This window comes from Liolophura sinensis, chromosome 1, assembly GCF_032854445.1.
Source record: "Liolophura sinensis isolate JHLJ2023 chromosome 1, CUHK_Ljap_v2, whole genome shotgun sequence".
Taxonomy (NCBI): domain Eukaryota; kingdom Metazoa; phylum Mollusca; class Polyplacophora; order Chitonida; family Chitonidae; genus Liolophura; species Liolophura sinensis.
The window spans coordinates 75,867,485-75,939,573 of NC_088295.1; the positions used below are offsets into that span (position 1 = coordinate 75,867,485).

Consider the following 72,089-nt stretch of genomic DNA (forward strand, 5'->3'; position numbering starts at 1 on the left):
GACTATCATGGATTATCCCAACACTATTTGACTATTATGGATTACCCCAGCACTGTTATACATTTATGGATTATCTTAGTACTGTTAGACTTTTATGAGTTATCCCTGCCCTATTCGACTATTATGGATGATCTCAGTACTGTGTCACTATTATGGATTTTCCAAACATTATTTCACTATTATGGATTATCCTAACACCATTTGATTGATCGATTAAAACTTGGAACTACATTTGATTGATGAACTGAATGGTTAATTGATTGATTGATTGATTGATTAGATAGTATACAAAATGTGTATGTGATATGTCGGCACGGAGGTATACATCTTATGAGCAGTCGATGTGCCTCTGTTTGACATCCCCGCTTCTGCCTCCGTGTCCTGTAAGACAGTCTAAGACTTACGGTTTTTTCCCCTTCTATGTACTCGATTTCAAACATGTCACATCATATAGGTTAAAAAACATAAAAACATAAATCTGTGGCCTATAGGGGTCCGTTTCTTTCAGTAGGATGTTCGAAAATTTATGTGCCCCTGGCTGAATAAGCCCTTTATATGTACTTATGTCCAGTACCTGGTCCACAGAACCATCGCCACGTGTCACTGCAACACAACGGGTTATAAAACAACAAAACACGAGAATTTCAAACAACTGGCTGTCGGAATTTTTTATAACTGTGTCAAACTTTCCAACGAGCAAGGTTTAAAAGCCAAAACGACCTCCAATCCGCAACAATACCATGGGCCAGTTTATCTCATCTTAATCAGTCCTTCCTAAATATCACTGGAGCATCTTGTGGGCAGCTGGGCATAGCTTATATAGGGCATTTGATCTGACGTCTAACGTTCGTTAAGACCAACTGTCTTACAGCAGCATGGTGTGCGTATCTGTACGCGTCTTATGCGGGAAAGTTCGTCAGTAGCTGGCCAAAAGTAGATGGTTCATGCCTGGCAATCTACTTTTTTTCTGCCCTTAAAACTAACCATCATCGTATATGTAAAATATTCTTGAGTATGAGGTTAAGAAACAATCAAATAAACGAATAAATATTGAATGTCACAAGACATACGAGTCATGTTATACATGTAGTTCTCTCCGGCCGTACGTTGGAAGGTCTGTCAGCAACCTGCGGATGGTCGTGGGCTTTACCCGGGCTCTTCCTAGTTTCCTTCCACCATAATGCTGAAAGACCTTCCCACGCACCACTATGGTGTGAAAGTTTGCTAACAACATGTCAAAGGTAAGTGGTTTTCCTCGGTCACACCGGCGTCCTCATCAATAAATCTTGAATATTTTATAAAACAGTCTACTTGACTTCCTATGTCCAGTGAAAGTCTCCTTGACGTCCAACATCAGGTAAGATAGCCTACCTATAACTTTCCATATGCACTGGGACAGTCTATTTGTGTTTTCATATCCAGTAAGACAGATAACCTACTGCCCGATGAGACTACCTCCTAGATCTCCGGTGTAAGGTGACGCAGCCTAATTGACCTCCAGTATCCGAAAGACTACCTACGGTCCGGGTGAGACTGCCTACTTGATCCCCCCACCCCCAGTCCGGTCGAGACTGCCTATTTGACCCCCAAGCCGGTCCAGGTAAAACTGCTTACTTGACACCCCCCTCCCTCGGTGTCCAGGTGAAACTGCCCATTTGGTCACCCGGTGTCCGGGTGAGACTGCTTACTTGTCATTTGGTTTCTTTCTTTGATTGCTGTTTTACGCCGTACTCAACAATATTTCACTTATACGACGGCGGCCAGCATTATGGTGGGAGGTTTTCCGGGGGAAACCCACGAACATCCGCAGGTTGCTGTCGGACCTTCCCACTTACGGCCGGAGAGGAAGCCAGCATGAGTTGGACTTGAACTCACGGCGACCGCATTGGTGAGAGACTCCTGGGTCATTACGCTTTGCTAGCGCGCTAACCAACTGAGCCACGGAGGCCCCTTGGTAGATTTACGAACAGATAATCCATCTTTATGTGGAACATACAAACTGTGCACCCGGATCAGCCATCTCTTGCGACATAATATATTTAAAGACCTACAACATCGAGAGTAAAACCCGCGCAGCTACCAGTGCGATAACTAGCTAGCAAATGGTCACACGTAACCTCTGAAATGCGGCCTCTTGCCAATTTACCTCAGTCCGAGTTTTATTCTGACTGTTCATGTAAAAGCATAAATAGAAGCAACTTACACGCTACCAGCAGCATGGCCTAAGCAGAATTAAGTAAAAAAAAAATGCATGAAGTTGCAACTAGTCTAGAATTACAACGCTGTATTGTCATCTTGTATATAAACTCTGAATTGTAAAACCGGTCAGAAATGGCTAATTAACCAGGAGGAAAAAACGTATAGTGCCCATAGTAAACCACTGCTCTTAGGTTACCGACAACCTTGGCTCTGAATCTGCGGTATAAAACCACCGAGAGTTGGATTCAGCTCGTTGGTCAGGTGCCGATTTGATTTATTTACTTATTTGACCGGTGTTTTACGACGCACTTGAGGCTGGGAGGAAAGCGGACAGAGCCCAAGGAAAACACACGGCCGTCGTGTGGTTGGTGCAGATTTGAATCATAAATATAGCATAGCCCATTGAGTTGTGCCTCTAATCAGACACGAGAGATATTTTGAAAAAGACAGAATCCTAAGCTGAAGGTGAATTAAAATGTTATTCCGTGACGCATGTATTAATCAGCGATTTAGATTTTATTACAATATATAATGCATGTACATGTATGACGCACTTAAGACAAGTACTTCTTTTCTATTCTGAAAAAAGAGGGGAAACATTATTGCAAAAGTATAAAAATATACACACAAACTATGTAAACCTTATGTACACAAACTATTTTCTTTTTAAATAGGCATACACTTCACTACATGCCTACACCTTCCTAATACAATGTAGGCATACACAATGCAGAAGTCTTTCTTTACTTTTCAATATGTAGTTTAACTGATCCGTTGATCATAGCAATGTGCTTGGGAAAATGTCAACATTTTACCTCATATTAATTCTTTCACGTTTCTTGCCGCCAGCCAAACCACTTCTCGTGACAGGGCCTTGACGTGATGCATGCGCCAGTGCACGAATACTCGTGAACACGGAAACACAGCATGTGTTCGAGATTCCAGTGAAATTCCTGTTATTTCCTGCTGCTCAAGTTAGTAAACAATTCTACACTACAATCATGGCCGATTCTCTAGAGGTTATTATACGCGTCAACATATTCGTATGTTTGCAGTTCACAAACCAGACCGGAAAGTACGAACTAGTGTCCAATAACACCAATCCACTATTTTGAACGCCGTCGTTTCTCTGTAACATTATAGACCTGATGCTGTACTTTACAGCATTACGAATGGCTGGTATGTATACATAATGTCCAATTTTCTACAAACAGGAGTTGCAAAATTACCAAAAATATTAAGACAAAATATAATAGAGATCTATCGCACATTTGTTCTAACTTTTGCGATATAGGCCTACTATACCACGGCATATATGCGACTTATCTTCCGATAAAAAAGATTGCAACTAATTGCAAAATATCAATAGGATATTTGGTACCACAAAATAAAAGTCTTGCTCAAGTCCAGAATGTATCCAAGGAAGGAAAGAAATAGTGAAAGTAAGAGAGATATACTAGAGCATATAGCAGATCTCTCTTGTAAACCAGTAATTAATGTCTGATTTCACCACGTGCTTGCTAAGTACATGTAACTGGATATTTTTTTTTTTTCAAATGGTAGGTATACGTAGGTATTGACCCTAGGTAATTCATATCAATCAATAGGAAAATTGTTCGTTCAACCTGATATTAAGCTAGACTATATTAATACCAGGTTCAACTTTTCACTGCAAATGAACTTGACGCGGCAGTAATATATAGGCCAATGAAATACCACACTCAGACTTCCATAACTGTTACCACCATTAAAAATGTGATCGCTTGGGTTTCACGTCAAATTGCACTGGATTTCACATTAAACAAAAAAACCTTTGACTACAACAGATTTGTTCACGAGCCGAAAATTCCATTGCATTATGTGTTTTGGTCCAATAACAGATATGTGGTTCAAACACTGACACTTTCAAAACATTTCTGTTTCTGGTTTCAATAACATATCTTGTTCACGCATTGAGTACTCCATTACATTACAGTTTCTGGCTTCATTAACAGACATGTTGTTCACATACTGATAATTTCAACACAATGCAAAAATTCTCAGCAAAATAAAAATATATTGACATGTATCCTAAGAAATTCAGCATGATCATGTAATGAGAATCTGTCCAACACTTACAAATCCTGACACTTCAATTTTAAACTCGACAAACTTTGATGTAAACTTCACTGAAATCTCTAAAAGTGATGGTATAAAAAATATTTCGACTATCTAAAAGTTATTAAAATATTCAAAAATAAATGCAAAACACAGTACAAAACTACAAACATATTTTAAAAATACATACAGCACCACAGTGTTCAGTTTACCTCATTTTGATAATGTATAGATCCAAGAAATTTTCAAGTCATGTAGTATATATGTACCGCACCACGCGAGACCTTTTAAAGTAATATAGTACATATGTATCACGACACATTTCCAAGTAATATAGTACATATGTACCACACAAGACACTTCCAAGTAATATAGTACATATGTACCACATGAGACATTTCCAAGTAATATAGTAAATATGTACTACATGAGACATTTCCAAGTGATATGGTACATATGTACCCCATGAGACATTTTCAAGTGATATAGTACATATGTACCAAATGAGACATTTTCAAGTGATACAGTACATATGTACTAAATGAGACATTTTCAAGTGATACAGTACATATGTACCAAATGAGACATTTTCAAGTGATACAGTACATATGTACCAAATGAGACATTTTCAAGTGATACAGTACATATGTACCAAATGAGACATTTCCAAGTAGAACTGGCAGTTCTTGTGGGCTTGTGAGACAGACAATCCACTATGAGAGTGATAAGAAATTCCTAGCCGAGATGATTAGTAATAATCACTTTTATAAAATTGGTTCCCATTTACATGTATGACAATTAAAAAATGTACTACAAAGGTTAGTGCAACATTTGTGAGTTTGTTCTCCACTTGGGTCTAGACATGTGTAAGTGCAAATATGCAGATTATGTACATATTAATGGAAGTGTGAGGACACATTCTTCATTCATCAGCATTATGATATACATATATGCTACGATATCAAAACATCTAATCTGTTACAATGAATTTAACTTTGTGTTGGATGCTCAACTGTTAATAGCTTTAGTTGGTTTAAATATGCGAAAATTCTGTTATATTATAAAATATCAGAAATAGTTTTGTTATGAGGATAACTTGAACAGGATTTTACGGCCCATTCAGTGTTTCTTTGTTGATAAAATTTATTTGTGGAAACTTTTTCAACACAAACTAAAATATGATCTCTTTAGAAATAACAAACAGCATATGTACAAGTAGGTCTGATATATAAGAGACAATTGCATCAGCCTACAGTTGCACAAGTAGTAACATTCTCACAGTAAGTAAAACTGACATGGATCTGAGCTTCCAATCACTGGTTACTATATACAGCCTACTGCTCTCTTTCCCTACATACATCTGTCTATACGAATGGGAACCTGATTTGAGTTGGTCATGAAATGTTCTTGAGAAACTTTGCTATGGATTTATCCACTTAAAGGTACAGGTAGGCTACCCTGTTTTGCATTGCCATGTACAATTTCAATTCCACGTACTGATAACAATTAAAATCTCTGTATCCACTTCACTGCATGCAGATCCACATGCAAGTCTAACTTCACAAATCATTGACAATAACTTCATCAGATTTCACCAAGTTTAAATTGCGAAGATTTTCTAAAATACTAGTAGCCACCATTTTACAACTTTTGTACAATGTAAACATTGTCATTTTCAGGATGCTTTGGGAGAGGGTACCGACTTTGCTTCTGATAAATTCTGCGAGGTCTTTGCCCCATTATTTGTCTCTGTTGTTGTTGAAGTACTCGTACTGGCATCATTATCACTGTCGGCTTCGCTGAAGTACGGATGTTTTAGAGCATCTTTTGCACTAATTCTTTGATGAGGATTAAAGGTGAGAAGTTTCTGCAAGAAAAGATACAAAAGTAACATAAAAAATTTGTCATGTAAAGAATCAAAATAAGAGATGATACAATCAACCTGGGACAGAGATGTAGGCTTAAAGAGGCTATACTAGAGACTTTAGGAAAAACATCCATATTTGCTAAACTTATCAAATTTTCTGCATTTACCCAGAATAACTCAAATTATTGCCTTGAAGTAAATATCAGACTTGTACCTGTACTATTTACAAATTTAGGAACTTTAGTACCCATTTTAAACAGTAACACTGGCACAGGCCAGGCCAATATTTTGTGACAGGTAGTTATTTGGGTTATTCTAAAATAGTAGAAAATTTAGTTGAATTCAGCTAGAGCTTTTTCATTTATCTGTTTGACTTTTTGCCGGACACAAAAACTGCTCTCTTCCACAAAAGATGTACGAGTTTAATGGCGGAACAAACTGGCCTCACTCCTGAATGTTTTTAACACCATGCATAACGCCATGCACTGTCTCATAAGTGGTAAAGAGAGGCGAGTCCAAGACTCCCTAATTTCCTCAATTTAATATAATTAACACAACAGCTGACACACAGTGGAACCGAGCTGAACATATGATCTCATTGATTAAGAGTTAATCGTCTCCAGTTATTGAAAAGTCAGCCAGTTGATCCAGATTAACAATGAGGTTTAGGACACAAATGCCCACTAAAAGTTACCAAAAATAAATCTTTGCCCTTGGGGTCAATCTCTGGTATGTACGACTCCACAGACTGGGGCGGGGCAGAGCTGAAACAGGACCGCGACATGGGCACATCTTCTGGCCAATCCTCCTCATTTGGTAAACCCATTTTTCTGCAAAAAAAAAGTATTTGAAGAAGCTTCAAACCAGAACCATGAAAGATTGGATCTGAGTATATCTGCAACAGTAAATAATGTCTTTTCTTTTCATCTTTTAATCATACAGTACATATATTTATCTGATATTGTTCATACATTGACATTCTCAAGAATTTCCTTTCTTGTACAATGTGGCCGTTTTTATACATGATGGAAGAAGAAGCATTAGTTACATAGCTTAATGTACAATAAGATCTTGCTACCTTGAGATTGAAGAATCCTGAACTTATGAACTTAACAGATTGATTGGAGGCACATGTAAACAATCCCACAATGAAAACTTAAACTGACACTAATACTAACACATTTGCTCTCACAATATATATGTCAATTTAATTTCAAATGTCTAGGGAATAAGTACTGAAGACGAATTGCATTCACAATACATTTCCCCCAGCAGTTTAAGCAGTCAGAACAATACTTGTACCTGTACATGTAGCTATGTTCCACCTCAAAACAAAAGTAAATGGGTGAAACAGTTAGAAAACTTTAACTTGTCATGGTAAAACCATGTGCCAAGTCTCAATCTGATATGATGAACCATCTTTAAAATCATAGAACTACTGCAAATTTATAGTCTCCAGACACACCTGATAGGTACTAATCACCAGAACAGGTTTGAAATTAATTAAAACTTTACAAGTTGTAAGAAGGCCTAAGACCTTAATATAGCTCTGCACTGAAATTTGTCAATGACCAATCGTCATGAAAGTGAACATTTACAAACTCACTCAAATATTTTATTCAACTGGTCCACTTCAGCATTGCCTCGAAATAGTGGTCTGAAATGAAGGGCAAACATGTACATGAAATGAAGGGCAAACATGTACATGAAATGAAGGGCAAACATCTACATGAAATGAAGGGCAAACATATACATGAAATGAAGGGCAAACATCTACAAGAAATGAAGGGCAAACATCTACAAGAAATGAAGGGCAAACATCTACATGAAATGAAGGGCAAACATGTACATGAAATGAAGGGCAAACATGTACATGAAATGAAGGGCAAACATGTACAAGAAATGAAGGGCAAACATGTACATGAAATGAAGGGCAAACATCTACATGAAATGAAGGGCAAACATCTACATGAAATGAAGGGCAAACATGTACATGAAATGAAGGGCAAACATCTACAAGAAATGAAGGGCAAACATGTACATGAAATGAAGGGCAAACATGTACATGAAATGAAGGGCAAACATCTACAAGAAATGAAGGGCAAACATCTACAAGAAATGAAGGGCAAACATCTACAAGAAATGAAGGGCGAACATGTACATGAAATGAAGGGCGAACATGTACATGAAATGAAGGGCAAACATATACATGAAATGAAGGGCAAACATATACATGAAATGAAGGGCAAACATGTACATGAAATGAAGGGCAAACACGTACATGAAATGAAGGGCAAACACGTACATGAAAGGAAGGGCAAACATGTACAAGAAATGAAGGGCAAACATCTACATGAAATGAAGGGCAAACATGTACATGAAATGAAGGGCAAACATGTACATGAAATGAAGGGCAAACATGTACAAGAAATGAAGGGCAAACATCTACATGAAATGAAGGGCAAACATCTACATGAAATGAAGGGCAAACATCTACAAGAAATGAAGGGCAAACATCTACAAGAAATGAAGGGCAAACATCTACATGAAATGAAGGGCGAACATCTACATGAAATGAAGGGCAAACATATACATGAAATGAAGGGCAAACATGTACATGAAATGAAGGGCAAACATGTACATGAAAGGAAGGGCAAACATGTACAAGAAATGAAGGGCAAACATCTACAAGAAATGAAGGGCAAACATATACATGAAATGAAGGGCAAACATCTACATGAAATGAAGGGCAAACATCTACATGAAATGAAGGGCAAACATCTACATGAAATGAAGGGCAAACATGTACATGAAATGAAGGGCAAACATGTACATGAAATGAAGGGCAAACATCTACATGAAATGAAGGGCAAAACATCTACATGAAATGAAGGGCAAACATCTACAAGAAATGAAGGGCAAACATCTACAAGAAATGAAGGGCAAACATCTACAAGAAATGAAGGGCAAACATGTACATGAAATGAAGGGCAAACATGTACATGAAATGAAGGGCAAACATATACATGAAATGAAGGGCAAACATATACATGAAATGAAGGGCAAACATGTACATGAAATGAAGGGCAAACATGTACATGAAATTGTCAGTAAAACAGCTTCCTCGTAAGAACAACATAACTGAAGGACACAGTCAACTGCCACTTTGAGTGGGTGAGTGCTTAGGGTTTAACGTACTTAAAACTTTCTCAGTCATGACAACGAAGGAGTCTTTTATAGTGTACTGTGCCTCCTTGTTGCAGGATGGCTTTCCACTGCTCTTCTATCTAGTGCTGCTTCACTGAAACAACTAAATAATGGCAAGTAAGCTGCCCACCCAAGCCATTATACTGGCACGGGTCAAGCAGTCATTGCACTATTCCCTTAATGCTGAACATCAAGTGAGGAAGTTGTAGCTCTCTCTTTTAACATCTTAGGTGTGACCCAACCCAGGGTTAACCCTGGATCTACCACCTTCGAAGTGGACGCTCTACCGACTGAGCCATCTGGGCTGGTCTGCAACTTTGAGAACACAGGTTTGTAAGAGCAATGGCTTGCTTTGGGGGCTCCGATTTCCATGACATGTTCTCGTATATATTAGATTGGTGTTTTACTCTGCACAAGAATATTTTACTTAGCGGCCAGTAGTGTGGGGGAAGGAAGCTGCACAGAGCCAAAAATGTCCAAGGGGGATACTAATCGACCATACTGGCAGACGTTCCCATTTACTCCTATCTAGAGATCAGATCACAGTTCCATACACATTGGTGTAAAATTCTACAGAGCAGCATTAAACACCAATCAAATAAATATATAACATTATAATTACGCATGTACAAGTACACATGTTCATGCAAAAGAAACTTCATGTAAGACCACATCTTGGTCCATTGTTGGCTGTTAGGCCCTTGGAACAGCAGAGACCAAAGCCTCCATGTGTTTGTGCAATTCAAAAACAAGCATCTTTAATACCGTTTTCCAGCAAAAGCTGGAAACCATCGTGTACAGTTGCAGGGTCATACATAGATAAAAACTGGAAGTTTTTAATCCCAAACTCTAAAGGTGGAAATTGTGTTTGTGCATGAAGAAATTTTATAAAATGCACTCAAATGATGCTTTCTGAGAAGTCTGAATTAAAGCAATTTGTATCAAAACTTTTCACTGGTAAACCATCATATATTTGTTCAATATACTTGTTAGTTTTAGTACAGCTTTATTAGTAAGGGGGCTCTACAGTTTGGGAGCTCGAAAATTTTCCAGAACAAAAACGGCTCGAGATATGCCACTAACAGGACTTGTGCATTTACTTGTCCCAGACTTTAGTTAGCCAGACTTTAACAATGTTTACATGCAACGCAAACCTTTTCTCAGCTCTGGTGGCTTGAAACTGGCTATTTTACAGTCACCTGTTTCTTACGTTTATCAGCCACTGAGCTATGGAGATTTGAAGAGCTTCATTACCAACAACTTACTATCAAATAAAATTTAAATGCAAATCTAATTAAATGCAGATGAACAACTGTGGAAGCAGAAAGTTAGTTCCCAGGTAAACACAATTTGGGATATTCAGTCTGCCGTGAGTATAAATCCTGAAACTTGTCTATCAAGTTGGCCATCTGTATCAGTGATACCACTGAACAAATCTGCCATATGGAGAGGATTTATGGAAAAAAGTGTGGTATATGGGATTTAATCCAAACTACTGTTGAGTATAAATATCACTCACTGTCTGTTGAACAACTCAGCAAAGATACAGCCACAGCTCCACAGATCCACAGGCGTGGCATACTGATCCAGTAACAGCACTTCTGGGGCTCTATACCACAATGTCACCACCTTTAAATAAAGTTAAAAGCTTTCACAATACAGGCATTTATAGCTATTTGTCCTTTGTCTCAGTGGCTCAGATGTCATGAACAGACAAAATGATAAAATTTTGACTAACTGTGTTTAAAGGTTTCATTAATGTTCTGTAACAGGCAATGTTTTAAAAACTTTAAGAAATTAACAAAACATCTAAAAAAACTAAGAGCAGCCCTGTAAAGTGGATAAATTGATAAAAATCAATTAAAATGTGTCACTTGAAAAATGCTAACTTTTAAAGAAAAGAGTTCTTACCACAGCAGTAAGGGCCATCTGGAAAGCATACACTCTGGCCAGGCCAAAGTCTGCCAACTTGAGCTGACCAGTTTTGGTCACCAGGATGTTCTGTGGCTTCAAATCACGGTGTATAATTCTGTGTTCATGCAAAAAGTCAACCCCTTTCAACAACTGATACATCAAGTCCTGAAAACAAAATCGAAACATACTCTCAAATTTTCTTCTATCTTTTCACAATACATAACATAATGCTTCATCCATCCAGTTTGAAGATCTGAAGCCTAAGTTCTGCACATGGTTAAATCATCTTCACCCTTCATGCAGGAGCTAATACACGCACTGGAATTCATTAGAATACAATAGTAACTACAGTTTACCGCTTGGCGGTTAGCATCTCTTACGGTAGCACAACAGAGACATATACAAGATTCAAGACATGTAAGGCAACGTCTTAGGACTTGTGTGAGCAGTTCAGCTGCGATCTATAATTACCTCTGATCTGCGATGTAGTGAAATGCCAAACAAACACCTTACAGCGAGGCTCTGTTCCAGAGAGTCCATAAAGCTACCAGCCAACATAATACATAATTCTAACGATGGCCTGATGAATAGTATTCCCATACCCTTACCGTGATTCTGTCGGGGCCAAGTCCTGGGGAGGGGCACCTGTCCAGGTACATGGAGAGGTCCTGGTCTATGTACTCAAACACCAACATCAGCTGAATGTCCTTCTTCCCTAGTTGGTCATGGATCACATCCAGTAGTCTGGAACATTTAACATGGTACAGTGTGGGTCAGTACATGCGGTACACGGTGGAGTGCGAGTCAGTACGAGCGGTATATGGTGCAGTGTGGGTCAAGAAGTGCAATATACGGTGCAGTGTGGGTCAAGAAGTGCAATATACAGTGCAGTCTGGGTCATCACATGCGGTATACGGTACAGTGTGGGTCAGTACGTGTGGTATACGGTGCAGTGCGGGTCAGCACGAGCAGTATATGGTGCAGTGTGGGTCAGCACGTGCGGTATATGGTGCAGTCTGGGTCAAGAAGTGCAATATACGGTGCAGTGTGGGTCATCACGTGCGGTATACGGTGCAGTGTGAGTCAGTATGTGCGGTATACGGTGCAGTGTGTCATCACGTGCGGTATACGGTGCAGTGTGGGTCATCACGTGATGTATACGGGGCAGTGTGGGTCAGTACGTGCTGCATAAGGGGCAGTGTAGGTCAGCAAGTACTACAAAAGGTACAGTGTGGGCGAGCACATACTGCATACGGTACAGCACATACTGCATACGGGACAGCCTGGGGCACCACGTACAGCATACAGGACAGCCTGAGGCACCACGTACAGCATACAGGACAGCCTGGGGCACCACATACTCCATACGGCAGCCTGGGACACAACATACATGGTACAGCCTGGGGCACCACATACACATGATACAGCCTGGGGCACCACCCACATGATACAGCCGGGGGCACCACCCACATGATACAGCCTGGGGCACCACCCACATGATACAGCCTGGGGCACCACATACACACATGGTACAGCCTGGGGCACAACATACATGGTACAGGCCTGGGGCACCACACACATGGTATAGGCCTGGGGCACCACATACACATGATACAGCCTGGGGCACCACCCACATGGTACAGCCTGGGGCACAACATACATGGTACAGGCCTGGGGCACCACACACATGGTACAGCCTGGGGCACCACATACACATGATACAGCCTGGGGCACCACCCACATGATACAGCCTGGGGCACCACCCACATGATACAGCCTGGGGCACCACATACACGCATGGTACAGCCTGGGGCACAACATACATGGTACAGGCCTGGGGCACCACACACATGGTACAGGCCTGGGGCACCACACATGGTACAGGCCTGGGGCACAACATACATGGTACAGACCTGTGGCACAACATACATGGTACAGACCTGTGGCACAACATACATGGTACAGGCCTGGGGCACAACATACATGGAACAGCCTGGGGCACCACACACATGGTACAGCCTGGGACACTACACACATGGTACAGCCTGGGACACTACATACATGGTACAGCCTGGGGCACCACACACATGGTACAGCCTGGGGCACCACACACATGGTACAGGCCTGGGACACCACACACATGGTACAGGCTGGGGCTTTCATGGTAAATACAACCACATCAATTCAGAGAACAGGAAATCCTCTTCCACTCCTTGGACCCTCTGGTCATGCTATACAGGGAAATGTCCAACAAATACCTACCGATAACCTATACATTCTGCTTCAGACTATAGTTTTCAGGACTCAAATACCAGTGAAGTATATCTACATACCCTAAACCTTCTCACTTTTGGGACACATATCAGTAGTTGCGAAAACAGAACATTACATTTCTTTCCCAGCTTCTTAGACAAGTGAAAATATGAGTGTTGTACATTAGATCGTGTAGATATGAGGAAATGAATGAAAATGAGAAAAGAAAATGAATATTGCTGCTACAGCTACATTCATATTGGCTAAAAAGAGCAGACCAGGTACCCCAAGAATTAGAAGCATTAGGTTAAGTACCTCTTATGTATGTTCCACTCACAACATCGTGTTACAGATAATATTTTGACCTTACTACATGTACAATACACCTTCCACCTTTATGTATCTTTTAAAGTTGTGGCGATAGTACCCCATATGTTGCATATTGCTCGTCGCTATTTGGGCATCTAAAAGTGTACATTCACCTGTACGTCAGTACATGCTTTTAAAACCAAATAATACGCGAAGAGTTTTTAGATCAATTTTGGCAGTGTTTAGAACAAGTTATATATTAATCTCAATCCTGATAAAGTATAGCATGTGCACATTTTTCAGTTTTTTCTTTTTACTTTTTTCAGTTTATTTATATCTTTTTTAATATATCACAATGCTAGTGTAGGCCTAAAACATTCCAAACATTATTTTCACTAATTTACTTGATGTATGTATACTTGATGCTTTAGGTCGTGCTTAACAATTTTTCACTTGTATAACAATGAGGCCAAGGTACTTGTTACATGAACATGTATGTCTGTATACAACCACATGTTCAGAATAAGTTTCACAATGTTATAACTAAGAAACAGTAACGCTGTCATGGTACACTGTTCAAATCCAGCTCTTTCCTATTCAAAAGCAACTTTAATTTTGTCAAGCAATTTGTCAGATACACCACAATTTAACAAAAGATAATGGCTACTCCACCCTTAAATTTACTGAAATATTTTTAAAGCATGACCAATAACTATCAATATTATACAGAGTAAGGGCCCATTTGAATAAGCATGTCAAAGCACTGCTTTCACAATGCAAGTTCCATTGTGGTTAGTACAAACAGAACTACAGCTACGCCAAAGTCACAATAACCTGCCATAATTTGTGAGAAAATTGACAAATCCGCCCACCTGTGCGTGTAACTTGCCTTGGTGAAGCGGTGTTGGGACTAAATGTAAGCTTCAATGCAGAATAACTAACTGTTCAGTGAGCAAATAAATACAGAGTAAAATGTTCAGTCTTTTTTCTGATCAGCTATAGCATCAGTATTTTTTTATTTTTAAATCTTAGAGTTTCAGTGTACAACATAAGCCATATATATTTCACGCTGCGTTGTTAGCTATACAGAGTTGCAGAATGTTTAGACTTGTTGCCAACATGTCCGGTCACATCAACATGCCTTTACCACTCTGTATAATACAACCAAGAAAACAGTTGTGGTTATTCACAGAGTTGGTTTCACATTGGCAGTTCAGCTTACACAGTTAAGCTCTGGGACATATACCCCTAGGTCTATATGCAGACATTGGCTTATGCAGTTACTTACATGGAGGCCTAGAGAACTACTACATATTGTCTTACACACGTCTAAATAGACAAAAACTCACCAAATGGATATGGATTGTAGGCAGCTAAAAGTATGTCAACATCTGACTGTTATAAAAGACAAACATAATCATGGAACATGCTTACCTACAGGTTATTGTACAAGTATAAAGATTACAAGCACATCAGATTGACCTCATTCACAAAGCTTGCTGAAATTAGCAAAACTTCTGTATTGCCTCTAAATGGCTTCAGTTAAGGGCTTTATGATGACTTTTCCTTAATACTAAATAAGACTTCAGAATTGAAAAGAAAGTTGTTGGCTTGAATGTAATTGTCTTGTACATGTTGTATGTAGAAAGCAGTAAACAAGCTGTAAGCAGGTTAAACCCACATATGGAATTTTAGATAATATAACTTGTGCAGTATGGTGGCCATGACTCATCCATATAAGCAAACAGCCTAGGTCATGTGGAAGTGACACTGTGACAGTCTAGTGAAAATGGTGTAATGGTTCACTGAACTAAAATGCACAATTTGCATATATTCTGGGGGATTGTCTACACAATTTTTATTGCCCAACTTTCCTCCAAACAAAATGGAGGAGAAAGTCATTTTCTGACTGTGTAAAATTTATACTGTACTTGCTGTCATCTAATCTATCCCTACAATTCTCTGTTTAATTGTCACTTAACTTGCACTATCGGCCACAAAACAGATTGACATACTGGTACCTCCATGCATGTGTGCATTTATGTTACTGGGATAAACAGACACCCCATCCTACCCCAACTTCCACCCCTAACGTAACAGCCCCATAGCGTGCTGGATCCATCGCAGACAAGAATGAGGCATCACATCCCAGCTAAGAAGTGAACTCAACTCAATCTCTCATACATGTGCACATTTACAACAAATATCTTTTTTATTGGATTGCTCTTTACATGGAAATACTCACCTAAATCTTTATAGTGCTCATATTTACAAGTGGAAACAATGTCCTTTGCAAGGCTGAAAATTCCCTTTGCAGACAAACCAGCCAAGAATGGATTTGAACCCTCAATGGGCAGAGGTAGGATCTGCTGTGATCTGCATCAGCTGCATTAGAGATGAAGTGATGACCTCTCACACATTACAGTTACTGCAGTCAACCGCTAGATGTCTAATAGCACAGCAATTTCACTTTAGTTTACCACATCAGCAATCCTATCATACGTAGTATTGATTACTTCATCTAAAATACTGTGAAAACAATTATATTACCACTATTTCTTGCTGTATGAACAACTTCATAGAGTAAATTACACGAGTACATGCAGAGGAATATATCTGATAATACCTTCAGAGAAAACAAAGATATCTAATTCTTGCTGGCTACTTAAGTTAAAAGGTGAACCAAACAAATGAAAAGACCCATAGCTTAAAATAGCTTTTTAAGCTATGGGAAATGGTTCACAACGAAGGATCTGTTGTGAACCATTTCTTGAAATATTGGTGGCATCAAGTAATAAATATTGCATAAAAAGTGCTGGCACTAAGAATAGACCCGCCAAAAACTGATGTCATAAATATCAAGAGTTTACACTGACCTTTACGGTTAGAGGTCCTACATAAAGTGGGCATTTCCTGTTCAGTTGACAGCCACTTGTACCAGCCTGTGGCTTCACTGTCTTGCAGTATGGATTAGATTTCTTAAACATAAAGTACTAAAATCCTGGAGGTTTGAGCTGTTCTAGATTGAAGTTACAAACATATGTTTGTGCAAACATGCTAATTTTTTTAAGGCTACTCCAAAGCTAGTTTCTCTTTTAACAGAAATAATTCTGTCCATCATAGGATTTGGGAACATAACATTTCAATCTTCTCCATTCATATCACTTGGGCATCCCAACAGACTATTCATATTTTTATTTATTTATTTTTTTTTTTATTCAATTTTGTTGAACGATTAGATGGATGAAACCAGAGTGCCCAGACTAAACCACCATTTTTAGTACGGATTTAATTGGGCTTCATTAATTGATCTTTAATGCTGTACTTCAGAATTCGTCACTTTCAGTTTTATGGATGTCAGACACCAGAGTACTTGAGTAAGTCATCAACCTTTAGAAAGTTATACCCCAAAACCAGATGAACCTTCCGACTGTCGCAAATGAAGCAGCGAGAGACAGATTCAAATTCTAAATCCCATTGCCCCAGGACCTATCACTGGGAGCATTCCCACCACACTACGATATGCCTGTTGACATTTGGTACAAAAATAACTTAATTGTGAAAAACTGGCTCAGAGTGGGTTTGTTAGAATTTTAAGACTAAGTTAACATAGTCTGAAGTCTAGAATATAAAGTAAGATGAAGTCACTCCAGAATTCATCTGTAGCACACAAGACAGTTAGAATGTGTGTATTCCTTTGACTGACACTCTTCTTCGCTCCTTTATTCATCAGACTGATCCTTTCATTTTCATGTCACTATTTTCAGATATGTATCAAACTGTGAATCCGAGAAGTAGTTGTTAGGATTACTTTTTCAAGGACATTAAGTGGCAGTTGCCTTGATTAAGTCTGACAGTCGCTCATTATGCATGCCATTTCCCAATGACTCAGTGATATACATTTAATCATTTCCTTTCACTCTCATCAAAACATTAAGACGACCAAACTTTGAGTGAGTGAGTGCTTGGGGTTTAACGTCGTACTCAACACCAAACTTTGAGGATTCATACTTTTGTTCCATTTCGTTAACAGTATCATACTGTGTCAACTGTCATGTTTCTATCATATCTGTTTCATTTCAGCTTTGTTTCTGAAAGTTTTATCATGAGTCCAGTGCTCTCTGGAGTATCAAGAATAAAAGTAATAGTATCTGGAAGAAATCTTACGTTATTCAAAAGAAAGCCATTCCCAAAGTGAATGCACAAAAGTCTCACTACCACACCTCATTCACAGTTACATACACTTACATGTACATAACAATTTTGGATACCTGTGATTGCTTAACTGTGTCAGCAGACTGATTTCACACTTATATAGATGACAATGTTGGGTGTTCATGATTGCCTACCTGAGTCAGCAGACTGATTTCACACTTATATAGATGACAATGTTGGGGTGTTCATGATTGCCTACCTGAGTCAGCAGATTGATTTCACACTTATATAGATGACAATGTTGGGGTGTTTATGATTGCCCAATTCAGTCAGCAGAATAAAGTCACACTTACCTGACGATGTTGGGGTGTTCATGATTGCCCAGCTGAGTCAGCAGACTGATTTCACACTTATATAGATGACAATGTTGGGGTGTTTATGATTGCCCAATTCAGTCAGCAGAATAAAGTCACACTTACCTGACGATGTTGGGGTGTTCATGATTGCCCAGCTGAGTCAGCAGACTGATTTCACGGATCGTGCTTAGTGGCATGCCTTCCTCTTCAGAACGCTCAATACGAATCCGTTTGATAGCAACGATCTGGTTGCCATTCTTCACATCCTTCCCTTTGTACACTGTTCCGTACGCTCCATTACCAATTAAAGAGATCTCCTTGTAGTTCTCATAATGCCCCAAATCGGAGAGATCCTCAGCGGACGCCGACATCCTCACATCCTTAATCCTCAAACACTGGACACTATAACCATGGTGGCATTTTCACTGCAATAAAACCAGATGACGTAACATCAAGCCTGGTAAACATTTGCCCAAAAGTATTACTTTTTTGAACCCTGGCAAAAAAGCTTATAAAATATCATGCAAGTAGTACTCTAAAGACCAGATAAGTAGCAGCACATCCACAGGGCACAAATACAAAGATGGTGTACATCTATATAATTGTCCATAACCCTAGTATTAGCAGAGCAACTGTAAGGACAAGGTTGATGCTTTTGTTGGTTGCAGACCCACTTTTTAAATGCCCAATGAGGAAAATAAAATTGTCAATAAATTGACATCACTCTATACCATGCACCTTCAACCTTAACTTATCCCGTGCATTAATCTAATATCTCTAATGATAGGCCTATAATTTTCTCCGTGCATTAATCTAATAATCTCTAATGATATAATTTTGTTATATTATGTTTTACTATATGGCCCTTGTCTTGACATATATGATATAGCTATAAAATTTCACCTCAGTTATACCTAATAGCAAGTATAGAAAGCAGACACAAAATCTAACAATAGTAAACTTGTCGCAGCGAAGTCAAGAGACGAATACTTAATTTGCATGCAGCTGCAGTGCGTGTCTTTGTTGACTGCAGCCCCCTTAATACTGGCCAATGCGGTCAAAAAAAGAAAGCAACGAAGGAAAAGCAGTAGGGAAAAAATCGTTGGGATTCAATTACATAATGGTAATTTTGGGTGTTTCCGGTTTATCGGAGAGGTAAAACCGAGTAAAATAGTCCAGCTAAACATGCTGCCTCTGTCAGCTACTCTCGTGTACGTGTATGAATGAACCGTGCGAGTGAACCAAAAGAGGTGGACCCAAGTAGAAGTGTTCACCGCATACGTCACCATTTTTGAGTAAATCGTAACCTGAGCTCATTTAGCAGTCAACGCAGGTTCAATTATTTGCTGTCGGTAGTATCAAGAAACAGCTCGAGTCATTTTACTTACATTTCTTTGCTTTTTCTCTCCGATAACAAGTGGTTTCTCTTGTACTGAACCCGTTCAGAAATAGCCCACGTGGAGAGGCCTCGCTTTTGATTGGCTCAGCAAGTCATTTACACATTCCATTCTTTCTAAGGTTGTAAAGGACACTGCGGATGAGTCCAAATTTTGGTAAAAGAGGGGTGGCATGGTCAGCGCACTGTACAGTCCTGAGTGTGTTAATGCAGTACTAAAGTATACTTGGTTACGCAGTTCATTGCGTAACTGTATTTATGCCCATTTTTGGATCACTGTGTACAGAGAAAATAACTTTAACATCGTTTTACATCTACATATAGTTTACGTACCGAAGTATCGTATAAAGCTAATCATGGGATTCCCTCGGGCGCTGTAAGGTTCCCTCCCACAAAAATGCCGGCCGCCGTCGTATAAGTGAAATATTCTTTAGGGCCGCGTAAAAAACCAATCAAATAAATAGATGAATAAATAAATATAAAGTTAATCATTAGACTGAGGATACATGTAGAGTTACAGACTTTGTATGACAGTAAGGATTAATTCAAAAGTTCAAAGCAAAAATAAATAAATAATAACCCCCATCCCCCACCCACCCAAGAAAAAAAGGTTGAAATAAGAAATGGAAAATGGAAAAAATTGGAAAGAGCAAAGAAAAAGTCGTCCTGTATGTCGTGTGTCGGAAAATTTCATTTCATTTATTTTGTACATGCATAACATAATTCATTTCACCTTGATAAGATCGGCGGCTAAATGTAGGTCCCTAAGCGATATCTAAAGTCTGACATTCCCCTGTTTCCTCTCAACATAATGCTGGACGTCGTCATATAAGTGTAATATTCTTGAGCACCGCGACACAAATCAAATAAATAACAGGATTCCAATGAATATTGTCGTCACAAGGCTGAAAATTTGTTAAGTACAACGTTAAACCCCAAGCACTCACTTACCAATCTATATTCAAACTGAGGTTTAAGAAAGAGTATGTACTGTTCCCATTTAACATATTATTGCACACTTTGGCATTTCAGTTATGTTGATTTTTTTTGGATTGGTGTTTTACGCCGTACTCAAGAATATTTCACTTATACGACGGCGGCCAGCATTATGGTGGGTGGAAACCGGGCACAGCCCGGGGGAAACCCACGACCATCCGTAGGTTGCTGGCAGACCTTCCCACTTACGGCCGGAGAGGAGGCCAGCATGAGCTGGACTTGAACTCACAGCGACCGCATTGGTGAGAGGCTCCTGGGTCATTACGCTGTGCTAGCGCGCTAACCGACTGAGCCACGGAGGCCCCCAGTTATGTTGAAGAAACAAGGTTCATGTCTCAAATCATTAATCTTTTTCTTATTAATTTAATAATTATAATCAAATACATGTACATTTACTCAAAGGCGAAAATAGAAGCGTAGAATAAATTAGTCACTAATTTAAAAAGTCGAACAATGAGGATGAAAATAGAAGCGTCGAATAAATTAAAAAATTAATAAATTAAATTTCTCTTTTAATGAAAACATCACTGATCATAACAAGTCTTTCTCTATCGCTGCTGGTTTATAGTTTTTCACAACAATCGAATGACGACAGACTGCCAAACCTTAAGTATTTTGACATTCTCAGGAACTAATGATTCATAACGTGGATACAAATGACGTCACCATAAGAGCGACTCGTATAAAAGAGCACCTAGACCACATGACCTCGTATCATTCAAGATGGCTTCCTACTTGGCTGTCCCGTTGAAAAGAACGAATGAAGTTGATCTAGTCAGACCTCTGAGACGATTTATTGAAAACACGTACAGCAGTGCCCAGCCAGACGATTACAACAATGCCCTCAGCGAATTCAATAAGTTACGAAACTCCATGATGACCAAATCAGTGGACAAACACGAATCAGCGTTGGAAGTTCTCTACCGGTACAACAACAACATTTGGGTTTTAGCTAATGGTATTCCGGTTCAATTTGTAGCCATAGCAGTTTACAGTTGAATTTCATTGTTCTTTCAGATTCTTTAGAGGAGATATTTACGATTAACGTTTCTGGAAATTTATTTGTTAAAAAATGTGGTTGAAACAAAATGAACCAAGTATTTCCGCCATTATGACGTGAGCTGTCAAATAACAAAAGTTGATGTCTCATTGCTTAATATAGATACACGTGCTTTAGTTCATTATATATGCCAGTCTCAGAATTTCACATTTGTAAGTCCGTTTTGATGCTTATGGTTCCACATATTAAAGAGTTAAATAATGATTTTTGAACTGCAGTTAAGTAGGCTTAATTAATAAAAGCAAGATCTTGGACATGAAAGTACAACCTTGGGAATGAAAATCAGTACATGTTAGAGTGGTCTGTGGATACCCTGTATCCAGAAGTAGAATAGAACTAGCCAATACATGTTTTCTTCAAAATAGTATGGCTTGGAACACAGACTGCTGAGAATAATGTAGTCAAATACTCAGTATAGTATGCATGATAGCCTCACATTAAAACATTATTGTTATAACGTTTTTAAATTTTATCTATTGCAAGATCTATTGTCCCATAGCACAGCTCTAGTTTGCTGACGATGCATAAATGTAGGCGCTATACAGAGCTAAAACCCACCGTATAGCAGACTGTTTGTTTAAACCCATTTTTGGCTGCTTCATCACCTGTCCAGGCACCCTGGTTTCCTCCACCCATAATATATTTTCTACCTTTGTATCAGTGGAATAGTTGGAATAATAGTGGAATAACACTAACACCTTATCAAAAGGATGCTGCACTATAGTCGTCATTGTTCCTTCTTGAAGAGATGATGTCCAGTGGAAATTACCCAACTGCGAACTTTCTGAGAGTTTATGTCTTAAAATTTCATACAGTCTTAAGCATATCAGCATAAAAATGTAGGCCACTGACATTGTAAAGCCTCTGTACACATATTTTTATATACCCCTTATTTTTTTATTTAACAGGTATTATGATCAACTGGTGGCTATTGAAAGCAAATTACCCATGGCAGAAAATCAGGTGAAATGAAATCACTCACATTTTGTGTACCTCATTGGAAAGAGAATACTATAATATCCATATTTCCTGTTTCACACATATGTATCTAAAAGTGTTATAGTGTTTTGTAATCGTCAGTTGTTTTGATTGAACTGGAGATTGGGATGTTTGAAATGATCTTTCCCAAGAGTTTCGCTAAAACTCTGCAAGGCTCTTCCCAGATTGTTATTTTTTCTTTCACTACTTAGCCCCTGAGAGGTTTTGAGCATTGTCATGGCCCTGTCTGTCTGTCTGCCTGTCTGACATCATCTTTGTGACTGCCATATCACTGAAATTTGGGATTCATACGTGTGTGTTTTGACCTTTTCAGATCTAAATTTGTATTAATTTTTAATATTTATCAGTTTATTTACATAACTACATGTACACGTATAAACATTTTACTGTGTCTCTGACATTATTAAATGGTTATTCTGTACTTGCATTAATCGTTACATTGTATATTTATCAGCTTTATTAAGAGCTGTTGTAATTACCATTGCTGAACAGGAAATAATTAAGTTTTGCTTAAATGGTTATCCATAAAGGCTGCATGGAATATGCAGGGGTGAAAAGTGCTGCTATTCTAAGAGTTTTTTATTTTTTTCACTTGATACCATATTAAAGAGCTCAGCAGTCAGATAACTAGGTCTATCCCTGTGAATTACATGAATGTCAGTGGTTGGAGCTGTACAGATTTTATTCAATACTCTGTGTTGGTGATAAAATGTATGTTATGTTTATTGACGCAATGACAACTTAGATGCACAAATGCACACAGATACACATGTATGATTGGTCATTGGTGCATCTTATTCCTCCCAGATATTGCTTATCATTGAATGTCAAATTTTCAGACATCATCTCAGGTCCCTGTTACCCCAGTAAGTACCAGAGCGAAGACATCATGCATGTACAGTTGTACGTGTATTTATAAGTATTGGTGTCAATATTTGCTGTGCATACATGCAGTGCTCTTGCAGTGAAAGTAAAGCTACGCCACATGTGTATTGATGTTGTTCATAACTTATTGAGCATCTAGGACTTATTACCTGCTGGAATGAGGGTGTGGAGGGGTGGGCGGGGAGGGGGGTATACTCACACAGGTCTAAATAAAAAAGAAGATAGGTGGAACTGCTGGAACATTTTGATAGCTTATATTCTAGTGAACATAAGTTTGCGATCTTCATCTTTGTTTGAAGATAGAAGTTGCCCCATATATACTCAAATATAAATCCTTTATACATTTGTGTGGGAAAGTCGTCTGTATATATACAGCAGACCTTTTGCCTACTTTACCAGCATTGAGTCCATCTTGTAATTCCCTCCAGGGTTTTCTTTTATTGGCATCGTTTACGTTACCAGAAATCGTTTGTCATGGCAAAATTTTGCAGGTGCATGTAGTTCTGAATCTTCACATACTCCAAAGGGCAATGACTCCTGACATGTACACATATATGTGTTACAATAGTGGTTCATGTAGATAATTATTGCCAGCATGGCTCCAAGCTCTTGTGCTTTGATAATGTATGTATTAAATATGTACATGTAATTTACGTCCATGAAACCTTTGTGCCAGATTACAACAGGAAGTCTATGTAACTAGTCGCATGTTCCTTTGTGAAACTCTGTCATTTGATTGTCACGCATAAAATCAAATATTTACCCTGCATGAGGATGTAAGTATTGTGTATATGCACCTGATATGTAAGTATTGTGTACATGCACCTGATATGTAAGTATTGTGTACATGCACCTGATATGTAAGAATAATTAGTGAAGTTTATCTCCATGGGTATATTTTGGATGTGGTACATGCATACTAATATTAATAATTTGTAACTGAGTAGGTGCTCTCCATTCCGTGGATACATGATTTACATGTACTTAGTGTACAACAGGGAAACAGTTAGTTACATGGAATATTTCCAAGTGAACAGAGAGGATTAAATGGCACCTACAAATGTTCATCAATCTATTCTCCTTTATACTATAAGACCTCAAATTTTGCCCACAAAAGTGCATTTATAGAGGCAAATAAATGTCACAAAATGTTATTTTTTGTGCTGAAACTTGTAATATTGCAATAGAATCTACATCCCATGTTCCAAGCAAACCTCAAGCAAACCGCCCCCTGCACAGTAAGTAGAGCGTCCGCTTCGGGAGCCGTAGATCCAGGGTCAATCTTGGGTCGAGTCACACCTAAGACCTTAAAAGAGGAAGTTGTAACTTCCTTGCTTGGCGTTCAGCATAAAGGAAATAGTGCAATGACTAGTTGACCCGTATCAGTATAGTGGCTCAGGCAAGGCGCCTTACTTGCCTTCGGTAAAATGAATGTATAGATGTATTGGTACTTGACATTTTTGTACATGTACAGGTAACCCTTGTAGGCAGATTTAAAGTATGAGTCTTTCAGTTATCTCACTTTAACAGCAATGTGTTTTACAGAAGTCTTAAAACCTGTCTTGAAATTTTTTGTTTTCAGATCAGAGTTCAGTTTAAGTGGAGGGATGCTTTTGACAAAGAGTCGTTGTTTTCAGGCAAAAGAACACTGGGTAAGAAATAGGATTTACAAACCGATGAACTTTATTAATGTTAAGGCTTTCTAATGCACCAATGGCAGAGGAACAAATTCTTCTACCTTCTAAGCCAGAGCCCAGGGTTCCTTTATACGTCAGTCATTCAGCATGAGGAATCAAGTATTGATTGACAATGTTTCATAGTACTGTTACTAGATTTTGCATCCTGTTTGATGTGTTTAGCATCATATTCTAGTGATGCGGCACTGTGAATATATCTCCATCTGGGACAGTCTTCTATTTGGAGATAGTGGTGTGATAACTCTTAAATAATGCCAAAATTGACCGCCTCAGTGGCCTAATGGTTAGAGCGTCCACCATCATTTCATTTTTTTGTATTCACCATAAACCTTAAATTAAATACATAGGTATACATGAGTGATACAGCTGGAGGGAATAAAGCTCACAAGAGCTTGTTTTATCCAATGAAAATTAGAATGTTATATAATAGAGTATATACATGGATTAATGGTATTACAGTGTGACATATATAAGCATACATGATAACGAACAAATGTTTGCAATCAAGAAGCATAGATGTTGGATACTTTAGGAAGAGGAAGTTTAGGAAAAAAGAGATGTGGAATTTATAATACGAAGAGTGGTGGATAGTTTATTCCATTCTCGAGGGCAAATTGTCCTTAACTAGAAGTATGATACATTCGTTCTGTACATACATGTAGGTCTATTATAATCCAATCGAGTTGCTGTAGTCACATAGTGATGGGTGGCAGCTTGTTTAAACAGATAAGTCTCAAAGCTGGGAGGAATAAGTTCGGGATGATAAAAAAACTCGTGTGCTAAGAGTGATACAGATAGAATGTTCATCTCTCCCAGTGGTAAGATGGATAGTTGACGGAACAGAGGGGACGTGTGATCATTTCTTTTTGAATGGGTGATAGTTCGAATGACGCATTTCTGCAGGATCTGTAAGAGTGTGAGATGAGTTCGATATGTATTGCCCCTTGAAGTTTGGATACCCAGGATATAGCCAAGGTCAGGTTATATCAAAGACTTGAAAAATGGTGCTTTTTACTGCCTCGCTTGGCGGTTAGCAGTGAGAGGTTAGAGCAAGGAAGCATGACTGGTTGGCCTGGTTTCAGTGTAATGGGACTGGGTGGGTGGTTGTCATGTCTGGTGTCTTTGGCATGATACTTCAGTGGTTGCAGCACTTATATGTACACACACCTAATAACTCTTTGTCGTCATATGACTGAAAAGTACAAGCTTAAACCCCAAGCATTTATTCATTCATTTAATGTTAAAAGCAACACTTAGTCACAAAAAAAATCTGCCTACAGTTCATTGACTAATGTGAGTGAAAACATGAAAGTGCTACAAGAATAGAAGTGTGAGATGAATGTTCTAGATAGACTATTTTGTGCCAAAATGCCCTGATGAGGTAATCATGTGATTTCAAACTATTTCCATGTATCTGTATATGTCAGGATATCATGTGATAGTCCAGTAAGTTATGAGGCAGACGATGGGTCTGGAGTTGAACATACAGCCTTAGAACTGATATATAGGTTTTTTGATTTTCCGCCTTTCCTCTCCACAGCAATATCATCTGGGAGCTATGAGAAAGTGTGTATGCTGTTTAACATCGGGGCGTTACAGAGTCAGATAGCATCTGTGCAGAGCCTGGAGAGCGATGAGGGGCTGAAGATGTCCGTCAAACTCTTCCAAGTATGTCCTTGATGCTTGCCTCACAATATGTATGTCATTGAAGCGTGATTATTTACAAACGGCTTGAATTTTTAACTGAAATATGATGGCAATCAGGTTAATTGTGAGGAACGTGAGGACCTGGGATAGTCTATTGTCTTTGACATTGTTTTCCAATGAGGCAGCACTATAAATTTGAGGAACCAGACGACCTGGGATAGTCAGTTGTCTTTGATGTTGTTTTCCAATGAGGCAGCGCTCTAAATTTTTTGCGCGTTGGAAACAGACGAGCAAATATATTCTTGTAAGTGCAACTAGTCACAGAGAAGTAGGTTATATTAAGTGTAGATGTAACATATTTGTTTTTCTTGGAAAATTGTTCACTCATCAGTCATCAGTGTATATAGTTAAAAGACCATGTTTCTCTTGTTTCTTAAACTAATACAAGTAAAGCCACATTAAGTGTAATGTATAAATATATTTGTTCTTCTTGTATTCCAAAGACTAGTCATCAGTTCATATGAACAAACCAGGTTTCTGTTGTTTCTGGAACAAATACTATCTGGTCATGACGTGTTATAATACTCATGTACTGTCATGAAATATGCGACTTTAGATATGGTATAATCAGTATTTGCTGTGTTTTTGTGTTTTCAGCAATCCGCAGGTGTGTTTGGTCACCTGAAGGATATTGTGCTGTCTCACATACAGCAGGACCCCACCCCTGACATGAACCCTGATACCCTCAACGCCCTCTCAGCCCTAATGTTGGCCCAGGCTCAGGAAAGCTTCTTCAGAAAAGCCACTGCTGGTAAATACCGCCTTGTTCATGTCCTACTCTACTTTAGACACATGTCACATTTATACCTCAAATTGTCTGTCAGAAACGAAAGAAATTCCAGTCAGGCTAAATACCAAAGTGATCTTAGGGTTGATTTTTAATTCGAGACTGTTTACACATTTGAAACGTAAAGTTACGTTTTATTCTATTTCAACATCTCTCAGGAAATAATTTTCTAGATCAACATAACATCAATGGCTAAATACTCATGGCCATCATCATAGGGTATGAAATTAGGAATTGCATAAGGCTGCCTGGCTTCTCTACGGTTATGACGGTGGTTGTAAACAGAGACAGTTTTAAGACAATAAGAATGAATAATTTTGGTCATCTTCACTTTGCACTCGTGTATTGTGGTACACCGGAGCCTATGAGTGATCCAGGCATTGTTCGTAATCATGACGGCAAACAACCAAATCAAAATGATCAAAATTCCACGTCCAAACCTAAAGACACATGCTACTGTCGAATATAAGAAGTGTTATTCTCTGGTTGTTTCAGACCGAATGAAGGAGGGAGTGATAGCTAAGGTGGCTGGCCAGTGCTCTGATCTCTATGCTGATGCCATGAAACTGATGCAGCTTACGTCGATCAGAGACCTTTGGCCTAGGGTATGACACAGTTATCTCCCCTGCAACTGATAAGCTTGCATGTCTCAACTGCACCATTTCTGTATTCTTTCATGTGATCTGTACTCTCTTCAGGATCTTAAGTGAAAAGACCAATATTAAGTGTCAGGATTTGAAACGAAAATTGGACATGTTTTTTTTTTTCCTTTTTTGTTCTTTTTCTCATCATTGAAAAAAAGCCAGGTTATTCAGTTTAAGTTCAAGTATAGTTTTATTTGAAATCTGTCTAAAATCTGGAAGATTGTCCTTGATGTCTACGTGAATATATAAGAACGATACACAGATTCTGTGTTTAGGTTTAATAAACTGAAGTATAGATGTCTAAAATAATTTTGTTCTTAACTGTAAAAGCATTCTGATATTCTTGTTAAGCTCTGGTTACATTTTAGAGACATACATGTATATGTTTGTTGTTCTGTCTTCAGGACTGGATATCCTGTGTTGTGATGAAGCAGGCGGCCTTTCATGGCTTGTCAGAGTACTACCAGAGCTGTGTGTGTAAACAGTCCAAGTCCTATGGAGAGGAGATTGCCAGACTCAAGGTAAACTCACGCACTCTAGCCTTCCCTCGTAAATTGTGGGAACAGAAAGAGAATTCAACAAAAATTTACTCACAAATCTTTTCAGTATGTAAATTAATTATGTAAATTTCCATGTTCAAACCTTTAACTGAGCCTATACGCAGAGGAAAAATGTGTCAGATTGTGCATGACTTTAGTAAGTCACTTATGAATTTGTGAAATTTTTACTACCAATCGTCTTGCTGTATGTACTGTAGTATCAGGTTCATTTTGGAGGACTTATGTTACATTTATCGCGTAACCATTGTGATGTATGTCTTGTCTGTGTAGTCATGAACATAATGCCAGAATTAATTTACGACTGCTTTATGAATCAGGCCCTAGAAGAGTGATTCATTGGTGGAAAATCATGCAAAGTTACATTTACTGAAAATGATGATGTTTCTCATCTGTCTGTTATCTGGTACCATAATCTTTCATTCACAATATTTATATTGTTTCCAACGTGATTTCAGCATGCCAAGGAATTAATGCAGGCCGCACAAAACAGAGGTGGAAATACCTTCTGTTTTAAAACTGATATTGCGAGAATAGAAAGATGCCTAGAAGATGCAGTTAAAGACAATAACTTCATTTACCATGATAAAATTCCTGATGTCAAAAGTCTTAATCCAGTCGGGAAGGCTCCAGTCGCCAAAGCTTTACCATTAAACAGTACAATGAGTGAGAGGTTTACAGGTAAGTTTGATATTACTGGCCACTCAGGCAGGTTGCTCCTCTTTGTTTATATTTCCTAAAAGACCTAAAAATTTGATCTCAAAAGAGCATTTTGGGAAGGAAATAAATGTCAACACAGTTATGGATGATTTTAGGTGATATAGGATGTTAGAGACACTTGCCTTTTGACCAACAGGGCACACGGCACTATCATGGAATGTGTAGATTTCCCTGCTCTCACTAATTGTTCTGGAGTCTCGTTGACAGTAAGTGGTCAATGACATTTGGGTACTGCCATTTGTGCAGTCCTGTAAGACAGCTTGTCTTCCACCTGTGGTGTGTGTGTATATGTACATCACATGTAAGAAGGTTCATCAGTATCTTGCCAAAGGTCCTGTGTTTAAAACGAGTTCTCCAGTTTCTTCCACCCATAAACCCAACTGCCATTGGATAAGACAAAACGTCTTAGAGAAAGTGTGAGACAGCACCTGAGTAATGTTTATTTCCACTGAAAGACTACCATTCAAAGTATCTTAAACTGGCCTTAAATATTTTTTAATATTGAGTAAACTGAGTAAAAGTTTACTGAGACTTTGCCTTGACACAACTCCATGATCGACAGCAAGGTGACGTCATGTTTACTCAAGCCCTTAAACGTCGAAGTTTTTTTCTGTATTTTGGTCGAAGCAGCAGCCAATGGCAGATAAAGGATTTGGAGTTCGGCTATGAAGGTCCAAGTGATAAATAGCTTTCTCAGAAAATTGACATACTGAAAGGATATTTCTTCCACTGCTTGAACTGTTGATACAGTAAGCCTGCTAAATCAGTTACAATTTAAGTAGCTTGCAAATGCCAGGGTATGTCTGGTTCAGGTCCTAGTCTCCGGAGCAGTTGTGCTGGTGATTTTGACCCCTATTGAATATTTACAAATTACAGTTGTTGAACAACTAGATTCATGCTCAATTCTGAACAAATGGAAATAAATCTGAGCACCACTCAGGCTGAACATGGCATTTGACTCGCTGAATTTTATGCTTCAGTTACTGACCTAGTTATTGCAGACGTCAGAGAATGCACCTCAGTTCAGACACGGAGTTTAGATAATTTTACTGTGTTTTATAAAAGAAAACAGAAAATAATTGTCCTTTGTAATGCACGAAAGACAAAGGAGCAAAATTTAAATTCTTCATTTCTCAGAAACTTAGAGAAGAAAAATTATAAGATTCAATTAATTTTAAGCGTTGTCTGGTGAGATGCCGTGTTCTCGTTCCCATCAACCTTAGGCATTCCTGATGAATTTTGTACTGACTCTGTTATTTGTTATTTGAGTGCAGTTCGAGCCGAGACGGTATGCTATTGTCTAACATAATTTGTGATACCGTTGTTGAATGGTAAACGGCATGCAAATCAACTGAGTTTGTGGTGGTCCGTAAATGATACAGACCTGCCCAACAACACTGTGTGAAATGGCCCTTTGCCTGCACGTAACTAAATTGTTGTAAACAATCTCAAAATGATGTTTTATGCAGTAATATTGTGTTATCATATGTCACTTCATGGAATGAATGGGTAAAGGGTACGTCACAGCTTATGCCACGCAATCTGATAGTAACATGTTTGATTGGATAAAATTCTCAAGATGTCTGCCTCGATTTACACCAGCCATTTGTGCAGTATTGACATTTTCTTCTACATGTTATTGAGTGAAATCTCATTAAAATAACAAAGCATGATACCTTTTAGAAAGCTGGAGAATCCTGATTTTGATTGAAATATGTTTTAGCCAGTTGCTGTCTTGTCCTTTAAGCAACGATCAGATCAGTTAATGTTTAAAGTACAAGAACATGTACTGGGGAAGAAAAGCAACCGATGACGCCTTAAAAGTCATTTTTTACATGTTTTATTGTCTTTTCAGCAATCAGGAGTGTAACACTCATTTTCAAAAAGTCATTTGTAACTCAAGTCAGAATTGAAAATCTTTCCACGATGCTCAATTTTTGGAACTGAAAGTAGAAATTCGCATAAATTTGGCTTAAGATAACACTGATGAGGTGGACAAAATTATGAAACCAAAAAATAAGCTTTAAGATCGTATTTCAAATTTTGTCAGAAATATCTGTGTGGAATCAGTCTCAAATTTGTACTCATTGGTTCTTTGAATGACTCCCAATCCAACATCGTAGTAATGTGTGATTAACATGCTGATGTTTGTCTTCGTTTGTAGACTTGTTTGAAAAACTTGTGCCTTTGGAGGTCCATAATGCTCTGATGGCGTTTGAGAACCGTAAAGCAGAAATCATCAACTTGGAGGTGTCCAGACTGAGAGATGCCACTCAGTTAATGAACAGGTACTATTCCGACTTTAATCTCAGCATAACCCTTTTGTTTTTATGAATATATTAATTATCAAGAAGAAAGACAAAATTCCTTCCCTTGGTGAACTTAACAAAGAAACCGGTCATTGGACATCAGATTTACCACTTTTCACTTTGATCCAACAAGCCCACTTTTTCAGTGGTAAGTCAGATGACAGTTTACATTTCTTTTGCCTTGGATTATGATCTGAATTTTCATTCCCTGTCTGCCAAAGCAGTAATCTACTGCTGAGTGACCAGTGATGTTTTGTTTCAGTATCTTGGCATCGCTAAATCTACCGGCGTCAATTGAGGACTTGTCTGGGACCAAAGTACCTGAGTCTCTGCTGGAGAAGGCTCAGAAGATGAAGGATGAGGGAGGGATTCAGTTCCTGGACAAACTGATGCAGGAGTTACCCAGCCTGCTGACCCGGAACAGGGAGATACTAGACGAGGTGAGTGCTATGTCCTACTTGTCTGCACAATTTGTGAAGGTGATGGCAGGGGAAGTAACATCTTAATAAGTACTGGTATCTGCTGACCAGGAACAAAAAGAAGCTGGACGAGGTGAGGGTAAACATGCTGTTTGTGTATACAGTTTGGTAGGGTTAGTGTCATCCTAACAGGTTCTGGTATGTGCATATATTGTGGTATTGTAACTGGTCTGCTACTGGGAGATTTCGACAAAGGAACTCATTAATAGCCTTTCCTCAAACCTGCAAATAGGTTCCTGACATTTATTAATCTATGATCCTTTGGAGAATTTGGCCAGACCCATGTTGTCCATGTTACATGTACACAAATTCCTCAACCTTTTCGCATATGAAAGAGCAACTTTCAGTGCAATTTATGCACATTTTTAATTTGATTTTGGTGACAAAACTATATTAGTTAGATTGGCCAGTTTCAGGGCTTCACAAAAAGTATAACTTTACCTGTCATAAACACCTTGAACAGGCAAAAAGGTTGAAGAATTAAAGTAAAGATTTTAGAACCAAGATTTATACATGGATTGTACCACTTCTTCTTTTCTTGCCACATGGTTATCTAATTTCTGATTTTGTCCCCAGTCCTGGAAGATGTTAGATGAAGAGGAAGCATCAGACAAGCAGCTTCGGGAGCAGTTCAAAGAGAAGTGGACAAGGACCCCTTCACAGAACCTGACCGAGCCAATGAGAGCTGAAGGAAATAAATACCGCGGCATCCTAGACGCCGCCACTCAGGCTGACGCCATCGTACAGCAGAAATATGCCACCCACAAAAAGGCGTTCGATATTTTGTCCAAGCCACAGGTACATGTACTGTAATAGAATATTAACCCAAGTATTTATTACTCACATTATTAATGAAAAAAGTTATCATTTTTTAGGTGAATGAGTGTTCGGTGATTTTTGTTTGAACCAAGTTTCCATTAGGTTCTATGTGGCTTTCTAAGTTTCCCAGGTGATTGCTACCTTTCACATCAAAGGTTAAATGTGTGCACTTTTATTTTTTTCCACCTTTACGTGTGTTTGCAAGGTGGTTAGTCAAGAATAATTTGAAGGCAAAATTCTGTGTAGAGTGATAAAATTTTACTTTGTGTAAAGTTCCAAAATTGGATAAATAAACCAATGTAGTTTTGTCTCTATAATCATATAAAAAATGTGCATAAATTGCACTGAAAGTTGCTCTTTCATTTGTGAAAATGTTGAGGAAGTAGGGTAGTTTTGTTATTCACCTTCTGGTGTGCTGTGGGTAGGAGGAAGACCTTGTCTGCTGCAGTCTTTATTAGATTCCTGTGTGGTGCGTGTCTTCATACCTTTTATGTTTAATAAGATTTTAAAGTTTTTATACCATGTTCACTTGTTTAGGTTTTATGATTGCCTCATGTGAATATGGGATACTCCCCACAGTTTTGTAACCGTATCACGTCCTCAGTGTTCTGTTTTACTACCGTTATCCTGTCAGCTTTTGAAAATTCCCATTTTATCCTTACCATAAATAGTCTTGTTTCTGTTTTGCAGTCAGAGATAGAGAATTGCCTACCGTCTGCCAACCCGACAGCAGCCATACAGAACACCCCCTGTGTGCAGGAACTTAGGAAGCTGATGGAGGAGGTAGAGACCATCAAGGCTGAGCGTGACACAATCGAGCACGAGATCAAAGAGGCAAAGTTTGATATGTGTAAGATGATTGGCTGCTTTCCACATGTATCTAAGGTTAAATTGGATCACTTGTATTTATAGATATATCAGTGTTAAATGTAGCTGTTGCTGTGAGTATTGCGTCTGTGTTTGGTGGTTTGTGAATAAAAGTATTATATAAATTACATAAACATAAATTTTGAGATTAGATTTGAGGTAGTATTTTAAATGTTGTCAAAGTGCATGTGCAATAATCAATCTGAGGATTGAATTATGAATTTCCTGTAAAAGGCCAGTTACCTCTAAATTTAGTATGACAATCCATAACTGCAGTTACTACCATGACAGTCCACATTGTCATCAACACAAGTTGTGTTAAATCATCATCCATTCATTCATAAATAATGGTCAGATCAGAGTTACAGTTTACAGTCGCAAGAATACAGAACTGGCGCTGATTGGCTGACAATGGAAATTGGATTACCTGCGTGAATGCATCCAGCCTTGTTGATGCCTGGAAAAATGTGCTATATCTCCATTTCAGATTAGCCGAGCTTTAGTGTGGATTTATCTATCTCTCATGCCAGCCAATCATTGATGATTTTATATCCTATTAAGGTTGTGGTAATATAGCAGACATTGACCATGACTGTCCAGACTACTTACTGTGGCTGTTGTTTCTCCCCAGCTTCTAAGTTCCTTTCTGCACTGGCTGAGGACGGGGCCATCAACGAGGAGTCTCTGTCTCAAGACCAGTTAAACTCTGTCTACATGCCACTAAGGGAACAGGTCTCCAGCAGTCTGAGCAGGCAGGAGGCTTTGCTCGGAAAAATACAGGTCATAGTCACTTTAAATATGCACTTGAGTTTTTGTTTTTCTTGCACCATGTACAATACAGCCAGATCATGGCCAAACATCCCACACTGATCTTTGCTTCATAGCACGGATATGGCGAGCCATCCATGGTTGGATCCTGTTTGATCATCTGTACATTATGGCAGTACAGTTTGATCAGTGCAACCTGATCAGGATGTGTGTGTCATGGCACCGCTGTGGGCACTTGATTGCTGTGTGCTTTATTTATTTATTTGTTTTGGTTGGTGTTTATTTATTTACTTGATTGGTGTTTTACACCGTACTCAAGAGTATGTCACTGATACGACGAAGGCCAGCATTATGGTGGGAGGAAACCAGGCAGAGCCCGGGAGAAACCCACGACCATCCGCAGGATGCTGTCAGAACTTCCCACACACAATTGGAGAGGAAACCAGCGTGAGCTGGACTTGAACTCACAGCAACCACATTGGTGAGAGGCTCCTGGGTCATTGCACCACGCCAGCGTGGTCTAACACCCTCAGGCACAGAGGCCCAGTTGCTGTATGAGTTGACAATGCCAACTGGGCAACATGGTACATACATGTATGAACAAGAGCTTTTGCTGGAGAAATATACAGTTCTATATTGACATGGTAGGCAGTGCAGTGTTCTTTATTAAGACTGACAATATATGTGGATGTGATTTTCAGTTGGATGGTATGGTTGCAATTTATATCTGCTTGTGCACATTGGACAGTATATTGTAGATGGAGAACATTTGTTGTTCAAATTTGAGTGACTCAAATGTTATACTGTAACCAAGAAACTGCCCACAAAATGTGTCACTAAACAGGTGTCCAGTTCCAACCACTGCCTATCTAGTGTGAAAAAATTCAGTGGGGGGAGCAATAATGCAGATATTTAGATACCGGGGTATTATTATATTTGGTTTCCTGTTTTATCCATTTACTTATAGTATAATGGTCATGTCACAGCTTCATTATCATGGGTACTCAGATTTTATAAAGAGAGTAAAAATAGCGTAAGAGCTTTTGAATTGTGAGTGGAATGGCCAAATCAAACGCCATTATCATGGGTCGATCAGCAGCATAGGGTAGCACCAGGATATTTGCCTATCATCTGGCCCTACATGTATAGACATGGTTACCATTACCAAAAATAAAAACAAGCCCATGGAACATGTATTTCAGATTTCCATAAATGTATCTGACAGTTCTGTATTGTTTATTTTTTGTTGGGGTTGTGTTTGGGGGGGGGGGGGAGGAGGGGATTGTAAAGATTGTCAAAGATTGTAGGCTTGTACAAGTAATTATGTGTAGCTGCGATATGGCATGTGTATACATTTGTTTCCTCTCCCAGGGAATGTGGTAGACTTTAAATGGTATTAATTGATAATGTTTACTTTTGTAGAGCAACAACACAGAGTTCTGTAAAGCCAAACAGTCTAACCAGGCTGCTGCTGAGAGGGAAAAGGTCCTGAGTGAACTGGCCGCAGGCTATGACATGTACATGGAGCTCAAGTCTAACCTCATGGAGGGCACAAAGGTGAGATCAGTGGGAGAAACCATTCAGAGTCAGAGAGGGGGTAGAGGGTTGTGGAGGCTGAGAGTTGGTTTTGGCTTATCTCCCTTTGATTATTTAGCCGTGGGAGTTACATGCATTACTGTATTTCACCTAAAGTTCTTCAAGTCACACATTTTGCTTTATTCTGATGTATTCATCCTTCTTACAGGGCCACTTAGAGCAATTTTTGTGCACTTCGATTAATTTCTTTGTGGAAAACTCAAAAGTTGGCATCAAAAGTATAATTTTAAGGCCTTTATGTGCTTTTGAAGGTTCATTTTTACATCAAAAATCCTTAGAGGAAACACAGTATATGGCTACTGTTATGACATCCTGGGGAAACATGTTTGTGGTTTTTATACCTAAGCATACCAAGAAAAAATATTGTTTAAGACAGTTATTATTTTGTGCTTTTTTGATCAGTTTCATGTTCATATTCTAATCCTTTTTTGCAGTTCTACAATGACTTGACTCCGCTCTTAGTAAAATTCCAAAGCAAAGTGTCTGACTTTTGCTTTGCGCGGAAAACTGAGAAGGATGAGTTGATGTCTGATCTACAGAAGAGTATCGCTAACCAGCCTGCCCAGGCTCCTCCTCAAACCCCACAGTACCAGCAGAGTAAGTGAGAGATAGATTCACAGGTGCTCCCACGTGTAGTATGTAGTCTTAACACCTGCTAAAAGTTTGTGTAGTGTATAGACAACTTCTGTTTGTAGTGTTCGGATGTTTCTTAATAGCCTGCTCATGTGATATTTGGCTTGGACTGTTGTGGTGAGGAAATGTGGGTGACCTTATGTATCTTTTTGATTATAGTTCATTGGTTCATGCCCTAATACCCTCATTGTTACTTTTTACTGTGGACATTTTTTTTTTCTTCCCCCAATACAAAATGTATTTGAAAAAGTATTTCACATTGAATAAATGTAAGACATTCACTGAGACATGATCGTCAGTGTATATATGGAGCATTGGCACAGACTTGGGGTTGTCATTTCAATAACTGATCTGTAGCTTTGATGCTGGTCATATCATGGCCTTTGATAATCAGCAAACGAAATGTTGATTATGTACAAATCTAGAGCACTATTTTGTACTTGTCTTTTCTTGTAACAACCCACCATTCATTCAAGAAGAAAAATAGCTGTGTATAGATCTGCGTTAGCTGGATAACAGATATCTGCACAACTACATGTGTTTTGTTCTGGCTGGTATTTTGTGAGTGTCTTTTAGCTGGTGTTTTTGAATATTTGTGTGTGTGTGTGTGTGTGTGCATGTGCATATTTGTGTGTGGGAACATGTAGTGTTTTTTTAGCTGCCACTTTGGTTTTGGTTTCTATAGCTGGTTCTGCTGACCAGAAAGCTGCCCCTCCTCGCCCCCCGCGCATCTCCAACACCCCATCCTCTTCTTCACAACCAGCCACCTCCACCGGTAAGGCTGTGCCGCATTTAATCTCCTGGATCTACACCTTTAATGCTGATTTATGTCTTTTTCAATTCTTACACCGATAACCACCCTCATATGTAGCAATTCTTGTTGCAATGCTGTATCATTGACAAGCCACCTCCAACAATAAAGTTGCATACTTTGATATCTATTTATTTTGGAAATAGCTTTTCTTTTCTCTTGTGCTGCATTAAAAGAATAATGGAAACAGTACAAATAACACACAAAGATAATGAAGAGCATATACATGTGCATCATAAAGTATGTGTAAATTGACCATGTCACTTACTTGGTTTGTTAATAGCAAGCATGTGCTTTACATGTATGGGTTTCATACTTACCTCTCAGAAACCAGCTGATAAATTTATCATATGAAATATATTCTTCATGTGTTCATTTGGTTTTTTTTAATACCCGTATATTGTTTTAATGCTAGAAACTTTTTGGTGACCATGGCTGGTACTTGTATCTGGACTCCTGTATATTTCTCTGTCATCTTTCTCTGATTGTTCAACTGTTGAGTTTTTCTAGCTGCTGCACATTGAGGCCATTTCTCATAGTCTTCTGTCCTGTCATCTATTATACATTATTTTTTGAGAATCCCACATTCATCTGTTTAATCTAGTTTTTAAGACCTGGCATGTGTTAATCCATACATTCTCTGCCTGATTGTCTGACTGTAAGATCCTAATTTGTCACATCATTTTCTCTGTTCTGTTGTATCGGTAGCTGTTTATGTTTGGCTATGTTTGTTGTTTTGTGTTGTATAGCTGGTCAGTCTAGCTCCGCTCCTCAGAGGCCAGTGCCGACACCCCGAAGAGCACCTCCACCCAGGCCCACCCAACCACCCACCACCCAGCCTGCCCCAACGGGAGCTGCTAACCCTCCATCTTATGGTAAACTGGGTTCTTCATCTTCACAGGATTACTGAGCACTGGATGAAGGGGCATGGCTATCATTTCATGAATCTTTGCTATCATATCTTGTTCAGTTCCCCATTGGTGGAATGAATGGAGACTATAGTTTGACTCTATCTCTGTCTCTCCCACCATTGGTTTTCATCTCTTTTGCGCTACACGTCAATGATATATTTATTTATTTGATGGGTGATTTATGAAGTATCAGTACTCAAGAATATTCCACTTATTATTTACACATAGCTCCCACACTTAACTGGGTACAGAAGTCCTGATTAAAGGTCAAAGAAATTTCATTTAATTTGGTTTGCAAATCATGTTTTGGTTATTTTCAATTTATGTCTGTCCAAAGTGGTTGAGGAATAATGAGGACAACAAGTGATATCAGTCTTGTCTTGTAGTGGGATTCGTGGTCTTCTTCTCCAGCTAACATTAACACTATGATTGGATTTCTAGGATGATATTAGCATTTTTATGAAGCCCACTTTTTGAAGACAGTTGTTTTCAAAGACAACTTTGTCTCCAGTGAGAGTTTAAGTGTACAATACAAATGCTCTCTGTGTGCAGGTTCCACATCGCAGCCCCAGGGTGGGGCGGCCTCTGCCCCGTCAGCACCCCAGCAACAACATCAGCCTCACCAGCCACAGCAGCAAAACTACAGTGAGTATCTCAGGGGATTACAAATACTGACTGGGGCATAGTGGGTTATAGGTCTGTACCCAGTCATTCAAAAGTGTATGAGCTAATACTTGTATCAAGTCATTTTTTTTTATATATTTAAATGTTTGTTCAGACATCATCCAGTGCTGTTCTCCAAAGTCAAAGTATAACAGCAGCATTTTTTTTTTTTAAGAAAAAAGTTACGAGAAATATGACTTACTTGTAATGTTTTGGGAAAATGGTCCCAGAGGTTTAATACAAGGATGTGAGTACATATACATGCAGAAGTCTTTGACTGGAGTTTGATGAACATGTAATCCTTGTGGTGCCAGCTTGTGACAACCAAACAAGCTTAAGATCAAAGTCACCTCAACTCGTCTGACGCATACGGTCCTATAACTGGAGTTTTACTCCAGTTCTTACGTGTACGTACGTTAATCTTAAAGTCTTAGGACCATCGGCAACTAGGTATTCAAACATAATAATGATCTATTTGTGGTCAAGCATATTTGAGTTGATAAATCATATATCATTGAATTTTCAGCTCCTCTTAGCCATTTCCACAGAGCTCCATGTCACATGCTGCTCATAATCATACTCTGATTAAACAACTTGTCCAAAACTCTGACTTTGTGTTTCAGACCCGTATGGAGCCCCTGACCATAGCCCAGGCTACCCATCTCAGTATGGGGGAGGTTTCCCAATGCCCATGCCCATGGGGTACAATCCATACATGAACTATACCCAGCCCCAGAACCCTTACGGCCAGCCACCAGGATACCCCGGGTATGGTGGGATGCCTCCTCATGGCTACCCCCAGCCCACAGGATACCCCTACCCACAAGCCCCGGGCTACCCTCAGCAAACACCTTACCCGCAACAAGGCTACCCCCAACAACAGTGGCGTTAAACGCTCTTGCTGAAGCAAAATGTGATATATACCAATGTTTGTTAATAGTCTGCAGAAAATGGCCATAGTGTAGAGTGGCACTTCATTTTTCGCCGTATCCTGTGGAATTTTTTATTTAAGTCTGCTGTCTAGTAGTCTAGAGGATCAATTCATGTAAAACTGTCTTCAATAATATGTATATATTTAGAATTAAATATAGAATAAGCGGCCTGTACAATGAGTGCATACATTCTGTTACCCAAAGTTTGACCTGCTTATCCAGTAGTGTCATATCCCAGCAGATATGTATATATATATATATATGTAAGTGTATATATATATAAGCATATAATATATATAAGCATCTTCAAAATGAAGCTTATTCTGGTCGTTCTTAAAGCTTGTTTTATTTTTCTTGTCATATGGCGCATGTGAGCTCATGTGTAATATGTACATGAAGAACTATTTATGGTTCTGCGAAGATGAAAAAGCCTACAGATACCACCTAGTTGGATTTATATATTGTGGGGATTTATATACTACTGGCAAAGGATTTAGAGATCTTGTAGGATTTTTCAGAGCTTTAACTAACGCTCATATTAAATATTAATATTTTCATGCACATTGGCTCCTTGAATTCTGGAATGAAACTTTTTTGGGGATGCAAATATATCCTTTAAACTTTTTTTGCTTTTCCTTTTTTTTTTTTCTTTTTTTTTTTTTTGGTTTATTTTCAAATAGTCCTTCTGTAGTTGAGATTTTTGATCAGCTGATCTCTCTTGAATTACAGTTTTGCAGACTGGTAAACAAGAGTGCCAATATAAATGGAGTAAAATGTCAGCAAAAAAGTGGCAAATATTGTTCTGTGTGTACAGGTGATTTGAAAAGGATGCCCTCGCTGGTCGAGGGGACCGAAGGCTTCCATTGGATGTCCAAGGGTCCGTAACCAATGAGGTTGAAGGTTAGAATCCTGCTCCTGCTGGTTAACCAATGGAAAAGTTTGACACATAGCTTGCAAGGTGTGATAATTCCCCAAGCTGTATCTGCTTTCCCTCCAACTGTAAAGTTGGCTGACGTCCAAAAAGTGAAATATTCTTGAGTGAGGTGTAAATCACCTATCAAATAATAGGGTATATTTGTATTTTATGATGGAAAACGTTGCCACATGATCATAAAGCATACCCAGCTTTAACTTGTGTAAAAAATTCAAAAATATGGATTTAAAATTTTGCACACATGACAGTAAAGTTTTCTTTTATTCTTTATATACATGTATTAAAATTCATATGTATATATATATGTACAGGCTTCTGGGTATGTCTTCACAACAGGATGAAACCATTGTGCTGCTGATTAAATTATAACCTATTAACTGAATCTTTTTGGGTTTTCCTATCTTTGCAGTATGTTTAAACATTTTATTTGTGACTCCCATCCATACAACTGTTTGTTGTGATGTCAGTAAAACACCAATTAAATACATGCATATCTAATTATAATGGTACAATGAAGCATGACAATTATGGAATAACTGTTCCAGCAGTATCAAGAGCTGCAATACCAGATGGCTGTCATGGATACCCATACGACTTATGCATACGTGATGTTTGTTAACTTACATGTAAAATCATGATTTGTATGCATTGCCTTAAATTCCAAATATGCTTTCTGTCATTAATTCTGGTGTTCAAAGATACCAGATTGTGAATAATTTTTTTGTTTTTTGTTGATTATTATCATTAATATTTCGTCATGGGAAGGGACAGAAGGAATATTGTGCACATTCATGCATCTCCGTTAAGACTCGTTTTAATGTTTGTTTATATGTTTATCTTTGTTTATGAGTCTATCCCTTAGAAATCTATGTTAGTGCTAAATGAGTTATTTGCTTCATGTGCTGTACTTCGGATCAAAGATAAATGGCAGTAGCATGTTCATAATATTAGCATCAGTCTTTCCTTGTAAGGAAATTGTATGATGATGTAAATTTGGCCTATTTTGAAATAAAGAAGGTACATGTTGTTTCCTTTATAATTAATGGTTGGGTCGCTTGGTTTGTTGTGTGGTGTGTTTTAAATTCTTGTATGGCTCTATGTGTTGTTAAAGTTTGTATACTTTAGGTCAGCACAACAAGACAGACTTGTTTGAGAGGTGTGATCTGTTCTGGGTGCGGAGAAGAAATAACGTGGTCTTCACAGAATGTTTCACGTTTTCGTGTGAAGGAAGAGCTGCCTAATGTAACCTCAATCTGAAATATACATGTAGTAACCGCTCCCTAAATACTGACTGAATTATGTTAATAAGGTGATGAAATGGGTTATAAATGTTAAATCACCTTTATATCAAATTAGCTCCTCATTTCAGCGGGTGATGATACATAAATTCTTTAATAGGCGTTTAAAATTAGATCGTGGGGTTTGTATGTGGATAACGTGAAGATTTGTAGTTGGCAACATGTCGGTGTTATAAAACATTTCAAATCAATAAATCTGAACTGAATTTGTTATATCCATTTACACCCTTTGGTGTTGAAATTCCATGTTCATGTAGGCCTATTCCTTTTAAAACGCCAATACGTGTGCTGGCAAAACTGAAAAAGTGAAGGATGTCTGCATATACTTTAAAAAAATAATCTTTTAACAGATAGTCTGTTGTCTGAGTGAAGGTAGAATGTGTTCTATTATTACAGCAGATCATTCTCCCAAATACGACTCACATAGTCCATGAATTCAACATAACGCTTCTATTAGACTAACAGGATATGATGTTGAACAAGACAAAATTGTGTTGTAATAACAGAAAACATTCTAGCATCACTCAGACAACAGATTAATGTTTTGAGTGTAGCAGCAGTGTTGATCTAACAGTGATTCGTGAGCACAATACAAGAAAATAATGTAAAATGGTTGTTTAAGCTCCTCGGCACATCTTTCCAATCGCGAAAAAAAACAGGCGGAAAAGGCATACATGAGGTGCGTAGAGGAGGGGTGTTCTCTATATGTACATGTACGTCACATGTAGGTTTTCATTTTACTATGGTTTGGTTTGTACTGCATGTAAGTTTTTTTTTGCGTATAGATTTAGGCCCATAGTGACAATGGAAGACTTCTTTCTATCGTATTGAAGTGCACATATAGTGTTATGTGAATATTCGCGTTGTTTTTTGTCCCACTGAACTGGGTTTATTCATGATGCTCATCGTTCTCATTCCCAAAAGGAAAGACAAAGGCTGTTAAAATCACACCCTGAAGATAACAGTGAGATCAGCCATTTATATAGCGATATCATCCGTGAAATTTTTTTATATTGTATACGATAAGTAGTAGCCTACATTGTCTTACACAGGATAGAATTTCGGAATTATGTTAGTAATGATTATAGGCCTAGGCCTACAGCTAATCTTGTATGCATGGTCTCGTGCGTATAATTACGACACCACGCGTTTTAATACCACTTGACTCATGTCTATATATACAGAAGGTGTACCTTCCTCGTTAAATTGGGTAATTTCTGGAAATTCAGTTCTCACAGATCCATGATTTTCAAGCACTGAGAATGAAGGCATGCATACATTCGACGAAAACGGCCTTGAATACACGTATATCCGAATGCTCCAGATAGATGTATATATTGTGCCATGCAATATACGTGTACATGTAATTAGAGTATGTACTTTACACCACAAAGGCTCACACAGCGATTACGTTAGTCATTGTTATTTCTACAATTGTTATTTGTTTGGCCAATAAAACTTTGTTTACTGTCGAGGCGAGTCATAAATTGCAGTTCTGAAACGAAAATTGTCCAACCCTGAAATAGAGGGCCAACCTACTTTTTTCATAAGTGGTCAGATGTTTTTAGTTTTCCTTTTTTTCAAAAGTGAAACTTATTTCAAAAGGGTTAATTTTTATTTCCAAAGGAGTCAGCCAGATTATTACAAAACTGCAAGGTCAATTTCCACTTCAAAAATGGAACTTGAAAATTGGTCGATTTTATTTCTAAGGTATATTTTATTTCAAAACTACCACTTCAAAAATGGTTTCCACACAGTAACAATATATATTGCACATAAAATTCTTTTATTTGGAGAGTCTCTGTTCGAACGTTGATGAGACTTTATTTAAAAATAAATATAAGTCTGCACCCTGTATATAATTCACTAGTATTGTCCAATATGTACCTATACATATGCATACCAGTTATAGGGCAGTCTCGTAAGTTAATGTAAACTAGACACGTGAAGATCTCGGAGGCCCAATATTTATGTATTTATTTCATACTCAAGAATACTCAAACTATTTCACTTAAACGACGGCGGCCAGCGTTATGGCAGGAGGAAACCGGGCACAACCCGGAAAAATCCACGACCATCCGCACGTTGTGGCAGACCAACCCATGCCCGTACGAACAGCCAGCATGAATGAGCTTGACTTGAGTTCACAGCGACCGCATTGGTGAGAGGCTCCTGGGTCATTGCGCTGCACTAGCTAACCAACTGAGCCACGGAGGCCCCCAGAAGCACAATATAAATGCCTTTTAAATGCAGATTATGTACAGTAAATATGACCTATCGCTTGATTGATTTCCGGAGCAAAGACATAGCTTCATTAATTCTTCAAAAGCAGGTTTACTGTATGTAGTCCATTTCTGTGAGTGAAATTGTATCGCTGATACGGAACTGACACTAACTTATATTTAGGTTTTCTATATGTAGGCCCTTATATATGCATGTATATATGCATGTAGGCCTATGTATCCATGTATGAAAACATAGACTTATATTCATGTACTTGCACTTAATACAACATATATAGCTATATGTGTGATTTCGCATTAAGCCCATATAATTAATATATCGAGCTTCGAAGCGTTCTATATATTTCCGAGCTGTCGTTTGCTTTGCGTTTGACATTAAATAAAGGCATTGCATTACATTCCACACAGCCTTTAGCCCAGACTCTGTAAATTGTAGCATGTACTGTATATATATATGTATGTAGGCCTATACCTTCAGTAATATATGATGAAATGATTGAATCCATTGTCATGCATACAATATAACGTGTATGATACGCAATATTTTATACAGACGATACTGATTTTTTTTTAATGGATACTAATTTTTTTTAATGGATGTCCAGAAAAGGTGCAAATTATGACATTTTTTTAATGATCGACTAATTATATAACCATGTGGCTACATGGGTACACTGATACACGGCATGCACTTAGCCAATCACTAATAAAACAAACATTTATGCCCCAAGCACAGAGGAATATGAAATCTCGATGTATGGAGAGGAACAGCTGATTTAATGAACGAACTATTTTTTAAATTTAATTAGCTCTTTGCTGATCTTCGGAAGAATCTATGGATGAAACATGTAAATCATAAACACCTAGGTATACGTGATATACACATGCACAGATTTTGTAGGCGGACCTTGGGTCATCTCATAACGATGTACGATGTATAAAAACAAATTATGTGTATATACGGGCCTAGCTATTTGTGTACAGAAAACGAGGTTCAGGCTGTGGTCGACTGGTTGAAGGTCCATGCCTTTCAACCACGATAGGACACACGACTCGCGGGTTCAAACCTGGCGTTCGTCAGACTTTTTTCTCCGGGCTTAAATCTTGATAGGACCTTCTTGACAAGAAGCAGTCAAAGCTCGTCTGGTCCTTCTTTCATCAATTTGGTGTGCATATCTGTATTTGCATAATAATGTTCTTAAATGGTCGGTGTTTTGCCCTCAGGCACTAATTTTTGCACCACCCATAAAAAGGGGCATGACCGTCAAGGTATGAGTGAGAAAAAAAAACCCCTGAGCATGGCGTTAAACAACAATCAGTGAATACATATTTTCCGAGTCATTCATGATTATCTCATATGAAATGAATAAATGTGATCGGAATACAACTGTTTCATCAACTGCTGGAATTACATGTACATGTACTAACCGAATAATACAGTGACTGCTTGATTGCTGTACGAGATATACATGATACAGATGTAGACCTATATGTGTCTTGTTTGTATATATAATATGAAATACAAAGACGTTTTGCTTAGTTTGTTTCTAGGTTCTGAAACCGTTTTCAACATTATTTCATGTATATACAAGATGGTGCCAGACCGAAGACACGAATTAGGTGTATACATTCTTATAAAATGGCTGTCGAGGGAGGAGGACACAGTACCCAGCAAATATAGCGAGCAGACGAGATGAGGCGGTGTATTGAAATCCATTGTCGACTGGATCAGTATAGGGAAGAAATAAACCATTATCCTTCCCATGCACAGATTTCTTGTAATGTGCAGGTTTTTAGTTATTTTATTTATTTTGATTGATGTTTTAGAATATTTCACTTATACGACGGCGGCCAGTAGTATGGTTTGAGGAAACCGGGCAAAACCTGAGGGAAACCCACGACCATTCGCAGGTTGCTGGCAGACCTTCCCATGTTCTGTAATGTCCAGGTCTACACTTACTTGCATGCTATACATGTACATGTACATGTTTCATTATACATGTATACATGTATACATGTAGGTCGATCAAGATTCGTAACCGAAGCGTGACGGGGAAAACAATATGTAGGCTATGTACGTGCGCATTCATCCTTGTTAAACGCGTGCCTCTCGTTGGATATATTATGAAGTCTTGGGGCACACACACACACACACAAAACGCGGAGTGAACATCACGCATTCGAATCTGGTCTTACCGTTCTTTTAATTGCTTCTTAAGACATATACTTATGATATACCGGGCCCCTATACTGTTACGGAATTTTAAACTGTGACCTCTGACAATCCTGGTAGGCTGTATAGGTCAATACCAAAATTGTGAAATTCAAGTTCCTGCGTGAAATCGTAAAACCTCGCAATGCACACAAGACTTCTCATTATGGAAGGCCTGCGAAAAGTGGGGAGAAAAGTTTATATAGACACACACACCCATACAAACACCATTACTGTACCGGTAATATATGCATATGTACACGTGTACGTACGTATGCACTGTTTCATGCACTGATCTACGTTGTTGGACTATATCAGATATACGTATCTTTTAAATGAATTTTTTTCCCAACGTAATGATTAAATTATGGCATGGATTGTTGTAATGCATATACACCATATATGCTTCGATCCCGCCATTTTCCTTGCAGTAGTCTTCGAAATGAATGCTTATAACTTTTCATCCTTATAGATGCATGCAATTATTAACATATACACTGTAAAACAACATTGTACCACAGGTGTACACACAATTGTAACAAACTGTAACATCTAAGTCTTTTGTGTACTAGACGTATACAACTTTCGTACTTGAGAAAACACCTGGGCCCAGGTGTTTCAAAACTGGTTTAAGACTTCATACTGGATTTAACTTTAAGCCAAGCCTTCAATGTTGTACTTTGTGGGGAAATGTGTAATAGTACATTGAATGTAAACTAAAGCTGCTGCTGTTGTACTTAATTTGCACAGCTGCGTGGGTTGCTGAGTTAATAGCAGTATTAGCTAATATACATTTTCGAACAACTGGGCCCACGTGTATTGGTAGTACACACTGAGCAAAGGGAATTGATATCAATCCAAAAGAATTGAAGCCTTGATTACCCTTTTTATAAGCTAGTATGTACTAAATTTATAACATCGGCATGTAGGCCCACATTATTAATCGTATCAACAAAAATAGGCGGCAACAGACGGCAGCTGAACATATTCCAGCGCACAAACAAAAACCATTCTTTTTTCCCTGGGCCACAGCCTTTTGTAACACTTCGAGAATAAAGTGACCCGTTATGCGTTTACAAGCAGCAAAATTATTGAGAAAGTGGGTTAATGTATGCGTGTTTAGTGTTGCAGGGCTATCCATTTTTGTAAGACAGGGGTGAAACGTGTGCTTTTTATCAAATGTCGAACAAAGAATAAAGGGTTGAGATGAATTTTATAGGCAATTTCACCAAAAAAAAAAAATACCATTTGGCTTAATGCATTGCATTTAGTGACTTCACTCATATATGGCGAGCAAAGAAAACACATAAAATAGAGATAACATTACATAGCATCTTGAAAAAAGTTAGCGTTCTACCCTCGTGTAGACCCTCGTCTTGCTGACACCGAGCTGACAAGAGCTGAGAAAGATTTATCAAAGCTGAGCAGCGGCCGACTAACGTCGACAGTCCAGCTAGCGGTATAGAGCCTTGGGCTGTGCGTGTACATGTGTGCAGCCGTCGATTCATGCGCATCACCCCCTGCACACACCCCCTGCACCCCCCTCCCCCCCCACCCAACTGTTCTTCACCAAGCCATTTTAAGTGGTCTGACATCAGCCCCACGCCTGGTTCAGTCATAATGTGATAAACACTGGACTGAATTTTAACTCATCACAATGCATAGAACGACAAAGCCAGATGGGGCTGTGGTAGACACATAACTTTTACACGATGTGGCTTTCCGCCAATGGTTTACTCTATATACATGAAGTTTACTTTGTGTGAACAATGCCTATATGCTTGACTGAAGAAGAGGAAGGTATGCCAACTGCAAATAAGTAAATCTGAGCTAATTTTAAGTATAATAAGTATTTAAGTATAATAAGGGGCCTCGTAGGCCCCTTTAAATATATACATTTATACATTTATCTAGACATGCCTGTAAGCTGTAAAATTAAATTTTTTGGTCATATTAGCATTTTTATATGGCTCAGTGTATTAAACTGTAGCAATATCCAAACAATACCTGCGAGTGTTGAATTAATGTATATATGATTTGTAAGTATAGCACACTTATGCCATAAGTATTAAAACGCGTTAGAAACATGTCTCCAAACTGACTTTCCTCGTCCCATTAGAACACTTTTATGCTCTCACTAGCTGAGGTGTCTTACGGGTTGGTTTGTTAGACGTCACAACTTTGATCCATGAGTGGACATGGCCGAATTCGGTCCTCATGGCCGTGGCCTCCAAAACTGCTAGCACTTAATCCATGAGTTGGTCTGACCAAAAGGAACCCTATAACTGGCAGGGGTGTATAATGGATTGGCGTCCAGGACAACTAGCCCTTGATCCATGGGGTGGAATTGGCTAAATTCAGCCGTCAGTGGCCTACAAGGCATCTAATGGGACAGCCTTTCAGGACGTATGTGCTATGATCCATGAGGTGGCCTGGCCGAATTTAATCCTCAGTGGGCGAGGTATCTAACGGTCTGACCAAAATGAGCCCTATAACTGGCAGAGGTGTCTAATGGGTTGGCATCCAGGACAGCTAGCCCTTGATCCTGGGGTGGAATTGGCCAAATTCAGCCGTCATTGGCCGACAAGGTATCTAATGGGTCGGCCTTTAATCCATGAGGTGGCCTGGTCGAATTTACCCTTAGTGGCCGAGGTTTCTGACGGGTTGGCCTTTCAGGACGTATGTTCTTTGATCCATGAGGTGGCCTGTCCGAATTTAACCCTCAGTGGCCGAGGTATCTAACGGGTTGGCCTTTCAGAACGTATGTTCTCTGATCCATGAGGTGGCCTGGCCGACTTTAGCCCTCAGTGGCAGAGATGTTTAGTGGGTTAATCTGCTTGTAGGGCCTCTTGTCCTTGTTCCATGAGGTTGCAGGGCAGAATTCAACCCTCACTGCCTGGCCGAGGTGCTTAATGGGTTGACCTGGAGAACGACCTGGAGAACATAGCTGGTCCTTGTTCCATGAGGTGACAGGGCAGAATTCAGCCTTCGCTGGCTGAGATGTCTAACGGGTGGTCTCCAGGACGTCGAGGCCTTTGATCCATGAAGTGACAGGGCCGAATTAATTCAGTCGTTGGTAGCGGCGAGGTGTCAGTAACACGCGTGTCGCACGCACCAGTTGACATTCACGCATGTGGCATGCATATATACATGTATATGTGTGGTTGTTATACATCTTTCACAACCTGCGGATGGTTGCGGGTTTCCCCCAGGCTCTGCCCGGTTTCCTCCCACCATAATGCTGGCCGCCGTCGCATAAGTGAAATATTCTTGAGTTCGGCGTAAAACACCAGTCAGATAAATAAATAAATATACATCTGTCATATACATAACATAATAAATTTATGTGTCATACTTATATATAAGTAGTTTTGTGCATTTCTTGATCGAATATCTTATAGGCCTAATACATGCATGCACATATAGTTCGTAAAGCTAAGGGAGATAAGACTGGAGGGAGCACACAGCAATCGGATCTTCAGATAGCAAGTTGACAATGCAAGGTAAAAGAAGAATCGGAAATCGGATAAAAGAAGAGGAAATCGATGTGAACTGTGTGCTGTAGTCATTCCGTGCTGGCCTAACCACGTCCCCGTCTATATATATGCACTATCAATATGTGTACCGGGTTAATACTGGCTCTTCTCAGCCCGGATGTATGCCCCCTTACGTGTGACCGACAGCTGGATGTCGTGATATGTATGAACTAGGTAACTGTGGCCCACATTCCAGGAACATAACCGAATCGTGTATATGTATGTATACATTTACATCAGGGATACCTGCCAGAATATATAGACATACTAAGGTCTTATTGTGTTTAGCTGAACCCTGCGGACTGTACCAATATTAACAGCTGATGCACCGACTATAGACATCATATTCAAGCAGCTAATATACAGTGGATCGCGATTACAGATTAGAACAGTGCATCATGTACGTGAGGGGCCTATAGATAGTGTGTGAATTTCATGTCAGATTAACTCAGCTGTTCTGCTATATTGAGTTACTTATCAGCCGACAGCAAGGATGTTCTAATTTATGTATTCTGGGAGACAAAAAGCGGTGTATAACTTGTATTCAACATGTTCTCGTTCCAACATAGCTAACTTTTTTTCTTCATTTCTTCCCCTCCCCCCCTCCCCCGAAGATAAGCAGTAGTGATTTAATATTCTGTCGGGATCCATGACAAAATATACCTGCATGGAACCATTAATTTGACACTCCATAAGACCGAAACGTTTCCACCCGCATGTTATCGTAGAATTTGGCGTTGTATACGATACTACTGTATAGGGTGTTCACCGCGGGCTACATTCATGTGCACAAGGTATTGGTATTTTCCAAGGAAAGGCCCATATACAATTCTTGACCTTTTCTGCCCCGAACTCTATGGACGTTAGGACTTTTCAGCGCATGGACAGGAAATCCTATAGTCGTCGTTATTTATACCAGCTGATTCCATCCCCTACCCCACCCCACCCCAACCCATCACAGTCTTCCCCTTCAATGATCTGAGCATATTCAGGTTCTGTACACGATGGTGTATACATTGATTATATTTCGTAGGGTATAGCTCAACCGCTTAGTCAGTGTTTTATATAAAGCATCGACTCGCTCTGAACAATGCACATACGTAGTCCCATGTTCGAATCCAGCTCTCGCAGATTTTACTGCGGCTGAGATCCATGAGGCTTACATTACTAGGTACGTGGCGAAGAGTGATGTTTTACTCTTGGCACTCCAAATTTCTTCACCCCATAAGCTGACAGCCGTAATATGAGTGAAACAGTTTTGAATACACTGATTACCGGTTTACATATGGGCAAAATTGATTTCTGTTTTGATATTTTAAAACAGGTCAGATATGAAGACCTGGCTTATCTATTCAAGAAATGCTCTTGCGGGTTTTAATCACGCTACATCGCCAAATTTTGTATCCCGACGCTCGCTGAAGGTTGCTTTGTCGAGCTTTGTAAATCTACACCAATACTACTCAGTATACAACAAGTCCATTGCGATAAAACCCAGACTTCCTGTGATAATGCACATGTAGCAGCGGGAACAACCGTCTATTTATACAGGTCTGTATTCGCTGTGGCGGCTTATAACTGATCAGTGTTCTAATGATTTTTGTCCTGGCTCCCACAAAAACACAGCTGCCACAAAATACTGCTAATACAGTAAATCTCCTCAACGGACTGCTTGTGCGTGCAGCGTGCTAGGATAGATTTTACATCCACTCTGTATCACCATCGAGTCCATGCAGCATGCGTATACCCTTAAGCAGTTATACTATATGTTCCCCTGTACATACAGATTTTCCATTCGGCCTGTATGTGCACATATGTAGATGAATTCAGTGATGTCGTCAGTGGATTATCTATGTTTGCCCGCGTCTTCGTATGAACTGAACTTAAGATACTTGAGTCAAGACCTTCAAGTGGATCTATATATAGCAAATACACTATTTTATGATGCAGAGTGTAATTCAGGTCGTGAATGCATGACTGAATGAATTATTCATTTGGGAACAACAGCACTGTGAAGGTTATTGCATTCAATATGGTTTCCAGGACTGATGACCGAGTACATAGACTTGTCGGCCTCGGCAACCGGCTTCTGACTGGTGAACGTGGTGATATCAACATCAGTTGGCAGTTGACCTGACATAACCTTGGCACTTTGTATCATAAAACAGCGCGACTATTGAAAGATATCAGAATAGATTCGGACTTATCCATGAAGAGCCTTATAACGGTTCCAATCGAGCACGTACATATATGTACTGTCCACGCCATTCTGTATAAGATACACATGTAACATACATGGCATGGTTAAAGGCTTTAAATTTACTTGTCTTGCTTGCATTCTACAAATATATGTGCCTACATAGCCAGTGTATAGACATTTGGATAGGACAAGGCGGGGCTATCCGAACCTCACATTGTTTACCAGGCGTGTAACCATTAGTCAACGAGTATAACCCGGAGTCCTGTGCAGGCTGCAGTAGCCTTTATTGGCTGTTTCATCGACCACACTTCCTCGTCCAAAGATGGGGATTTATAACATTGGCGAGAGAGAAAATAGAAAGAAATTAGAGAATAGAAACAAAATTGACAGATGTATGCGTGTTGGTGTTCCTGGAAGTATATATGATGGGAATAAATGATATTCAGGCAACTTTAAACTTTAAACAAAAAGAAAATTGATTTCTTCCTTCGATCGAATAAGTTTTATCATTCTCATTCTACGAAAGATTTGGCCTTATCGCTCCATAGCCAGTGAAGTCACAGGCTCGAATCCAGCTATAGTCCGCTGGTTTGGCCCACAGCTATTAGTATGGATATACGTCATTCCGCTCAGCGCTTTATTGATGCTTATAAAACAATAGAAAACCCTCCAGACTCTCTTCATAGCTTCGATACGAACACAAACAACAAGTCAAAAGCTATAAAAGAGCGCGTTCGAAATAAGCCTTTGCCGAGTCGAGAAAAGAATACATGGCCATGTTTAATGACACATCAAATCTGCTGTATATACCCGAGAAAAGAATGCATGGTCATGTTTAATGACATATCTGTTCAGCTGTATATACCCGAGAAAAGAATGCATGGTCATGTTTGATGACATATCTGGTCTGCTATATATGAACGAGATAAAGAATGCATGGTCATGTTTGATGGCACATCTGGTCTGCTATATGTGAACGAGAAAAGAATGCATGGTCAAGTTTGATGACACATCTGGTCTGCTATATATAAACGAGAAAAGAACGCATGTTCAAGTTTGATGAAACATCTAATCTGCCACATATACCCAAGGAAAGAATGCATGGCCATGCTTGATGACATATCTGTTCTGCTATATATACCCGAGAGAAGAATGCGTGGTCATGTTTGATGACATATCTGTTCTGCTATATATACCCAAGAAGGAATGCATGGTCATGTTTGATGACATATCTGTTCTGCTATATATACCCGAGAAGGAATGCATGGTCATGTTTGATGACATATCTGTTCTGCTATATATACCCGCATGGTATTCTGCTCACATAAGCAGGTTCTTCGCCGTATAAGTTGCTATATACCTACATATATCTACAACCTAAAACATAACTGAACCTTTAAAACGGCATTATTTGAATGTATATACACTGCACGAGCCAAAAAACGCATAACAATTACAGTTATATGTACATGTATCTGTGATTCATTAACAAGGATGCAGTGTAGTGTGGTCAGTCCATGTATATGGCCTATATAGTAAATCAACATATTATATGATATTTTTATTAGGATTCTTTAAGACATTCATATGTCCATCATTTTCTTCAGTAATCAGCGGCGCATGAATGAATGCCAGCAATATAGTACATGTATCTTTAGCCAGTGTAAATGCGGTAACATAGAACAATCTTGTCACATACAACAACAGGACATAGTCAAAATATACGGTGTCTCTTTGAATATTTTACAGTGAGGAGTATGTGGCATTTATTATTACATTTATGTTTTATACAAGCAATTCTATATGCTGTATATAATATCAAAAAATGTAACAGGAATAGGTTATATAACAAAGTTGAAGAGACCTTTTTTTCCAAGTAAAGAAACCTTGAATACCTAATAAACATTACATATATACATACAGATATCCATGCTAGTGTAATTGACATTTACGGCTGTCTATATATAGACTGACAATCACACGAACAAAGCATACACATCGCTCGCTACATACATGTAATCCTGTGATCCCAATTAACCTGACCATTTACTTAGGTTACCTATCATACACATACACACACACACACACACACACATATATATATATATATATATATATATATATATATATATATATATATATATATATATATATCTGTTGTCATCGCATATAGGCTTGTTCCTTTTCAATTATCCACTAATGGAATACGCTTTGCAGCCGCTATTGTTATATATTGCTGTATATACTGTACCAGATATTGTAACACCCGGGTATATCTTACACGTAAACGGGTATTATATACACGTATAAAAGGTTTTACATACACGTATAAAGAGTATTGTGCACACGTATAAAGAGTATTATATACACGCGTAAAGGTATTATATACACGTATAAAGTGTTTTATGTACACGTATAAAGTGTTTTATGTACACGTATAAAGTGTATTATATACACGTATACAGGGCATAAACATGCACATAGCGTTTTATCTGTTTTGATATGTTTACTTATTTGATTGCTGCTATCAATATATTCAAGAATTTCAATGTACTATAGTACGATAGCGGTCAGTTTTATGCGTAGAAGAAACCAGAGTGACCGGAGTAAACCATCGATCCATAGCAATTAACTCACCAGCTTTGCTACATACATGTGATCATGAAGTACAGACGTGAGCAACATGCATATACTGGTGGGAAACAAGTGGCATTCAACGAAAACCTGTGTTGACGGTCACATGTCCGAGCGTGTTCCATAGCTTATTGTCAGAAAGGCTTCACTAATCCATAAAAACCGATAATAAATGTTCTATCCAAGACCGGGATTGAACTCGCATCTCGTGTGTCCCAGCGATTCAAAGACACGCAAGCCAATAAGCTCGACGGCGACCAGATTTTTAGTGTGAGTTTTGAGGTCTAATATTTTGTACATGCGCACGGAGTATAGGCCTACATACATGTATCCTGCGTCAATAGAAAAACAGATGAGTTCCTGGCTATACCAATGAGACGAGCATTTATACCGCATGTGTTGCACGTAGCAGCCCTTGTTTATGGCATCTCACTACGCTACGCAGCTGATCCTTACAGGAGTGTGTTTATAATGGCATCAGTGCAACCTGTTAGACATGGAATTCGCCCAAAAGCAGTGCATACAGAGCCTTATGTATACGGTTATGTACATGTGAGCTCAACAGTTGCGCGCTCTGCGCAATGCATGCAATCCAGCCTGTGCCCTATAAACGCCTTTAAGCGCGGCACGACATGGATTTGGTACTCCAGAGGCCTATATGCATGTTAAGCCTGTTACATTAGTCTGTATATGAATCACTGGCCAAGGTCCAAGACGATTACGACAATTACATCGGAACGAAATTTGATTATAAACAGACACTCATTGGTATCAGGCGGTCGCCGTAATTATGGATGAAGAAAACTGAATAAGGAACACCACGCTTTATCCCCAAGTACATTTGTACTCACAATTCTGACGTTAGGCTGCTGTCGCACCAGCTAGGTTAGAACCTCCTTGTTTAAGAATTAAGAATTGTTCAAGAGTTATGGCTTAACGCCACTTCGCGTTAATTGGTGAGATGGTGTGGTTGGAGCCTCATTGGTCCGCTTCGAATGTTACCCTGGCAACCAGACGGTTGTGCATATTTCAGCAACATCATATACAGGTATATGTTCTGGTCAGGGGTATCACTTGAAGTGTAATGAGGCCGTATTTGCATGGCAACCCATATTCGTCCACTTCGCATGTTGCCATGGTAACCAGATGGCCATGTAACATTCGTAACACCAAATAAAGGTGCACATAATGTTATTGTTCGGATTATCGTCAAAAGGGTTTTGGAGATGCTGTTTTAATTTTTGTTGCTGATATATATTTATACTGAGCGGTTGGTGTGGGCGTGGGTGTGGGTGTGTAATAGCGGTTGGTGTTGGTGTGGGTGTGGGCGAGTAATAGCGGTTGATTAATGCGTACTTAATCACTCACAGTTACAGACATACTCATAAAAAAACAACAACAAAGAAAATGTATTTCCATTTTTTACTGGCGTGTTTCCAATGATTAGCTCGTGTGCATGTCCACAAACATCGTATGCTTTTATACTTACAGACTGGCGCTCAATCAACTTGTAACAACCGATGTGATGTACATGTACTACAAGACATGCAACAACGTCGTAAAGGAAGTCACCAGCTTAGATATGAAGCTTTTTGAAGTTTGCCTTCAGCAAATACTTGTATACATGTGGTATTTAATATGTATGCATAATGGTTAATGGCATGGCGGTACTGTAATTCTATACGCGCAGCCATCGATCATATACTGAATGACAGAATTAAAGAGTGGACAATATACGGTCATCTCATTGTATCCTGACCAAACCTCACAGTTTCTAGATGTATATACATGTAGAACTTTGTTAATACATTGTTTATGGGAATGATGATCACAAGTCCTCGACTATAACAACACTGATCAAATATCCAGGACTATCGCTGTCTCTGTATACATGTATTTAATCTTTAATTTGAAAGAGTTAAGCCTTTTTTAGCCCAGTTTCCAACTGCAATCATCTTTTAATTGTGGCCACCCAACGAAACTCTTTGATACATGTATGAAGTATACAGTATACAGCTCCATGCTTTGACATTTATTTATGGCGCATAGCCGACTATGTCAGCTTCAAGGTACATATACCTGTACATCCGCATCACACACATACATTTACGTAAAGTGTGCAGTGAGATGCCTTATATGGTCTAGATAGATTTTAAGATATAAAGAGTTTCAGTGTTTCGCTGAATAGTTCATACATGTAAGTACATTGTATACTGCTTTTAAGTTTTCGAACAATAGCTTACTCACTAATATATACACGTCAAACCCCAGTTACATCTGAAAGTTCATTTCAAGTGTGTATGTCAACAAACATGATTGCACAAGATATATATAGAAGCATGTTTAACATGACATTTTGTTAATCTGCGTGTATAACTTGATTGTTTGGCGTTTGACGTCGCTTTGAACACTACATCGAGCGTCTTTGTGCTGTCTCACTGGAAGGCTATGTCAAAGACACCTGATAGTAGACCAGTTACACATCTGTGTAAATATGCACATGTAAGTCTATGTTTTATCTGCAGTTTGCTAGTTATGATGGAAGGAAACCGGGCAGAGCCCGTGGGAAAGCCCGACTATCCGCAGGTTGCTATTAGACCTTACCAAGGACGACCAGAGACTTGTGGTTAAAGATGAATGTACTTATGGTTAGTGATGAATGTCACCGTATGGAGCCTCACCACAACATATTCTGACAACATCTCGCCACTCCAAGAACAGGTTGCAGCAGGTTCCCGGCTGGCATCTCCCTGGGGGCCTTTGCTCCAGCTCCATCTCACCCCCCCCCCCCCCCCCCCCCTCCGCCTCTCTCACATTCCCCTTCATCAATGTGCATGTTTACTCGCATGCTTCACCCTCACTGACACCGGAGTTTAAGACAATCAAAAACTGGGTCAGACAAATATGAACTTGTAACCAATCCCTGCGTCAACCTTTTACTGCTGAGCAAGTTAAGCTTTGCCTTGAGAGTAGGTCTGTGCCTAATTCTACGTGTACACTAGTTTTTATGCATATAAAGGCGCCTATGTTGTTGAAAAAGGTCGTCCCACCCTCTACATCTTCTCCCCATAAACTCCCTGTACATCCCTTCTTTGCAGGTACCATTGCTATCATTATCTCGGTGAAGTTATTTTGTAAAGAAACTATGTACAAGGGTATTTAGCACTATATAGGCCTGCCAGTTTGGTTAAGAAACATGCATATTTAAATAGGGCCCTATCCAGATATCAGTATCATATGCTCATAGCTGTCCTGGAAAATGACAAGGTCATGGATACCTGCTGATGAGCGTCTATATATATATATATATATATATATATATATATATATATATATATATATATATATATATATATATCAGCTGTTTATTATCTGGCCAGGTCACAGGTGGGACGAGCTAAACACAAATATATAAACATATATAAACAATAGGAACAGCTGGATGCATGGTTACCGATGCGTACGTGCATGTAAGAGTATAACTTCCACCAGTGTTGGCCTACTCAATCACTGGAACTGGATTGTTCGCGCCGTAGTTAAGCCGATCGGAGATAGGTGCACTATTGTCTTTTCAGGCATCATCACGCGCCGATCGTCATAAGTAGCAGGATCGAATCCCGAATAACATCACAAGAACACCACACGGTGTAACAATATCAGACATAGTTCACAAAAGGTTGAAGACGACACCGTGTAACCATCACAGATATACTTCACGGAAGGTAGAATATCACACCGTGTAACCATGACAGATATACTTCACAGAAGGTAGAATATCACACCGTGTAACCATGTCAGACATATTTCACAGAAGGTAGAATACCACACCGTGCAACCATGTCAGACATATTTCACAAAAGGTAGAATATCACACCGTGCAACCATGTGAGACATACTTCACAGAGGGTAGAATACCACGCCGTGTAACCATGTCAGACATATTTCACAGAAGGTAGAATACCACACCGTGTAACCATGTCAGACATACTTCACAGAAGGTAGAATACCACACCATGTAACCATGTCAGGCATATTTCACAGAAGGCAGAATACCACACCGTGCAACCATATTAGACATATTTCACAGAAGGTAGAATACCACACCGGGTAACCATGTGAGACATATTTCACAGAAGGCAGATTACCACACCGTGTAACCATGTCAGACATATTTCCCAGACGGTAGAATACCACACCGTGTAACCATGTCAGACATACTTCACAGAAGGCAGAATACCACACCGTGTAACCTTGTCAGACATATTTCACAAAAGGCAGAATATCACACCGTGCAACCATGTCAGACATACTTCACAGAAGGTAGAATACCACACCGTGTAACCATGTCAGACATATTTCACAGAAGGTAGAATACCACACCGTGTAACCATGTCAGACATATTTCACAGAAGGTAGAATACCACACCGTGTAACCATGTCAGACATATTTCACAGAAGGTAGAATACCACACCGTGTAACCATGTCAGATATACTTCACGGAAGGTAGAATACCACACCGTGTAACCATGTCAGACATACTTTACAAGAGGTAGAATACCACACCGTGTAACCATGCCAGACATATTTCACAGAAGGTAGAATACCACACCGTGTAACCATGTCAGACATATTTCACAGAAGGTAGAATACCACACCGTGTAACCATGCCAGATATACTTCACGGAAGGTAGGACACCACACCGTGTAACCATGTCAGACATACTTCACAGAAGGTAGAATAACCACACCGTGTAACCATGTCAGACATACTTCACAGAAGGTAGAATACCACACCGTGCAACCATGTCAGACATATTTCACAGAAGGTAGAATACCACATTGTGTAACCATGTCAGACATATTTCACAGAAGGCAGAACACCACACCATGTAACCATGTCAGACATACTTCACAGAAGGTAGAATACCACACCGTGCAACCATGTCAGACATATTTCACAAAAGGCAGAATATCACACCGTGCAACCATGTCAGACATACTTCACAGAAGGTAAAATACCACACCGTGTAACCATGTCAGACATATTTCACAGAAGGTAGAACACGACACCGTGTAACCATGTCAGACATACTTCACATAAGGTAGAATACCACACCGTGTAACCATGTCAGACATACTTCACAGAAGGTAGATTACTAGAACACCACACCGTGTAACCATGTCAGATATGCTTCACAGAAGGTAGAACACCACACCGTGTAACCATGTCAGACATACTTTACAGAAGGTAGAATACCACACCCTGCAACCATGTCAGACATATTTCACAGAAGGCAGAATACCACACCGTGCAACCATGTCAGACATACTTCACAGAAGGTAGAATACCACACCGTGTAACCATGCCAGACATGCCTCACGGAAGGTAGAACACCACGCCGTTTTCCCAGTTGCAACCAGTGTGATCATATCCCCATACATTTCACAATACAGCCCACACTAGATCAAATGCCTGACCGTATGTAGCATTGTCATGAACAATCAAAATGCTACACAGTTTTATCATGTCCCCATACACTTCACAACACAGCAGGCACACACGAGATCAAATGTGCGACCGTATATAACATTGTCTTGAACGACCAGATTACTACACAGTGTTATCATGTCCCCATGTGCACTCCATTCTAATACATATTATTCAAATGACGTAAGTCTGTGACCAATGAGCTGGCAATGTTAAAACCCGCTTTTGTTGGTTCGACTGGAACTTTAGGTCAGGGGGTCTGTGAGGTACTTGGCGAAGGGCGGCTTTTTTCCTCTGACCACTCCGGTTTCCCCAACCCCAAAACCCGACCGGTGTAGTGTTAGAAGAGATTTGTTGAGTGCAGCGTTGATATGATTATGTGAGTCCAGATAAATCCAAGTTGGTGTGTTGTAATCTAAATAAAAAATCTTTGGATACACTTGGGATATACTATATCCTGGCAGACACACACACACACACACACAATTGTAAATAAAGCCTATTGCGGGGTATCAGCTGGCATGTGCTATTTTCTATTTAAGCGATATAGAAGTACAAGTTATTCCGGAAATAATGAAATCTCCTGTGTATAGATAACACAATATGATTGCAATTCCGGTATAGCCGTGATTTCCGAGAGGATAACCTTTTCAGCCCGATGCTTGTGGTGTGATCGCCATTTTGTTCTCGTTATTTCCAGGGTTCCAGTCTGTATACTCGCTATTAAACGAAGGACGAAGAAGGAAAGCTGGACACAATTAATACTCTGTAATTTTAACTTCATTGATGTTCGCCAGTCTGTGTAAATACTACTGTGTACGAGTTACAGTACAGAATATTGTGGCAAGCACGTACATCCCATAAATTTGTGAATTTTGTATCACATATCATCAGTGACGTGTATTTTTGAGTAATTTGTCTACCACTCTGTGTAACTGTGTACATGTATGTGCAGATTTGTAAAGAGTCGTTATCAGAGAGCCATACTGATTCGTGTTGAACTTACTGCAATATTGGATTTAGTACATGTACTTCCTCTTCGCGGAGACTTACACTAAAGCTAGTGGAAAACTTCAAACGCAGAAGCTGTAAGCTTTAATGCCCAATGTTACATACTATCCTTTAAGTGAACAGCATACTGGCCAAGTGAAATGTCCGCCATGCAAATGTTGGAACATGACATCTTACTGGTATAGTACATTGATGCTGCCTCGCTTGACGCTGAGCGCTATGAGGCTACAGAAAGGAAACAGGACTGGTTGGCCCGGTGTCAGTATAATGTGTCTGGATGGGTTGTCATGTCTGGTGTCTTCGGCATGACACTTCAGTGGCGTCAACTCAGTGGCGGCATGAACTCATAAAAAGAAGTCAAAATATATGTACACACAACTATTGATTCCTCGTCGCCATATGACAGAAAATTGTTGTAAGTACGATGCTAAACCCCAAGGATACAATACATACATATACATACACTAATTTCCACACTGATGAGCGTATTGCCCCGCGTGACTGTTGGACGTGACATATATGTACCATGACTGGATTTCGGAGTTTTACCCTTTCTCTCGCTGAAGAAAGGTGCAGTTCTGAGGCAAACGCGGCTGTACGGTAGTTAACTCATTTATTTATTCATTTGATTGTATTTTAATGCCATATACTCAACAGTTTTTCACTTATTTGACCGCGGTTAGGATTATGGATGAAGAAAACCGGAGTGCCCGCAGAAAACAACAACAAACAACCGCCTTTCTTAGTGTTTACAAACGCTATATATATCCTCGACCTGCATGGCTAGAGCTTCAAAGAGTCACAAAAATATTTAGCTTCCATTGATCTGAGAGCAAATAATTTCAAACTGTTCAACCTAACACCATATACACGGAGAACAGTTCATTTTACATGTAAGGGGGTGTAGGAGAAAGTAGAGGTAAAAGATGTCTGAAGTGTCATATAACCTTCACATTTGATCCCATATATACATGTACAGTGTATACGATATAGCAATACAACTGACATAGTTATATACATATAAGTTAGTATTTGTGCATCTACCCAGTCAAAAAAAAAAAAAAAAGAATTTCAACCCCAGCTGGCCTTGTCAGTAATCAAAACAGGCTGCCGTACACTGTTGAAATGAACATCTATAGCTGTATATATCATTAAGACATTTATTATGACAGTAACATAACAATAACATGGTACGAACACTTGGTACATGTTTCTGGAGAGAAACAGGCCTGCATACAGCGAGTGGCATCACCTAATCACGGTACAGTACATCTTGATGAAGTTTGGCTTTGCTGGAATGTCACAAAGAATTCTACTTTGCAGATTCCTACAAATACATTTTACATATTTACTTGCACTGCAGCACATGCTTGCCATTTCCAGAAGCTCAAAGTTGCAGAGCTTCTTATACCTCAGTGCCCTGGCTTTTAAAAGTATGAACAGCCCTGCAAGAGCTGACCTAAATATTAGAACTTGGACTGCCTTTTGCACAGCGTTAGAGTTAGGAGTATAAATAAGGTCAGCACACAGAATATATAAAGTATGTGTCATCTGTGGAAATGTGGAGTGTTTTTTTTTACTTTAGAGCGTATAAATGAAACCATGGCAATTATGAATGCAATGTTGTACAGTGTAATGTGCGTGGAAGTGGTGCCTTGCATAATTGGGATTAACAAACTTTTCTCCGTGATAGATAAACCGATGTTCCAATATAAACTTGGATGTTGAGAAAGCAAGCCACTGTCTATACCAATCAGCCATACGGAAAGGTACATGCAAGAGCTTATATACATGCGCTGCGACATATGCTATAACGGTGCCCTGTGGTGACAGTAATTCGCGAACAGCTCTGGAAGTAATCAGGGCCAGTTGCGATTTATCTGCTTCAAACGAAGATAATCATTACATGGGCGCGGGTTAATCGCTATGTATACCAGTGCCTAAGCAACATGTAGTAAAGGTTACATCGTGATATGTAGGATGACGGTTTGTTGATAAAATATAACTTTATATATCGGGAAAATATCACATAGCAAACTCATGTCGCCCTGGAAGACTATATGCGGAAAAAGTGTGGTTCTGGCTTCAGAATCACCCAGAACAGATACGTCTTGCTGCTTCCTCCACCTCGTGAACGTATGTATGCAAATTTACAGCCTGAAACATGGTATGTTGGTACAGTAAATTAGTGTTGTAAATATTTTATACCATTTTTCAGCTTAATACTGTACCTGTGTGGTGTAACTTTACTCTAGTCGATGTGTGTTTACAGCATGGTCTGTAAAACTGTAGTGGTTTGACCATTTACAGTGCACTTTGCCGTAATGTAAAATTTGCAATGGAGTTAACTGATTATTTACAATGGTATATGTGGAAATATACTACTATTTTGGGTGTAAATATTAAACAGCACATCTTGTAAATCTACAGTGAAAAGAACTGGTTACAAAATTTCCAGCACTTTTCACTGTAAACTTACTGTGTAATTTGTTACAGTGTATGGTTTGTCTGTGTGATGATTCAGATTCGTTGTTTGATAAACTGCATCGAACATGTAAATCATGCAAACTGTTTGGACAGGCTATCAAATATTAATATTTCATAATGGTTGCTGTAACTGACAAAAACAACAATTTGGAGACTCACACAATAGGTGCAAGCATGTAATACCGAAAAGCGTGCATATTAACACGAGGGTAAAGACAGCGTCATTTTTCATTGTTTTCACTGAACAATGATCTCCCAGGTGCATTATCATCTAAATTTGTGCGCAAGTTTCAGTTAGATAGACGCTTCATTGTCCACTTACACAAAGCCGTTTCCGCTGGCGACGAAATTATCACTGAGCAAGCCAAATACTCTAATAAAATGTTTATCTAACAATGTCACAAATGACCATTCATCTAAGGTACCGTAATTTCACCACATGCGATGTAAGATGTAATCAAAGATCATTTTGGCAGAAGTTTGATGTGAATATGCATGTCTGGTGTCATCATGTAGACCTGATTTGCATTGTGCTTAACACATCCGAAAGGCCACATACCAACGTTACTGCGCATGTCTCGAGTTTTTGGCTCGAGTTTATGTATTCTGAGGGTATCAGCTCACATTTAGTTATCTTTTATGTATGTATTTGATGTTTAGTGTGAAGAGAAGTGGTCTTCAGCGAAAGTTAAGCCCCGTCCAGACTATCCAACATTGTTCAATGTTTGTTGACTCAACGGCATGTTGAATGCTGTTGAGGTAAGTTGAGTGTCCCGTCCACACTACAAATCAGATAGGTCAACATTGTCTAACACTGTCGTCGTGTGTTGAGCTGTGTTTTTTCACCAAACATTCGATAGATTGCAAGGAAATTTTTCTCTCCATTTTTTTTTCCAGTGCATGAAACACAATGATTTTCTTTCGTCTCTGTCTTTGTAATCTTTAGAAAGAGTGTTGTACGGTCAAGTATATTTTTCATACTCCTGTGTCAACGAAACTGTCTCATTGTTAGATCAGTTTCTCTCTTTCGCCTATGGTGCCGCCATTTTGCTCAGGTCACGTGTATTAAGACGGTCACGTTATTTCTACACGCTCGCTGATTGGCTACTTTCACTCAACTTAACACAACTTGTTGACAAAAAATACACATGCACATTTCCTATTCAGCCGTGTGGGATAGTGTTGAGAGTTGTTGAACGAAGTTGAGGAACCCGTCCAGACTAATCAACACGTCTCAAATTGTTCACTCAGCTTCAAGTTGACTCTTGTTGAGTCAACAAAAGTTGAGTGATGTTACATAGTCTGGACGGGGTTTAAGATTGCGCAAACGACCATATGCACTCGAGCAACGTTTATTGTCACTACGACCCCAGAAACAGGGAGAAAACGGGAAAATGACCACACATGCATGTAACACCGCATACGCTATGGCTGTATGTGTAGGGCCTACATATCCTGCATATAACACCACGCATGCATGGCATATACATGTAGACGTCCTGAAGAGCCACTCATGGTATGTATGTATGTATGAATTGATGGATGTATTTTGCAGTGATGTAACGGAGAGGAGACATTAAGTGTATTTACACACACACACACACACACACACACACATATATATATATATATATATATACTGTGATTTCTTGTACCAGAGGGAGTCTATTTTGCCACCCATGTGCTGCCACCACTGGATATCATGCCGAAGACACCAGAAAGGACACTCCACCCAGTCACCGGGCCAACCATTCCTGTTTCGTTGTTCTATCCTCGCAGTGCTGAGCGCCAATAAATTCAGCTAGCCAACAAGTACCATTTTTAAGGTCTTTGGTATGACCCTATACCCGGGTTTGAACCCACGTTTTTGTGTACAATACCATGCATGACATGTACAAAAAAGTTATGAATGTAGAGCACAATGTATCATTAAAGACTGAAAGATTTGGCCAGAAAAACATGAAGTACAATATACAAAAATACGTGATGTTCATTTTTGCTATTTTTGTCATTGAAACATAGCAATTGTGGTTAATTTCTCTTCATGTTCAGTTCACATCCCACAGGGCATGCCCTGCAGAACTTGATACGTATGGATTGCTTGGTCACGTGGTTCCCTAGAGATGGCGTATATGCATGTGCATGAGATCAGGAGTTTTGTTTGCTCTGTGACTTCTTCCAATTTGCCACGGGCTTTATTATTCATTTTTGCAGGTAATGTCGAAACTGTGTGATAATTAAAGGCTTCAGATGGTTCAAGCAGGAGACAGCACAGCTATAACCAGCATAATAAAGAAATGACCGAGGTTCTTTGGTCACCTCATGGCATAAGCCCAGTAGGCAGGTGGATGCATGGCGGTATCACAAGCTAGCTGTTCAAAGGCCGGGAAAGTCTATTACACACTACAGGGGGGAATCACACGTCTTGACGCTGTTATATAGCCTTAAGGAATTATTTAGTGGGAAGTGTTTGGTACAAAAGATACAAAGAAATAACCATATCGGCTTCATTCGGATATCATCTGGCCATCCACAGCGTACCTGTACATTCTACTTGCATACTTTCCATCGTTGCCCATTACAACTATACATCTGTCGTCCTGACGATGGTTTATAGCTATAGCTTCCAAGCTGTTCCTGTCTGTCCACCAAGCAGGAGCTAGGCCTACCGAGAAGGATACAGACAACACGCCACCGTCATCGTTATTAAGTAACGAGAGAAGGTGTTAAGCTGTTGTCAAATAAAGCTGAAGTGTATAGAGCGAAGAAAGTGGCGATTCGCCATGCCTGAAAATCATACGTGAAGCGGCTAGCGGGGCCTGTCAAGTAGGCCTGAGCATGTCGATAAGAAATCTCGTGTTAAGTGGTCGCCACGGGCCGTATATACACCGGAGGCCAAACTGTACGGCACCCTTCGGACTTTCCCAGACTCTAATCGATCAGCTATTGATTACTGATCGATGTCGGAATTTGATATTTGATAGTAAGTTACACACAGACTGACTGATCGATTCATTTTGTGGTTATCTCTAGAATTCTAGTCGTCCAGTTTTCGCATAAGTATTATAGCTCGTGCAATGGTCGTTAAGATAAATGCATGTGGTGAGTTGCAGGCGACTGGAGTTACCGGGTACGAATAGTTATAACTAATATTATAATCATGACCCAATAATCAAAGTATGGCTATAATGCCTTCGTGCTCATACAGGCATAAACAATTTCCCAGGCAGTCTAGTTGTGGCAACAAATGATAGCGAAAAAAAATTTAAACTAGGTATTTATAAATTAATGAAGCTCCCTAATAGCTTTTACCAGTATACACATGAATGTAGTATATCTCCAATTTAGCCTTCTAACTGGTTTTCACGGAAGCCCATTAGTGTCATGCTGGAAACAAGATGTACCAAGACTGTAGGTGCTGCATTAATAAAAATGTAGCCCATTATATTTTCAGTAATGTAATGCTTGGTCCCCTTTGACTAGCCAACTGCCAAAGGCTAATCGCCGACTACCTGTAACTTATTTAACCTCACAGAATTGGTGTATCCAGGTCCAAGTGTACCGCAAGACTTCCTGTAGATTCTACGGCCACTCCATTTCACACTTATATTGCAACAATTTGCACAGACATTTTCTCGTTATTACGAGGTTTTTTCCACCAAATTTTTTTCAGCGTAACACTAATTGGTTTCCGTAAGTTCCGTCTTAAGCTATTTCTGCATATATAATCTATTCCCTGCAGTTTTAACTTGTTTGGCGTCATAGACGATGCTAGAGGGACATGTATCTTGTCAAATTTGGAACACGTCTGTATGTGGCTGCGAGGCCGTAATACAGCAAGGGCGTGTCAAACCGCCTCTTCTATCTCTGTCCACACAATCCGACATTGTCCTTTGCTTGGTATCACAACAACGTCTCTTCCATATATAACCCGAGTAGGAACAAGCTCCACGCTGTCGATCTGGCCCGAGATCACGTTGTGTGAACAGTGCACGCAGGCGTATGAGGCCGAAGTTATCCAGTATAACATTACAGCAATCAGACTGTGTACCTCTCCAAGAGCTGGGACTCTCCGTCCATTTCTACTTGAGACCTCAGATTACCTAATAAACGGCAGTTCAACTGACACTTAACATATTCCTTTTGTTACTGGTTTATCTGTATACTCAGCTTACACATTGGGTATATTCTACCGTAGTGAAGCGATAGCCAGCGCCCATACCGCGCTGATGGCAGATTCAAAGCTATTTGGGAGACGTTGAATCTGTCGTATTGATTTACAAACTAAGCGGAAGTGCGTGGGCAGCAAAAAAAAAAAAAAAGGAAAAAAATATTCATATCTGTCAGTACTCAGAGAAATTCGACAACATCCGAGGCTGGGGCCTACATGTATGTGGCATGTCAAGATAGTCCAGAACCTTGTTGGACCAGATGTCACAAATGCACTTTCTGACCATAATATATGATTGGATGCATTGCATTGTTGCTAACCTTTACTGATGAATTAATAAAGCTCGTCATTTATTTATTTATTTTTTAATTTTTAATCTGATTGTTGTTTAATGCCGTATTCAAGAATATTTCACTTACACGACGGCGGCCTGCATTATGGTGGGAGGAAACCAGGACGAGCCTGGGAGAGACCCACGAATATTAGCAGGTTAACTGCTTATCAAATCGGTTAACTTAACAACACATGTCCATTTTTAGTATATAGTATATAGACTGTATTAAAGAAAGATGTGAGCCTGCGTACACTTGGTGAAGGCACAGCGGAATTTTAATGTCGGACCACCTAGTTAGGTCTAAAACCCGAATTCTGTGACTATTCTTAAGCTACCGGTATACGGTTTGACGATTGATTTGTCTTTTATGGACCTTTTCTAAAACCTGTCCCTCCGAAAAAAGAGGCGGTATCTTTCTCCAGAGGCCCAGTTCCAAGATGATTGTTTGCACCATCTTGAAAAATCAAGACTTGAGCCAGAACACGTATAATCATGTACAAGTACACTTTTCCAGGTAATTCTTCTCATCTAAAATGGCCGCCATCTGGAACACCAAAAATGTCACGTTTGTACATGTAATGAAATCATACTGTCTAAAAAGAATCTCTTCTTGTGAAGTCATTGATAAATGCATTAATTCATTCAACTCATTTTACTTCCATTTTTATAGCTGCAACCTAAACAGCTGTCAAGTACAACAATTTGAAATATTTCAATATATGAATGTTTCTGCCCTGAAAATGGTACTTTCGGTAAATTGTTGTAGACAAATGATATCACAACACAAGTGAAACACATTTATAAGTCACCATGCTTTAGTGTTATCTTTTATATCGCTATGTTATTGTGACTGACGAATCAGTATAACGTGTAGCGCGATACGATGGTCCTCTGTACATCGTCTCTATGCTCATTCGTCTGCTTTCTCTCATCTTTCACGCTCTCTTTAGCTAGAAGATTCGACCACCCACTGCGAAGGGTGGTGCTTCAGGAAGGTGGAGCACAATATATCCAAAGTGATTGGCACGTACGAAGTGTTGGCATAGTATATCTGTGTCTGGAGGGAAGCGAACCATGAATGGTTAGAATCCGCATGACGGCAGTTCTCTAAGTACAAAAGTTAACCCGATGGCAGCCATCTTGGATTTCTGGGTCAACATGATTCCGACTGATTAAGCATGGTAAACTTATCTGAAAAATGTATTTATACATCTTTCTAAGGGCTCTGGTTCAAAACTTAAATTCTTCAACATGACGTTGAAAGCATCTCAGGTACATATATTTGCGTGAAAGTGATGGCGTAGCATCCAAATAATGTCAGATACACTATCTTTGTGGCCCCCCGGAAAACAGCGTTCATGTACATGATACGAAATATTCAGATATAATGTAAATACACAATTCACCAGGCAAAGCCTAGTATATGTCTGAAAAAAAAGAACTAGTATTAATGTGGTGCTAATGTCTTGCTTGATTAATTGATATGATTGGTTGATGAAACCCATTTAAAAGACCTTTTCACCAATCATGAAGACCGTATTAAGGGCCCGGGGTAAACCACTGACGAACGTTGTGCAAACAGCCCTAAGAGCGACCTCTCTGAGCTCTCTTTGTGAGCTTGCGACCCCTACTCGTTCAATATTTCTGTTTATTTATCTGATTGGTGTTTTACTCAAGAATATTTCACGACAGCGGCCAGCATTATGGAGGGAAGAAATCAGGCACGGCCCGAGGGGAACCCACGACTATCTGCAGGTTGCTGGCAGACCTCCGTATTTACGGTCAGAGACTTGAACTCACAGAGACCGCTTTGGTTAAAGGCTCCTAGTGCAACGCGGACGCAGACCACCTCGGCCTCCAAAATGCGAAAGGCCATATTGTCCATTAGCGAAAGTATAGGAACAGTACTATCATAGGCCCACAAGTAATGTATCACAATGCCATATCCATCTTGCCCATTAAAAAAGTATAGGCACAATATGATCATAGGCCCTCAAACAGTGTATCACAATACTTAGCTCACCTTGTCCACAGCACAATCACAGGCCCTTAAACACTATCAGACTACTTAGACCACCTTGTCCACAGCACAATCACAGGCCCTCAAACACTGTATCACAATACTTAAGCCACCTTGTCCACAACACCATCATAGGCCCACAAACACTGTATCACAATACTTAAGCCACCTTGTCCACAACACCATCATAGGCCCACAAACACTGTATCACAATACTTAAGCCACCTTGTCCACAGCACCATCACAGGCCCACAAACACTGTATCACAATACTTAAGCCACCTTGTCCACAGCACCATCATAGGCCCACAAACACTGTATCACAATACTTAAGCCACCTTGTCCACAACACCATCATAGGCCCACAAACACTGTATCACAATACTTAAGCCACCTTGTCCACAGCACCATCACAGGCCCACAAACACTGTATCACAATACTTAAGCCACCTTGTCCACAGCACCATCATAGGCCCACAAACACTGTATCACAATACTTAAGCCACCTTGTCTACAACACTATCATAGGCCCAAAAACACTGTATCACAATACTTAGACCACCTTGTCCACAGCACAATCACAGGCCCTCAAACACTGTATCACAATACTTAAGCCACCTTGTCCACAACACCATCATAGGCCCACAAACACTGTATCACAATACTTAAGCCACCTTGTCCACAACACCATCATAGGCCCACAAACACTGTATCACAATACTTCAGCCACCTTGTCCACAACACCATCACAGGCCCTCAAACATTGTTTCACAAAGATAAACACTGCACTGAGATAATAATGTACTCTTACTTTAGTACCTTTCTCCCCATGGGTGTAAACACTACACCACTATAATAATGGTGTTCCATAACATCAGTGCCTTTCTCCCTGTGGGTGTTAGGATTACACTGTTATAGTAATGGTGTTCCA

At 39.4% G+C, this 72,089-nt stretch overlaps 2 protein-coding genes across 6 annotated transcripts; one reads left to right on the forward strand and one right to left on the reverse strand.

Moving 5' to 3' along the window:
* Positions 1 to 2,903: 2,903 nt before the first annotated feature.
* LOC135474646 (cyclin-dependent kinase 6-like) lies at positions 2,904 to 19,829 on the reverse strand. Of its 2 annotated transcripts, XM_064754192.1 has the most exons (8): positions 19,746 to 19,829; positions 18,481 to 18,782; positions 11,893 to 12,028; positions 11,282 to 11,449; positions 10,890 to 10,999; positions 7,770 to 7,820; positions 6,858 to 6,993; positions 2,904 to 6,163 (listed from the first exon to the last, which is right to left on the reverse strand). In XM_064754192.1, exons 2-8 carry the CDS (start codon positions 18,726 to 18,728, stop codon positions 5,972 to 5,974), a joined length of 1,041 nt encoding a protein of 346 aa, XP_064610262.1. In that variant the 5' UTR covers positions 18,729 to 18,782; positions 19,746 to 19,829; the 3' UTR covers positions 2,904 to 5,971. The 2 variants fall into 2 exon arrangements, with proteins under 2 accessions (XP_064610262.1, XP_064610265.1); XM_064754195.1 differs by lacking the exon at positions 7,770 to 7,820.
* Positions 19,830 to 21,472: 1,643 nt separating this feature from the next.
* LOC135461506 (programmed cell death 6-interacting protein-like) lies at positions 21,473 to 41,242 on the forward strand. Of its 4 annotated transcripts, XM_064738636.1 has the most exons (20): positions 21,473 to 21,675; positions 22,718 to 22,772; positions 23,648 to 23,674; positions 25,276 to 25,345; positions 26,931 to 27,058; positions 27,695 to 27,848; positions 28,380 to 28,489; positions 28,933 to 29,049; positions 29,544 to 29,766; positions 31,970 to 32,093; positions 32,377 to 32,554; positions 33,170 to 33,391; positions 34,103 to 34,262; positions 34,911 to 35,059; positions 36,470 to 36,604; positions 37,078 to 37,240; positions 37,962 to 38,051; positions 38,837 to 38,962; positions 39,551 to 39,643; positions 40,285 to 41,242. In XM_064738636.1, the coding sequence occupies exons 1-20, from the start codon at positions 21,473 to 21,475 to the stop codon at positions 40,551 to 40,553; spliced, it is 2,796 nt and encodes a 931-aa protein (XP_064594706.1). In that variant the 3' UTR covers positions 40,554 to 41,242. The 4 variants fall into 4 exon arrangements, with proteins under 4 accessions (XP_064594706.1, XP_064594709.1, XP_064594708.1 ...); XM_064738639.1 differs by lacking the exon at positions 37,962 to 38,051; XM_064738638.1 differs by lacking the exon at positions 23,648 to 23,674.
* The last annotated feature ends 30,847 nt before the right edge of the window (positions 41,243 to 72,089 follow it).

Bases quoted from the DNA above. Each gene is read 5' to 3' on its own strand.
- LOC135474646 (XM_064754192.1), bottom strand. From the start codon at position 18,728: ATGTCGGCGTCCGCTGAGGATCTCTCCGATTTGGGGCATTATGAGAAC. The intron at 12,029-18,480 runs GTAAGTGTGACT...TAAATGTTCCAG, and splicing joins GAACACCCCAACATCGTCAG to ACTACTGGATGTGATCCATG. The intron at 6,164-6,857 runs GTAACTTTTAGT...CTTTTCTTGCAG, and splicing joins AGGGCAAAGATTTATTTTTG to AAACTTCTCACCTTTAATCC.
- LOC135461506 (XM_064738636.1), top strand. From the start codon at position 21,473: ATGGCTTCCTACTTGGCTGTCCCGTTGAAAAGAACGAATGAAGTTGAT. The intron at 34,263-34,910 runs GTAAGATGATTG...GTTTCTCCCCAG, and splicing joins AGAGGCAAAGTTTGATATGT to CTTCTAAGTTCCTTTCTGCA. The intron at 37,241-37,961 runs GTAAGTGAGAGA...TGGTTTCTATAG, and splicing joins AACCCCACAGTACCAGCAGA to CTGGTTCTGCTGACCAGAAA.